Source organism: Telopea speciosissima, chromosome 8, assembly GCF_018873765.1.
Source record: "Telopea speciosissima isolate NSW1024214 ecotype Mountain lineage chromosome 8, Tspe_v1, whole genome shotgun sequence".
Taxonomy (NCBI): Eukaryota; Viridiplantae; Streptophyta; class Magnoliopsida; order Proteales; family Proteaceae; genus Telopea; species Telopea speciosissima.
Genome location: NC_057923.1, coordinates 2,603,009 through 2,675,097, shown reverse-complemented (window position 1 = coordinate 2,675,097; position 72,089 = coordinate 2,603,009). Strand labels below are relative to the sequence as shown.

Here is a 72,089-nt window from a genome sequence, read left to right as displayed (position 1 = left end):
AATATACCATATTCAAAGCCAATCCTGGATCGGATAAAAATTAGAACCGACCGGGGTGATCCGGATCCGATTATGAGCTTTTAAACGTTATGTTTAGTGAATATTCCCTAGTCTTAAAAAAAGGGAATACTTTTCTTTTTTAGTATTAAAAAAAAGGGAATATAAAATGGAAGAAAGAAGAAAGAGAGAGAAAACGAGATAAACGCGTGGAACTGTAGAAGACGTGCCGTTTCAGGCTTGTACGATACAAGACAGACGTTTTGGTTTCCTCAACTTTTTTCTGTTTTTAAATGAGAAGCTGCTTTTTTCGCGTGTGCCCTCGTCTCAGTAACTCACATGTAAGCTATAAGCTACACCTTCTCCTCCACGCAGAGCATAAGGCGTTTGTTAGATAATAATATTAAGGCTATAAGCTCTGAGTTACTTTGAGATTTCTTCACTCCTTGGTCGCTAGACTCGCTACCAAGAAAAAGCAATAGAGAAACTCCAGTTCTATTAACTGGAACACCAAGGATGTCGAGAGCAACAGCGAAACTTGATTTGTACGAAATGGAGACAGAAATCTCCTCCAAATTTCAAAAGCTTATGGAGCCACAAAGATCTTTCCGAGGTCTCTCTCTCTCTCTCTCTCTCTCTCTCTAAGGATCTCTGTTTGTATTTGCATTCGCAGCGTCTCTGATTTGTCAAGGCCCCATGATTCTTTGGTTACAGGTATTCAAGGCGCCATTTCGAAGATCAACCCGCAGCTTCTCAAGAATTTAATTGACTCAGGGACTGCGTCTGCCGAAGGAAATCGGGAGGAACACCTGTTTCCATCGCAGTCCACTTCCACCGGAAATCAGAGTTTTGTTTCGACTTTACCTGTTCTCAACCTGATTCTTAGGTACGTTAATTTTAGGAGAAAGTTAGCACATCAAAATATCATTTTCTGGCAACCATCCGCAGCCTTGTTCTTATTAATTTGGGGGATTTTGCTACCTTTTTCTCAGGCCTACTTCTGAAATTTCTCAAGAAAATGCTCCATTGACGATTTTCTATAACGGAACCGTCTCCGTATTCAATGTTCCTTGTGATAAGGTTTTTATTTCTTTGTTTATTTTGTTTCCCCTTTCAATAATTAATAATAGTAATTAACATGAAAATTTTCCGATTAAAACTTTAACACTCATGAGAAGCGTATGACAAGTTCACAACTCAGAAGCGTATTTGTATTGCTTTCTTATGTTTAGGCTGAGAGAATCATGAAACTTGCGGAAACCGAATCGTCTGATCTGAAACTCGTAGTTTCTTCGAGCCAAGGAGCTCAGGTGCTCGATAATCTTAAAGGAGGTTAGAGTTATTATTATTGTTTCTGATTACGAACCTCAGGATTGTTTTCCCTACAAGCTAAAAAGGTTTCGTCCGTCCTGCAGACATGCCGATATTTCGAAGGAAGTCTCTGCAGAGGTTTCTCCAGAAGCGTAAGGAAAGGTAAGCTCTCTGGTTTCCTTTTCCTTTTTTGATTTTTTTTTTTAAATTTTTATATCGATCACTCGTTGGTCCACATTAGGAACTTAATCCAATAGAGTTAAGCAACTTAGAAACTTTGGGCGGGTTTCTGCTTTGAAAACTCCCACGCGTGTTTCAACTTTCAAGTTTAAAGTTTTGGTTTCGAACTTACTTTTTGGTGTGATGGTTTCCAACTCTCACCGGCAAATATCGATGAAGTTCACGGGATCCCCATCGTCATCGGTATTGATAGCGGTGGTATTGATTTTCTTTTCTTATGTTCCAAGGTCTGCCAACTCTGTGGCTGATTTTTTGGTCAGGTTGGTCTTTTTTAGGGATGTAAACGGATCCGATTCGGATCGGATACGGATCGGATGTGATCGGAGTCGGATATTCCCTGACCGAATTCGGATACCTCTAAACGGATTCGGATGCGGATCGGATTCGGATTTTTGACCATCCGTTTACATCTCTGCCTTGTGTAACCCGGACCTTCCTCCCCCTAGTGGATACAATTCACTCTCAATCCATATCTCTTAGATCATGATTCTCTTTTCATCATATTCTAGAACCTATTGAATCTTCAAAAACCGTCAAAATCATTATTTATTTAATTTTTTATTATTAAGTATTCGGATTTTTTTTCGGACGGATTTTAATCGGAGTATTCGGATTATTTCCCGGATATCTCTAAACGAATACGGATGTCCCTAAACGGACACGGATGCAGATTCGGATTCGGATTTCGGTTGATTGGCCTCTTACACCGATATTTTTTCGGTTAAATGATACATATCAAGGGTAAAACAGTTAAAAATCCAATTTTTTTATAGGAAAAACAGGGGTAAATTTGAACTTGTTCCATACTGATTGATTTATGAGTAAAATATCGGTTTTGAAGGCTACGGATACCTGATCCGATACCGTGCATTAAAACCATGATATTAACTGTATTATACCGTTATGGGATAGAGATATCGTTTTTTCAAAAAAATAATAGATTCCATATTGTGTCAGCCGATTTGTATCAGTCAACTACTAACATTGGTCACGGTTAATAATGATACGACCCATCTAATGTTGATACCTAATACCATGCTGACAAAAGGGTTTTGCCACTAAGAATCATGGTTCTAATACTCGATATTAGATCGGACTTATAGGTCAGTCGGCAGCAGAATCGGATCGATGAGTCTGATTTTGATAAAAGACAGTACTAATCGAGTGATTCGGAATTTATACTAACAATATGTACTGGTATTTCTTAAAATCCACGTGAGGATTTTTGGTTTTTTTTTTTTTTTTTTCGATTGAGTGGATTTTACTTTGCTTTATGTTAGTCAACAAAGCAAAGCAAAGAAAGGAGAGAGACACATAAAAAAACAGCCCAGCATAAACACGTGTTATTTCTTGATATATAATTTTACAGTACAATACTACAATAATGAAAAGCCCAAAACAAAATAATAATAAAAAACGAAAACAAACACGTGAAGTTGACTGGTTAAAGCATGCCATTAATTAATTTCTTGATTGGAACATGGCATTAATTAGTTATTTTTATATTAATTAAGCTGTAACTTATTGAGAGAGAGAGAGACGTGTGGGGGGGGGGGGGGCGGGGGGAGTCAATTTAAGGCATTACACCATTTAGATAATAGAAGTTGTAGGTCAAGGCATGGACATGGACATGTTCTTATTTGGTGGGTCGATTAATGGCCCTTAATTATATTATATTACTTGGATTAAATGTATTTTGATCCTCTACGGCTGTGCAATGTAGCGGCTATTCTGCGGCCCACAAACAGGCATGGGTGAAATTACCGTGTTACCCACTATCCGAACACTCTACCCAAGTGGGATCCACGCCCTCCTTGTGTGAGGCTGCACAATGACTCTTACGTTACCAGACCGTAGAAGATCCAAATTAGGATTATATTCAATTGAAAAATAGGTTAATTGGCTAAATCTCACTAAGCTTATAATTGGGCTAGTGAGGTTATAAACAATTGATTAAAAGTGCAGTTGGTCTCGGTTGGCATTTGTCGAGGGATTAAAATCCTTTGCAATCCTTTCATTTTGTGGTGTTTTGCAATTCAGGTCTGAGAGCTTCACACGTGGAAGATGCTTCATATAACGGTGCGAGCTTGGTTGATCCATTTTTTTTTCTTCTCGAGCCCAACATTGTTAGATGTCACATCTTCCATGTGTCAAGCTCTCAAGCCCGAACTGTAAGGCACTGCAGAGGGATTTTTTTCCCGTCTTAAAATCCTTTGCAGTACAGGCAGGGTGATGTTGCACATCCGGCGGCACAATAGAGGCCATGTGTGCCATGTGTGCCACTTGACCTCTGTTGTGCCGTCGGATGTGCACCTCCGTCCCACTGGTACGGTAGAAGATCTTGTCCCAAATCAGACATGAGTTTGATCACCACGAGTCGGATATGAGTTGATCAAAACCATTGAAGAAGCAAATATTTTTCAATAAACTTAGGATCTTGGGTTGTAACCAGTAGTAATGAGCTGAAATGGGCAATTATAATGTTCCTCATATACTGAGCGACAGAGGCAAGCATGGGGAAAGTCGGTGAATATAGAACTCCATAAAGTTTGTCTTCTTAGTTATAATTTATGAAATATATATGGTTTTATACTGTAATAATAATCGATATATGCAGATTGACTTCGGTGTCGCCTTACGAATCAGTGGGAACCTGTGGTGGACGGGAAGATAAGGATTCAGTTCGAGCTTAGTCAATATGTTTTACCTAGTACACAATTCATCACTTTTATCAAAACTAGATCATAAGTACTGATCCAAGTAATACCCGTATATTAGACAGAAAAGACAGGTGGTTCCATCCTCAATTCCTCATTCCTCGTCCTCACCTCTGGTGGCAGCTGCACTTTCTCTGTTCCTTCTGCTTTCAAATTCCAATCAGTTGTGGGATATCCCATGCGACTGTCTGTCTTGTTACATTTATTTGTTCAATGGTTATTTTCAGATCCTGGAGATTTATTATACATTTTCTAGGCTGGAAAGCTTTCCGTAGTTTGTACTGAATGGCATGTTATTTCTTTTATTTTATTTTTTTCATTAATACAAGTTCTAAAGTATTGGTATATTCTTACCAAAAAAAAAGTATTGGTATTGAATATTTTTGAGAGAAGTAAGATGCATTACGGATAAGCATGAAAATTGTCAAAATATGCTTGGAAATATTTGGACTTGGATCCTCTACAGTGCGGCAGGCATCTGGTGCATGACCGTACTCTCACCCAGAACGCAGCCCAACATATGGGTGGTGTATGAGGCTGTGTGCCCGGTGCAGTAAGGTCGTCTGAAGTGCGCCGGACTCCCTACCACGCTGTAGAGGAGCCCAATTCGAAATATTTAGGAAGGATAAATGCAAAAATATAATCCAAACTAGCCCAGTTGATTGGTCCCGGCCTTACCAGCACTGGAGGTATACTAATCAATGAACCCCTGAAACCTACTTTCTTTTCTAACAACGTCAACCAAGCGGAAAAAAAAAATGCCTTACTCCTATATAAAAGTGTGTGCTAAAAAAAGGCAATCCAAAGGCTCACTTTCATCCAATTATTAGTTAGGCATGCACCATCATAAGTAAGCAAGGGATGAGCCCAATGGAGAGTAAGTTGGTCTAAGACCATTCGATCAAGTTAATCATAGAACACAATTCAATGTTTTTATGTTCATAGAAGAGCCGTTGGGGGTAAAGTACATATCCCCGAATCTTGTGTTGATTTCCATAAAATGCTTTCGGCCTTCACTCCTTTTGCACGAAGAATGCTTCCTAGTTTCTACTTCTTGTATGACAAGTAGTTCCTTGCGAAATAGGGCTTCCTATTTTGCGAAAGTTGTTTTTTCTACATTCACAAGAGCAGATAGAAGTAAAAATATGGTTTTAAAGTATAAAATAGTTTAAATAAGTATAAAGTATGACGAAATCAATGTATTCAATTGATTATGTATGAAGGACGAGGTTTCTTACAAGTATTATTGTAAAAAAAATGTCCATTTCCACTTTAGGAAAGATTAGGGTTTAGATGCACACATTATTATACAAAACCTAGTTTGATGCAATCATTTAAGTTGTTTTTCACTAAACTGGTGATCCATTGTAAAATATACAATATATGAGCAAAAATTCAAAGTTTTGATCGCTAATGTTCTTGTTCAATTTTGGTTTCAATCACTTATTACAGGTTGTTTAATCCCTAAATAATGATAAAAGCGTTACTTTTAGAACTGTTTTTTCCACTAAAAACAACAATTGATTAGAATGTCTTACAAAAGTTGTAGGTAAGTTGTTTGTGGTCATGCATTGTATTTTGTAGTTTATAAGAGATGTATCAAGCATATTGATAGATATTGACCATATTGAGTCATGTGTTAATCCGATACAAGCAATACATTTTTTTAGATATTGTATTGATTATATCATATCTATACCTTGAAATCAATATTTATCGATCAATATCGACAGATATAATAGAATACTGAAAACCTTGGATGTAACCCACCTATCCATATTTGAGTTTTTTTTTTTTTTAATTATATTAAAAAAAGAATCAAATCTAACAATATGCATATTATATTATTTGCATGATTGCTCATTTTTTTGGGTAAAAAAAGTTTATCATGAGTAGGTGACAACCTCAAGTTTTTAGAATAACTTGCTTAAATTATAATTTGGGAAAGAGAGCGCCACTCAGTCGCATAGCGCACGCCACCCTTGCGCCCTAATACAGGGGCATGTGAAATGACCATCGCACTCCTTGGAACCCCGAAAATGACCAGGGGTGCTGTTATACCCGTACCCCGGGATATAATTAAATATCATTTCTTCTCGTGACGTGTAGATACCGCTGCCATGTATGCTGGTGACCTGTTCTCCATGATGGTCAAACCTAGCTACAAAATCGTTGACCACAGCACGGGTTTGCCTGTGGAGGAAAGATTCCTCAACCGCCAGTGGGGAAAGTTCGTGGACGGCGACTTCGTCGACTACCCTCCAAGTACCAGCCCGGGAAGCGAGGAGTTCAGGAGAGAGCATCCTGGACCGTCACCTCAGCTGGATATTTCGTTCGGTGATGAGCTTAGCGTTGCCGTGGCGAAGCTGTTCGGGGTCATGGGTAATAAACCATGACAGGGGGAAAAGTAAGTTCTAGCCTCAAGTCTTATTAATTATTCTTCCCTTGGTAACCTCGAAGTGCGGGTCCGGGCTTGAACCGCTCGAGCTATTTCATGAGAGAAGGGAATAATTTAAGTTCGGGTCCCGCGTACCTTTAGGAAGAACATTGGGTACTTATACCCATCTCATATGAGCCCATCTAAGAATGGGCTTTTCCTTAATTAAGGTTGTGGGCAGGCCCATTTAACCTATTGGCCCAATGATGGGTTATTCCATCCACTTACCCACATAGGACTAATGGGTTGACCCATTAGGCCTCATGACCCATTTGACTAAGGGTACCCATAGACCCATTTATTATAAAAGAGAGGAGGAGGGGGAGAGAACATCACTTCTTCTTCAACATCCTCTTCTACCCTAAATCGTGGAGGAGAGAAAGAGGAGAGAAAGAGGAGAGGAAGAGAAAGAGGAAGGAGAGAGAGGCTTGGAGGAAGGTGGAGACCCCATCTCTTGGGCAGAAATCGTGGAGCTCTCATCTTGGGGGTAAGTAAGCTTCTTCCTTCTTCTATTTTGGATTTCAAAAGGGGTTGGGTAATGGGAGAGATTGACCTAGATCTCTCTTGGAACCTAGGGAGTAGATGGAGCTTTAAAGCCAAGCTATGGTGGAGTTGGTTCACTCCATTATGAGCTCTAATGTGAGGGTTCTCATTGCCATTTGGGGGATTTAAGGTTGGACCCTAAGGAGCTTAGGATAGAGTTTTCTAGAAGTCCTTGTGCCTTAAAAACCACTTGAAATGGGGTCCTTGGAGGGGAATCCTTCGGATTTTGGACCTGAAGGTGTGAGGGTTACATGTGATTTCAGACCTGCAAGAAACCCCCCTGAAACTACCTTCCCGAGAAGGATTCTGTGAAGGTCGGATTTACACTCGGATTCAGTTTTTCTGAAACCACATCTGCATCCGACCTTGGCAAAAATTGTCCTGAGCCCCTGTGAAGCTCGGATTTACACTTGGATTCAGTTTTTCTGAAACCACATCTGCATCCGACCTTGACTAAAACTGTCCCGGTTTCCTAGGATTTACATGTGGTTGCAGAATTTGGGCATGAAACCACTCCTGCAACCACTTCGTCTCTGAAACCTTATACTTAAGTGTTTATGGGAGATCTTTTGGGGATCCGTTCCTTTCGCTCGTTTAACCTTATTCCACTCTTTGTATAGGTTAAAATATTCACTTTTGTGGCTTATTGCTTGATCGAGGCGACAAGCGATAAACGGTGCTTGGCATATACGTTGTGAGTGGGTTTGGTTGTTTGGGCTTGTTATTACTATTGCACTATATATTATGTACTCATTATAATTAATAAGCATGTGTGCGCATATTGCATAATTTTATATCTATTTGTTATAATGTTGATTGATAATGTTGTATCTTGATGGGCCTCGGTGCGGTGGGTACCGTCGGTTCCCGAACTCTATAAACATTTATGAAGAAATTATGTTGAATGTCATGTTGAATCTGTATGCGCCGTGCCGTCTTGTAACCGCACTAAACCGGATGAAAAGTTGATGCGCCGGATTACCTCTCGGGACGATAGGACTTGCATGTAGTATATTTGTGGCTAGGATTTCACACCCTTATGCTACAACCCTTACCAACAGGGGTTTAGGTGTTGGGTAATCGGTACCGGATTCTGTGGAGGTGGGAGAGGCCATCATGGTAGTATTGGTTATCGGGGTGCCGCCACGAGTGGTCTTGGAGGCTTCGATCGGCGTAGGTCCCACGTGACAATTGAGGTTTCATTGTGGCGATAAGTTAAGTGACCCACAGTGTCTCCCGAGTTGTCACGATAGCATATGCCATTGACTTAGTTGTTTGTTAGGTGGAAAAATGGACTTAACATGTGCATGCATCATTGGACTATGTGAATTGCGTGTTTGTGCATCCCCATCCCCTCACGGCTCGGTGGAGCTAACCCCCTCGTGCGCACATTTTTTAGATTATGGTGCAGGTGACGGATATCTCGCGGGACTTGGAGTTCAGCCCTCGGGATACGATGAGATCGGTGAGGAGGAACCGGAGGCCGTGTTTGAGGAACATGGCGACGGGTGTCCTTGCGATGATTGTGCCTACGGGCCGTGAGGATATTCGGGACTCGATCCCTTTTTGATTACTTTTGAGGCTAAGGCCTATGGTGAAATACTTACTTGTAATACCATTTTTGATAGTTATTAGATGATCATTGGAAATGTAACTAATTCTGTATTTATCATCTAGCTTTGAACATCTTGTAACTATTCGATTTATACGCTTCCGCAATACTACGATCCTTGGAATGTAATATTCCTCTTTTACGCATTCTAATGTTACATTGTGTTAATATTGGATATGACGTGCGTTGGGACACTGTGTCGTGATCCGGGCGGTTTAGTAGGATGACACGCGTCGTCCTAGTCACCCTTTATATGATATTATATTCCTTATCTGGAATAGGGGCGTGACAGCGTGGTATCAGAGCGAGATGCTCTGCACCAGCCACAGTCTAGCGGAATTGTGATTTACTCTACACAATAGGTTGCTAAAGTAAAAGCTTCTAACAATGCATAATTGGAATGTGTGTGAATGCTAGGGAGAAAGCCGAAGACAATAGCAAATAATAGACAACAAGAAATGAAAGACATGTGTATATAATTATAGATATATTCCTTAATTTCAGTCATTAATACATTTCCATAAGCCAAACGAGTGATTACAACAAAATTCAGCTGAACTGGAGACTTCGAGTTCTTACGACCAAGAAAAAGGGAAAAAAAAAAAAATAAATTTGCTACATGGTAAGACAAAAAGCTAGGGGTCCATTGAGAGCATGGTGGGAATGGACAGGAGGTCTACTGCTCCATCTCATCATCACTACTGGGCTCGTCCTCTGTGCCCTCATCATGGAGGTAGGAGTGCAAGTCCTCCATCTCTGCTCGAGGCTCTCCATGCGTCCTCTCGATGCATCGAGCCTAGTGTTCACTCCTTCAAACCCCGAGCCATGCGGTGCTCATCGGCCCGAGTTGCAAGAATCTTGTCGATGTCGGACCCACTAGGAGCAGTCTTGGATGAAGAGGCCGCATGCACATGGGCGAGGAGGAGGCTCCTGTGCACGAGGCTCGGGCCCGTGACCCTCTTGGGACCAATGGCTCCCCATCACTATATGCATCCATCGCACTCGCATCCTCGCCACTGCGTTACGATCTAGAGGTGGATCTTCGGTTAAGTCTTGATCCTCCTCACTCAAGTCAACTCCAAAATGCTGGAAAATAGTAGTGAGCAACCTCCCATAGGGTAAATCTAAGTTCCTCCTGGGATTTCGCCCCGCATGATCCATAGTCCGCATGATAATGTAGGGCGAGCGGATGGGAATGCCTTTGTAGAGGTGATAGGCCACATAGCCTACGAAGATGGAAGGCATGGTGCGGTGACCGGCTATAGGCACGATGTTGTCTTTGCACAATCCGGCTCGATCCACGGAGAATTGGCAAAAGAAGTCTCGAGGCACTTTCTTCTCGAATGCCCCACGTGTAAGCTCCCGTATAACTCCCTGTATGCCTCTCTCCGAGAAAGGAGTAGGGATTCTTCCATGGTGCGCAGAGGTCTTCTCTCCCAGGATGGCTACATTGAGGATGCCGCAACCGTGCCCCTGTGAAGGATATGGTGACTCCCTTGACATAAGAGAGGATCCGGTAATCTCGCGTGCCTAGGTTCTCGGTGTGCGGGTTGGCGTAGAAGTGACGAACGAGCTTGGGATAGAATGGCTCGGAAGGTTGAGGAGGTTGGACCACCCCGAGCTTCAAATCTCGGCCCTACCTTGTAGGCCTTGAGGTCTTCCAGACCACATCTCTTCCCTCCAAGATATTCTTAAAGCGAAAGTGGTCTTGGTACATCTCCCTGTTTCTCTAGGTCTTGGAACCATTGCGTATCCAAAGCAATGGGCAGCTTGTTCGGCCCGTGCACGCCTTGTTCTAGGAGCCATTTAGATTCCCTAACCTGCAACCAAGGAAGGCCAAGAATACGAAACACATTAAGTCCATGCTTGGATATTAAGGTCTAAGCAAATATACAATGAAAAGAAACAAGGCAGTAGAACCTAGACCTTGATGCATGGCCACTATGTAGATGCAATCATAGAGGATAAAGGTACATGGCCACATTATGCTTGGAGAAGCATTATATCATACAAGCAATTAGTTCAAACAAAATTGGACTGAATTGAAAACAAAATTATACTATGAACCCAAAGAGGAAATTTTCAGAATTTGGTTGGAAGTTGAATGATATAGTACACAATATATATACATGGCCATAGTACACCTAACACATGAAGTTTATACTAAATACCTAGTTCAAGCAATATATGGAGCTAAATTGTGGTAAATAATGCTTGAATCTCTAAAAGAAAATTCAGATGTGATTCTTGAAGTTCCAATTTGCAAGAAATAAATAAGTAATGGCTTGAGACAACCCCAAATGATATACACCAAGCCTACCTAGCAAAACCGAACTTGAATTGGGCAAAAAGACATAGAATTTCGGTTAGGGTTTGGGGATTGCTCCAAAATCCAACCCAAACCCTTGGTGATGGTGCAAGATTGGGGGAAATGCCCCAACTAGGTTGCATATGAAGGGAAACGAAGGTAGGATGGACAAAAATCCATCTAAATAGCTAGGAGAAAACAAAAAAAACCCAAATCTTGTAAACCCGAAATGGATTTTGGGGTTTCTCCATAATAGAAGTCGAAAGGAGAAAGAGATAGATCGATAGAGAGGGAAGAGGGCATACCTGAACTCGATCGGATCTGTTGTGCGTGGATTGAGTGCCAAAAATCCACCTAGAAGGGAGAGGGAGCAAGGAACGAGTGCGGTTTTGGGTTCTCCAGAGCGTAGGGGGTGTTTAGAAATAGGAATTTGGGTTTTGGAAGTAGAGTTTCGAGTTAGAAATTCTGTTTTGGACCATGCGGTTTTACACTCGGATGCAAGATTTTGAATCCGACTGTGAATCCGCGGATTCCCGAGACCAGCCTTTGGCCCTGTGAAGGTCGGATTTACACTCGGATGCAGCCTAGTGAAACCGCATGTAAATCCGACCCTGCCAGAAAAGGTTTTTTGACCCTGTTTTGCTTAACCAACTTGTTTCTAATGTTTATTACCCTCATTATTGCTTCCCTTACCCCTCGTGTAACCTATGTTTACCTTTGCAAATCGATTTTTTGATTGGTTTGCTTAATATTGCAATTGTGCCTATAACTGTGGGTGTTGACTGTAACCAGGTGTGAACCATGGTTAATACACGGTCAAATGCCAACCGTTCTCCTGCTAGGGAAGAGGCCAGGTGAGGCTTCGAATACGGTTCTACCGGTAGCACCGCCAATTAGTAATAATGCGGATGTCGCCGCGTTGTTGAGCAATAGGTTGCAATCCATGGAACGAGAGCATAGGGAGGCGCAACAAGAGCAACGCCAATTTATGCAAAACATGACGGCTATGTTCCAAGCCTTTGTTAGGGAAAGGCAGCCAGTGCCTCCTCCTGTGCAAGTCAATCCTCCCCCACCTGCCCCTGTGGGTTCTGCTGTACCTAGTGTTCCTCTGGCTCAAGCCACTGCCGGAATTCCTTTGACACAAGAGGTGCCAGCACCTATTCTACCTTCCACTTCTGTGGCTCCTTCGGTCCAAGCGGTGACTCCGGCTTGGGTGGATGCTGCTAGGTTATCGGAGAGATTTCAGAAACATCGTCCTCCAACCTTCTACAAGATGGCCCACGATTCCTTTTTCCCGGCAACATTTATAAGGGATCTTGAGAGAATCTTTGAAGTGATACAGTGCAATGACACGGACAAGATCCGGTGTGCTACCTACCAGCTCCGGGTGATTCGATGCGTGGTGGCTCTCCTCTAAAGACCATTTTTGGGCAACTCACCCGAGAGGCAACTTGGGCTCAATTCAAGGAAGTCTTCTTCAAAAATTTCTTCCCTCAAAACTTCCGTGATAGGAAGGAGTCCGAGTTTATGAGCTTCTTTCAAGGATCCAAATCGGTCCTTGAGTACCAGCAAGCTTTTGAGGAGCTGTTTTACTTCGCCCGTACACATGAAGGCCGAGAATGTGAAGGCTAGGAAGTTTGAGAAGGGGCTTAGACCTAGCATTAGTACTTCGTGGTGCTACACAAGTACCCTACTTACGCCGAGACGGTCCAGCCGCTAAGGTGATTGAGGACCAGAGAGAGAGAATTACAGGGCCATTCAGCCGGTAAAAGGCCCATGACCTCTCACGAACCTAGGGGATCCACAAAATTCCAAAGGAGAGGATCTTACACTACTACTTTTCCGGTCCGATCCGGAGGTCGAGATGCGATGCAAGCACCTGTGCCTACATCAACTCCTCACTATGGTTCCCGAGACTCTCATATGTTACAATTGCAAGGAGTCCGGGCATATGGTTCGAGACTGTCCTCATCCGCGGATGATAGGTCCTCCAGTGCAGCTACCTGAAGGCACCCCAAGCCAAGGCGATTGTGCGTTCTCTTCTTCTGCTCCGGCCCATAGATCTCAAGGTCGGGTGTATTCTCAGACAAATGAAGAGGCCCAGGCCGATCCCAGGTGTTATTACAGTAATGCACTCTACTCTTAAGATGTGCATATAATAGCTTTTGTTTCTATGATTGGTTATCTGTTGCTTGTCGTGTGTCGTTCTTGTTTGCTCTCCGCTTATGCTTTATTTGATTCGGGGCATCACACTCTTTTGTGTCCCCTAGTTTTGCTAAGAAGATGTCCATTGAACCAAAGCTAATGGCCCGAAACGATAGTCGAGACACCAACGGTAGCAAGGTTGAACTTAACTCGGTTTGTGATCCTTGCCCGTATGTGTGGGTGGTCACGGACTCGAAGCAAGCTTAGTACTGCTGGATATGAAAGACTTTGATGTGATTTTGGGAATGGATTGGCTATCAACTCACAAAGCCAGTCTAATCTGTTCGAGAGAGAAAGGTTCTATTCAAACCAGCTGAAGGTGAAGAGTTTGTGTTTATGGGTACTAAGCGGGAGAGACCCAAGAAAGTTATCATCTCTGCCCTCCAAGTACAGAAGTTGTTGGCAGAGGGATGTCAGTGTTATCTAGCATCTGTGATAGACACTGAAGCCAAAGGCAGGCCTTTGGAAGAGTTGTACGTGGTGAAAGACTTTCCAGATGTCTTTCCTGAGGATCTAACGCGGTTGCCACCAGATCGCGAGACAGAGTTCATGATAGATCTGATTCCTGGTGCAGCCCCAGTATCCAAGGCACCTTACAGGATGGCCCCAACTGAGTTAAAGGAGCTACAAGAGCAGTTGAAGGACCTGTTGAAGAAGGGTTTCATTAGACCCAGTGTATCTCCTTGGGGAGCACCTGTGTTGTTTGTGAAAAAGAAGGACGGTAGTATGCGTCTGTGCATTGACTACCGTGAGCTCAACAAATTGACAATCAAGAACCGGTATCCTTTGCCTAGGATCGATGACCTATTCGATCAACTACAGGGTGCGAAGGTGTTCTCGAAAATTGATCTCCGGTCGGGTACCATCGATTGAAGATCGAGAAATAGTGATATCGGCAAGACAAGATTCGGATCTCGCTATGGTCATTATGAGTTCTTGGTCATGTCCTTCGGTGACCAATGCCCCGGCCGCCTTTATGGAGTTGATGAACCGGGTGTTCCACGATGTTCTAGACAAGTATGTCATTGTTTTCATTGATGACATCTTAGTCTATTCCAAGAGCGAGGAGGAGCACGCAGACCATCTTCGCCTAGTATTGCAACGCCTAAGAGAGAAACAGTTGTACGCCAAATTCAGTAAGTGTGAGTTTTGGCTACAACAGGTGGCATTTCTGGGACACCTTGTTTCGGTAAGGGTATAGAGGTTGACCCTGGCAAGGTGAAGTCGATGGTTGATCGGCGATACCCAAGAATGTGGCGGACATTCGTAGTTTCCTGGGACTAGCTGGCTATTACAGAGATTTATTGAGAACTTCTCAAGGCTCTCCGCTCCTATGACACGACTGACCCGAAAGGGAGTGAAGTTCGAGTGGTCTGATAGCTGTGAAAAGAGCTTCCAAGAGCTCAAGCAGAGGCTGGTTTCCGCTCCAGTACTTACCATTCCTAATGGTACTGGAGGGATGGTAGTCTACAGTGATGCATCTAAAATGGGCTTGGGTTGTGTTCTAATGCAAGATGGGAAGGTAGTGGCCTATGCTTCTCGGCAATTGAAGGACTATGAGAAGAACTACCCGACCCATGATTTGGAGCTTTTCTTTGTGGTTTTCGCTCTCGAAGATCCGGAGACATTATTTATATGGTGAGAAGAGCGAAATATACGATGATCACAAGAGCCTCAAATACTTCTTTACACAAAAGGAGCTCAATATGAGGCAGCGCGGTGGTTGGAGTTGTTGAAAGATTATGATTGTACTATCCATTACCACCCAGCAAGGCAAATGTAGTAGCGGATGCGGCCGAGCCGAAATCTCGGTCCTTGTCACTGGCATCACTAGCGGCCAGTGAGAAACTCATCGAGGAAGCTAGAAGGATGGACCTGGAATTCTTGGTTGATGGTGTTACCTTATCTCTATCGCTTTATCAATACAATCCACACTGGTAGGGCGAATTCAATCACCCAGGCTTCGATGAGGAGATTCAAAAGGTTATTGAGGCTATCAAGGGGACACGCAGCGGGAACTGGATTTTACTTTAACAGAGTGGTGTTCTCATGTTCGGACAACGGCTATGTGTTCCTAGTAACCCTCGGTTGAGGAAGGAAGTGTTAGTGAGGCCCATGACTCTCCCTATTCTATTCATCCGGTAGTACGAAGATGTATAGAGATCCGAAGGAATATTACTTGGTGGAGTGGAATGAAGAGGGATGTGGCTGAGTATGTGGCAAGATGTCTTACTTGTCGGCAGGTGAAGGCGGACAGACAGCGACCTCATGGCCTCTTACGTCATTGCTGTTCCAGAGTGGAAGTGGGAGCATGTTACCATGGATTTTGTCACGGGTTGCCCCGCACGCCTAGAGGTGTCGATACCATATGGGTTGTCGTTGATGATTGACAAAGACGGCTCACTTCATCCCCATGAAGATTACCTATTCGATGGACAAGCTGGCTCGCTTGTACATTGATAATGTAGTTCGTCTACACGGAGTTCTGTCGGCATCATCTCCGATAGGGATCCCGATTTACATCTAAGTTCGGGGGTTTTCGAGAAGGCAATGGGTACACTTGTTGAGTTTTAGTACAGCCTTCCACCCTCAAACCGACGGACGATCGGAGAGGACTATTCGAGACATTGGAAGATATGCTCGAGCTTGTGCCATTGATATGCAAGGCATGGGACGAGCATCTCTCACTTATTGAGTTTGCTTACAATAACGAGTTACCAGGCTACTATAGGCATGGCACCGTTTGAGGCTCGATATGGGAAGAAGTGTCGGACACCGTTATATTGGGACGAAGTAGGTGAACGGCGTATTCTTGGACCCGAGTTAATTCGGGCAACATGCGAGAAGGTGGACTTGATTCGTGAGCGGATCAAGGCGGCTCGATCAGCAAAGGGTTATGCGGACTTGAGACGGAAGGACCTTGAGTTCACCTTGGCGATAAAGTGTTCCTTAAGGTATCACCCTCCAAAGGGGTGATGCGTTTGACAAGAAGGGCAAGCCGAGTCCGAGATTTATAGGACCTTTTGAGATCCTTGCACGGATTGGACCGGTGGCATATCGGTTAGCACTCCCTCCATCTTTAGAAGGTGTGCACGACGTCTTCCACGTGTCTATGTTGAGGAAGTATGTCCATGATCCAAGCCATGTATTGACGCATGAACCACCAGAACTTGCGGCCGACATGTCCTATAAAGAGCTGCCTGAAAAGATTTTGGACAGCAAGGTTGTTCATCTTCGCAACCGGCCCATTCATTATGTGAAGATAAAATGGTGCAACCATCCGGAAGAGGAAGCTTCTTGGGAGGCAGAGGTAGAAATGCGGGCAAAATACCCTTTTCTTGCCTATTTACAAGGTACGTCAAATTTCGAGGACGAAATTTCTTATAAGGTGGGGGGGATGTTATACCCGTACCCCGGGATATAATTAAATATCATTTCTTCTCGTGACGTGTAGATACCGCTGCCATGTATGCTGGTGACCTGTTCTCCATGATGGTCAAACCTAGCTACAAAATCGTTGACCACAGCACGGGTTTGCCTGTGGAGGAAAGATTCCTCAACCGCCAGTGGGGAAAGTTCGTGGACGGCGACTTCGTCGACTACCCTCCAAGTACCAGCCCGGGAAGCGAGGAGTTCAGGAGAGAGCATCCTGGACCGTCACCTCAGCTGGATATTTCGTTCGGTGATGAGCTTAGCGTTGCCGTGGCGAAGCTGTTCGGGGTCATGGGTAATAAACCATGACAGGGGGAAAAGTAAGTTCTAGCCTCAAGTCTTATTAATTATTCTTCCCTTGGTAACCTCGAAGTGCGGGTCCGGGCTTGAACCGCTCGAGCTATTTCATGAGAGAAGGGAATAATTTAAGTTCGGGTCCCGCGTACCTTTAGGAAGAACATTGGGTACTTATACCCATCTCATATGAGCCCATCTAAGAATGGGCTTTTCCTTAATTAAGGTTGTGGGCAGGCCCATTTAACCTATTGGCCCAATGATGGGTTATTCCATCCACTTACCCACATAGGACTAATGGGTTGACCCATTAGGCCTCATGACCCATTTGACTAAGGGTACCCATAGACCCATTTATTATAAAAGAGAGGAGGAGGGGGGAGAGAACATCACTTCTTCTTCAACATCCTCTTCTACCCTAAATCGTGGAGGAGAGAAAGAGGAGAGAAAGAGGAGAGGAAGAGAAAGAGGAAGGAGAGAGAGGCTTGGAGGAAGGTGGAGACCCCATCTCTTGGGCGTAAATCGTGGAGCTCTCATCTTGGGGGTAAGTAAGCTTCTTCCTTCTTCTATTTTGGATTTCAAAAGGGGTTGGGTAATGGGAGAGATTGACCTAGATCTCTCTTGGAACCTAGGGAGTAGATGGAGCTTTAAAGCCAAGCTATGGTGGAGTTGGTTCACTCCATTATGAGCTCTAATGTGAGGGTTCTCATTGCCATTTGGGGGATTTAAGGTTGGACCCTAAGGAGCTTAGGATAGAGTTTTCTAGAAGTCCTTGTGCCTTAAAAACCACTTGAAATGGGGTCCTTGGAGGGGAATCCTTCGGATTTTGGACCTGAAGGTGTGAGGGTTACATGTGATTTCGGACACTGCAAGAAACCCCCGAAACTACCTTCCCGAGAAGGATTCTGTGAAGGTCGGATTTACACTCGGATTCGATTTTACGAAACCACATCCGCATCCGACCTTGGCAAAAATTGTCCTGAGCCCCGTGAAGCTCGGATTTACACTTGGATTCATTTTTCGAAACCACATCGCATCCGACCTTGACTAAAACTGTCCCGGTTTCCTAGGATTTACATGTGGTTGCAATTTGGGCATGAAACCACTCCTGCAACCACTTCGTCTCGAAACCTTATACTTAAGTGTTTATGGGAGATCTTTTGGGGATCCGTTCCTTTCGCTCGTTTAACCTTATTCCACTCTTTGTATAGGTTAAAATATTCACTTTTGTGGCTTATTGCTTGATCGAGGCGACAACTGATAAACTGGGTGCTTGGCATATACGTTGTGAGTGGGTTTGGTTGTTTGGGCTTGTTATTACTATTGCACTATATATTATGTACTCATTATAATTAATAAGCATGTGTGCGCATATTGCATAATTTTATATCTATTTGTTATAATGTTGATTGATAATGTTGTATCTTGATGGGCCTCGTGCTTGAGGGACCTATGTCTAACCCGAACTCTATAAACATTTATGAAGAAATTATGTTGAATGTCATGTTGAACTGTATGCGCCGTGCCGTGCTGGTAACCGGGCACTAAACCAGATGAAAAGTTGATGCGCCGGATTACCTCTCGGGACGATAGGACTTGCATGTAGTATATTTGTGGCTAGGATTTCACACCCTTATGCTACAACCCTTACCAACAGGGGTTTAGGTGTTGGGTAATCGACACCGGGATTCGTGGAGGTGGGAGAGGCCAATCATGGTAGTATTGGTTATCGTGTGCCGCACGAGTGGTCTTGGAGGCTTCGATCGGCGTAGGTCCCACGTGACAATTGAGGTTTCATTGTGGCGATAAGTTAAGTGACCCACAGTGTGTCTCCGAGTTGTCACGATAGCATATGCCATTGACTTAGTTGTTTGTTAGGTGGAAAAATGGACTTAACATGTGCATGCATCATTGGACTATGTGAATTGCGTGTTTGTGCATCCCCATCCCCTCACCGCTCAGTGGAGCTAACCCCTCGTGCGCACATTTTTTAGATTATGGTGCGGTGACGGATATCTCGCGGGACTTGGAGTTCAGCCCTCGGGATACGATGAGATCGGTGAGGAGGAACCGGAGGCCGTGTTTGAGGAACATGGCGGCGGGTGTCCTTGCGATGATTGTGCCTACGGGCCGTGAGGATATTCGGGACTCGATCCCTTTTTGATTACTTTTGAGGCTAAGGCCTATGGTGAAATACTTCTTGTAATACCATTTTTGATAGTTATTAGATGATCATTGGAAATGTAACTAATTCTCGTATTTATCATCTAGCTTTGAACATCTTGTAACTATTCGATTTATACGCTTCCGCAATACTACTGATCCTTGGAATGTAATATTCCTCTTTTCTGCATTCTAATGTTACATTGTGTTAATATTGGATATGACTGTGCGTTGGGACACTGTGTCAGTGATCCGGGCGGTTTAGTAGGATGACACGCGTCGTCCTAGTCACCCTTTATATGATATTATATTCCTTATCTGGAATAGGGGCGTGACAGGTGCGGCGGTCATTTCACACGACATTGTGTTAGGGTGCAAAGGCGCTTGTCTGGCGCGATTAGGTGGCGTTCTTTCTCCTTCCTTGGAATCCCAAAAATCACCAAAGATACGGTGGTCATTTCACGTGTCATTGTGTTAGGGTGCAAAGGCGCTTGTTTGGCGCGATCGGGTGGCGTTTTTTCTTCCTTATAATTTTATAGGATAAAGTGTTAGGCTCGATCATGGATGACCCATGCCGCCATGCATCACAATCATAAAAGATAAATTAATAGTTAAAAATGGCTAGTGTTTCTTTCACAGGAAGGCCATCAATTCCAATGCAATTATTGCACTAGTAAGTACTTGTAGTAGCAGTTGTGTTAATTACGCTTATTTCATTTGATTTGTTTATTTAAAAAAGAAACTGGCTTATTTATGTATGTATAAGAACTTCATACGGTGAAGAGGGAATTCAAGAAATTATTTAAACGAGTGACGATTATTCGGAAAAAATTTATAACAAACTTATTGGGAACTAGAAATAAAGAAACTACATACAAAACATCTTTGGGAAAATATCATCCCCCTCCCCTCTAAGTTTGCCTAATATCAATTCAGCACCCAAGTTTTGAAAAATATCTTCCCCCTCCCCTACTTTATAAAGATTATATCAACCGTATCCTAACCGTTAAAAAACGCCATTAAGTGATATCCAATTTTAATAAAACCCTAGATTACCCTTAGTAATTTTATTCTAATTTTACCCTCTTCAACCCAAAACCCCATTTCCTCTTCTTCCGCTTTACGTTTGTTCTTCTTCTTCTGCCAGCACCACCATCATCGCCACCGCTGCCGCCACAGATCCTCTTCCACCACCAGCACCACCGCCACCACCACCACCATCACCACCACCATCGAACCCCATTTCCATCTTTTAACCCAACTCCTCCATCCTTCTCTTGGACTGGATATTACCCATCTCTTTCTCCACATGAAACTGAAACTCAAGCCCACATCTCCATCTCCAATCTTCTTCTTCTCCAAACACCCTAACTAAACCCATCTCTCTTTTCCTTCAATTAACCGAATTTATCATCACACCGTGACCCACTCCCTTTCCAAAACCCAAAATTTTGGAATCCAAAATTTGCAGGTTTCGGGTGATTTCAGATAGCAGCCAAGATATTGATCTGATGCCCACCAAACTAAGGTCGAAGGTTACCTAGGAGATGCTCTTTGATGTCCCAAAAGTTGGGGCTGAACAGGTTACAAAATCAGATTTAAGTAACAAATCAAACCATGCTGAAATAAATAGAAAAACAGAGAATCCGTTGGTTTGTTAAAACTGAAATTAAGCTTTTGAGATTTGATTTCTGTTATCTTTTATCATTCAACCATCCACAATCACCCCAACTTCCGCCTTTCACCTTCCACCCTCCACCCTCCACCCTCCACCCTCCACCCAACTTCTGTTTGGCTTCTCATTTCCATCTCCTTACCTTATCTCTTCCCTACCTTCTTCCTTATTTTCTTTCAACCTGGACCCTTGTACATATCAGTATGTCACTTTAACAGAATTAGGATTTGAACTTAGGATTCAAGAGATTTACTTTAACACACTCAAAGAGACATGGATGAGCTTAAGAATCCCATCGAGTGGAGATAATATATCAAGGGATAAATTCTAAAAACTTCAAGTTAAAGAGATGAATATATTCTAAGATATGCAAATTCTTGATATAGGGATCAGATGTAGAGATTTATCAGCATAGACCAAACCTAATCTTAGACCAGCCTTCAACTACTGTCGAGTAGCCCTTCTAGTTTGATCTCCAAAATAGCAGCAGCAGTTGTCGTTCGCCCATGATTTTGGAGGCTGCCGGCCCTCCTTTTGGCCACCACAAGGGGCGGCGGTGGGTGAATTGAAACCCTAATAGGGTTTTTTCCCTGTTTGTCGATTTGAGTAAGACGATAGGGAATATTCTCCGTCTGATTCCCTCAATATAATTAAAAGAAAAAAGGTTTTCTTTAAGTTAAGTAATTGAAATTTGCTAACGTGCACTGCTGAGAAGGTGCTAATGTGTGCCAGGATCGGGTTGGTGGATCCACCCATTAACTCTAATTTAAAAAGGATAATATTGACTTTTCATATGCTATTTTAACAGAGTTAGTCATTTAGGGTACGGTTGATAGTAACTTTATAAAGTTGGGGAGGGGGAAGATATTTTTCAAAACTTGGGTACTGGATTGATATTAGGCAAACTTAGAGGGGAGGGGGATGATATTTTCCCTACATCTTTTCTAACTATTGTCCATTTCTCATTGACCAGACTTCATAAAATACTTATGTCGAGAACTTATGCATTATATTTCAGCTTTTTATGAAAGTACGAATAAACTACACTTAAGATACCTAACATTTAGAGTATCTAAGTTTAATGAACCTAACACTTAAAAAAAAAAAATTGTTTGGGATACCCCAAGCACAACGGTGTTATTGAATATTAACAAATCATAATGAAAATGATCAAAAAATGGGTTAATGGTTATTTTTTAACCTTCGATTTAGACCATAACTATTTCTATGGAATTTTAAAACATGACAAACATCATGGTACAATTTGATAAAGATCAAACTATCAATAGCTTCAAAACTTGATCTATTAGAAGGATAGGGTTCAAGTGTTCAACAATAATGTTTAAACATTTTAAAATGTTTAATTTAATTTAGATTGTATTAATTCAATTAGTATTTTAAATTTTGGTAAACTAGATGGTACAACTTGATTAAAATAGATCATAAGACCATTTTAAATATTTCAATTGGAAGGATACAATCCATCTATTATATTTTGACATTTTAACCATTTAATTTGTATTATAACTATTTATTTAGCATTTTAAATCATGACAAACACAAAAGACTGATATCTTGTCGAAACATTAGAATCATATAATCACATTGAAATATTGATTGTAAGATGTAATATCAAATGGTTTTAATGTTTCGATCGTAGTTTACCAAAAAAAAAAAAAATGATTCGATCGTACATCAGATTTTATTGTTATGTTTGCCATTTTGTTTGGGAGCTATATTTATTCTTCTAATTGTGCTAGGGGGAGAAAGTCACCATCTTGTTAGAGCCTAGATTTTTTTTCTTTGGGGGTGGAGGGGGGGGGGGGAGATGGCATTTGTTGGATGATAATATTTCTGATCATGTTGGGTAGGGTCGGGTCAGATTAGAATAACATGGTACTCTATGAGAAAAATCTATACTCAATTCGAATCATAATTAAATTGAAGTTTCATAATTACTCAAGCTAAATATATCTATTCATTTTACAAGTTTTTTCTCTTCAAAATGTTCATTTATCTTAGAAGCATTATTACCATTGTCCCAAAATGATATCAAGTTGCAATAATACCAATAGATTTCATTACAATGAAATGTCTTACTTATAATTTGTGAAACTTCAAAGTCACTTTCAAAACTTATCTTGTGCTTGTTTTATGTCAAAACTTGATCAATGAGATGGGTGTATAGTTGATATATGGACTCAACTGTGCTCATTCGAGTTTATCATAAGCTTGTGAGAAATACAAAGTTCATAAAGCTACATTTGATTGCAAGGGAAATTAAAGGGAAGGGAATGGAAAAATTTCAAACCTAAAAAAAAAACTTTTGTAATCATTATTCCATGTGATTGTATAAACTACATAATTTTTTTTATCATATTTAGTAATGATACATTTTACATGTAATTTTTATTTTACATTTTAAACCAAAAGGAATTGGATACAAAGTAAAGTGGAATTTAATAACCAAATATGGAATGATTTGGAGTTAATGATATTGTCACATTATTTTAAGTATGAAAATTTCACTTTCCTTCTCTTTAATTCCCCTTGCAACCAAATGAAGCCTAAAGTGTCTTGATACTTAAGTTTTTGTGTCTTACTACATATATCATGGAGAGGAAAAAAAATGCATAATACAACTTGTATTATGCATACGGCATATGATGTTACACCCAAGTTTCAATGGATAGATGGTTCGCCATTTAATATATATAACAAAGAAAAAATTGAGGACTGAAAAGTCAACATTACAAGATTTGTTTGACGAGTAATAGTACAAGAAGAAAAATCATTGATCCAATGTCCCTAATAGGGCTTTGATACTATTCATGAAAAAGTTACTTTTGAGTCTATCTCTTTCCTCTTCTTATTTTCTCTCTTTTCCATTGAATTCCACCCCATGTCTATTTCTTCTTTCTCCCACTAAATCCCATACCACTACAAAATGCATTTTTCATAATTTCTTTTTCTTTCATTTTCTATCATTGTCAACCCAACCCACAACATATGGAACCCATCCTCATAAGTTTTTCACCATTTTTTATCCGTTAAAAAACACAAGACCTTAAGGGATTTTGAAAATTTTCCTCGCTAGCCTAGCCCCCTTACCCATGGACTTTTAATGCCTCAATTTAGGCAAAAAGTTTTCCTTCACTCAAGGCCGATGCTATGATGGGACTTCCATATTAATGAACCTTCATGTGATTTCACCATTACCTCTCCTTTTTTTGAAATGTCTAAATTATCTTTTTTGGACAAAAGATCATTGCTTAGTTGTGTCCCATAAACCTTCTCATATGGCGCCTAGAAATGATGCCCCTGTCCCCTGGTTTGATATTCAAGCAGTCTCCCTCATTGGCCTAGACGTTGGAATAGAGATCAAGCATCGATCTCATGCTCTTATCTTTTACAGGTCCCATGATTCCCATCCAACCATGGATTAAAAAGATTCTCTTTTCAAAGAGTTGTCAAACCTTAAAATGAGCAGGTCAACCGATCAAGCCCAATTGAAAAATCGAACCAATTCCCTGTCGGGCTGGCTTTGGTTTGAGGTATTATGACATCATTGTTTGAATATTTGCTCGAAAAAAAAAACAAAAAAAAAAACCCATGTTTTAGTTAATTCAGACTTATATTTTATGAGGTAGTTATGTGATTGACTAAATTTTATCTTATTTTTATTCTATTTGATTTTGTCTTGTTCGCGTGGGCCTGTGGCGGCCAAGGCTGGTCATAATTGGGATATGGCGGTCTTGGTCTCGGTGTTGTGTTCTTAACGAGTATTATTAGTATGGGCTTCTTAACAGTCAAAAACGTAAGCCCGCCCAGTTGTGGTAATGCCAGATTTTCCTCTTTTCCGAATCCCACATCCCTTAAAGCCTTACCGTCAGCTTTAATAATTCAGCGTGTGATCAAGCCCTGGAACCAGGCGAGGCTTCCGAGCCTCGGTTCGGTTTCCCTTTTCACTTTAAAGTTCACCAATTTTAAAACTCTCCTTGGAGCTTGGATCCTAGCTATCTAAATCTGCAATTATCCGTTCCAGATCCGTTCTTCGTTTCTTGAATGATTGGGGCTTGAATCTCGTAGCGAAATCTCGAGGTTCCAGTTGCAGATCAAGATGATTACCATTCCATATATAACTGCCCTTACAACTTACTTCAGCTATGGATTGCTGTTTGCTTTTGGCCAAATCAGAGATCTATTCAGAAAAGTTATCGACTGGTTCAATAATCCTAGCAAACTCGAGGTGTTCGATCCTCCTCCTCCTCATTTGTTTTAGTTTCCGTTCACAAAATTACATTTCTTCTTACTAGTTATCATCGTTTTTTTTTTTTTTTTAACTTATATATGCATGTGTTTTCTTCGAGCAGGGATACGCTCCGATCTGCTTAGGGCTCGAGGATTTTTACGTCCGACGCTTGTATCTCCGCATTCAGGTAATTTATTAACTTTTTCCTCTTATTCTTTTGGTTTTTCCCATTCGTTTTAGTTGATTATAAGTTTTTATTTTTTTTCCTGAAATTGTCACAATTTTGGGTATCTTGTTGGATTGTTTCTATCGGTACAATTTTGATTCCTTTTATCTTAAATTATCGATATTCAGGATTTTTTTTTTGTGGGAGAGGGGGGGGGGGGGTTGTGGTGGTGGTGCTGTGTGGGTAGGAAGGCTTGTGATGGGTGTTCGTATGCACATTTCAACTTCAGGACGCCACGTTGTTAAATTGTGTAGGGTTTTTACTTTTCGGTGTTAGCTCTAGCATATTTGTTGAGGATACAAATCCTGTGGCAACCTCAAAGACGTGACAGAAGTACATGTTAATGTATTGGGAAAGTAGATTGCGACGGTTCAATAGAAAAAGCACAGTTAAGTTAACTGCATGGAACGTTGAAAGAAGCAATGCTAGGATGGATGCCACCCTAAGGAGCACAAGAATCATAGACAACTCACTGAGATGCTATTCTGCGATCAGGACCTTTAACAAGCTCCAGCTTGTGATTCACCCAAAAAAAAAAAAAAGCTCCAGCTTGTGACAAAGAGAACCATTCTCTGAAGCTCAAAAATTCCAAACACGGCAAGGATTTCAGACCTTGCCAATAGTACAACATTAGATGATCCTCAGTCAGTCAATCGTATGAATCCCATTGCAACACAATCTGGGCATATTAGAAGAGAAGCAGTTATTTGATTACAAAAAGAGCGGGGAAGGAAATGCATTTCAAAATTCAAACTAAGTTCATATAAAATTTAAGTCCAATCCAAACCTGAAATGGCCCCAGTAAGTGACACTCGACCATCAAATTTCCCCACCCCCAATAAACCTCCTCTGGCTGAAGTTAATCCTCAGAAATGCATCAATAATTAATGTAGTAAAATAATAAGAGTTGTAAGATTGGCAGTGAAATTTGGCACAATGGTTATTGTTAAAGTTTTAATATGTCTAGCTACACTGCGCAATCACTAGTAAGGTGTATGATGTAGGATGCAGAGGTTTCTATGAGAGAGTAAACCCGAATACATTGTATTTCATGTAAAATCTTGAAGATAAGGTTCTAAAGGGAAGTAGGCCAGGGTTTGGTATGATAAATTAACAGCAGAGAATTGCAAAAAAAAAAAAAAAAGGTGGGGGGAGGAAATGAATTTAAGCAATCATTATTAACCCCCAAAAAATTTAAGCAATTAAATTAAAGTATTATATGAAATCTGACTTAGAAGTGTTAACGCAGTCATGCTTCTATAACAGAGCTATTATCTGAAGAGCTAAATAAATATTCCATTCATCATCTCAAAACTTGACATGCCTGTGCATGGGGCACAAAGACTTTGAATTCCTACCTAAACTATGACTGGGGGGCAGAATCCAGTTACAAACCGACAGTTGCAAGTGTTTCAACAGTCAACAATAACTTGCCAAAACAACTGAGAGTTGTAAGATATTGGTCTTATTCATAACTTGCCAAAACAACTGAGAGTTGTAAGATATTGGTCTTATTAATAACTTGTCAAAACAACTCACAGTTGTAAGATATTGGTCTTATTTTTCTTTTGTGGGTTTTGGGGGCGGGAGGGGGGAAGAATCACTTTTCAAATGACACCAAAACCATGCAGAAGTAAAAGGTTTTGACTGCTGAAATTAAGGCCCAAGAGAATTTGCAAAAATAAGATTGAATACAGAAAACATTCCTTTGAGAAATCAAAGAAGGTACTTGGACAGCTGGACCCAAGAAATAACACTAAATAATTTTTTTTTTTTCATTTTTTGATAAAACTAAACTTGACCAAAACCAAGATAAAACCATCCTATATACCAACACACAGGAGACCAGAACCGATCCTACTACTTATTACTAATCAGTCCCAAAATAAAATAAAAAAATTACAAATTAATACTTGCATCCCAATACAAAAAAAACCCAAACTAACAAATATGATATATACGTTTACCCACAAAACATAAAAAATCAACCTTCTTCACAAGGGTATTGGGCCCAGAGAAAAGAGTAACAATGTGGCACACACACCTTGCTGTATTGTTTACTCTTCATGGATGACATTTCCTTTCTATTTTTTGCTTTCTTCCACCCCCCCTTCCCCCTTTTTTTGGGTGCGAAAGTAAAAGTTTGGACAAAGTGGTTCCCATCAAAATTCTCGCAGTGGAGAGTGAATTGTCTGACTGGTAAAGAGGAAAGAGATATTCTTTCTGGACATTGTTTCTATGCTTTACTGGATTTACCCCTGGATATGTGTCGGCCTCAATTATCTTCAATTGAAGTATTCAAGCTTGAAATCTAATGCTGTGTTTCGTCTGTAACACCATAGTTGTCAAGGCGTTGCCTAGGTGTCGACTAGGTGACGCCTAGGCGTCCAGGCACCTTGGTCGACTTGGTCGCCTAGGCGGGCGCCTTGGATGCCTTATTCACCTAGTTGGTGTCTCCTGGCATTTGGACCCTCTCCGCCACCTTGGGTCGCCAAGACGCCGTGACAACTATGGTATGCATTCTAGGTTGATTTCGCATTCTCGGGCGATTAATAAAACTATTTTTATCATCCGAGAATGCGAAATCGACTTAGAATGTATACCAAACACGCCTAAGATTGCTGCTTAGTTTTATTACTCAATAAAAAATGTCAATATTCAGTTGGGATTGTAGTAAAAAATTTATAAGCATGCAAATCATTGGAACTTGTAAGGGAGAATCAATGAGTTATTGATATGTCAAATTTACTGAGATGTGCATCACTGCATGTATTCATTAGATGATGCTTCTTATTGTTTTTTGGATATTTACTTGGGCTGTTTCAGTCTTTATTTTCCATTCCTATCTACCCAAGGTGGCCGGTTTCGTTTCCTCCTTTAAGGCATAAGGCTTTAAAGCCTGCTGTGGATTACTAAAGGATCACAGAAATTAAACTACTTGTAAACTTGCCAAATTTAACCATAGTGTTGATACCCCAATGTTTTATGTGTAAGAATTGTCTTTTCCCACTCCCTTTGGCAGGACTGCTTTGGACGACCAATTGCAAGTGCTCCTGATGCGTGGTTTGATGTGGTTGAGCGTTACTCCACTGACAATAACAAGACTCTAAAGTGAGTTTGAGTTCCCAATTTTATTTAGAAGTTTGTAGCTTTGTTTTTGAAGAGTTCCTTATCCTTTCATGATCAATCTTTTCCATCGTATCTTTTCTTTTGTGCCACTGAATTATACTTTTGGCGACTTTTGGTAATTGACAATGTAAATCACAAGGAGCTGCCATTGACTTCTTATTAGCTATCCAACTGTTCTACTGATACAAAAAATCAAATTCATCTATTGCATGACCATCTTCATAAATATTTCTCAAATGCATAGTAAAAGAAAATTCTGTGAATATGATCCAACTAAATTGCTTTCTGATGCAGACGAACCACAAAAATAAGTAGATGCCTCAACCTGGGTTCTTACAATTACCTAGGATTTGCGGCATCAGATGAATATTGCACACCCCGTGTGATTGACTCCTTGAAGAAATTTTCAGCAAGTACCTGTAGTACTCGTGTAGATGGTGGTATGTACTTTAATTTGCAAAATGCAATTATTTATATATTTTGAATTTCAGCTAATGCACTTATGCCATCAGGCACAACCAGATTGCATAATGAACTGGAGGAATGTGTGGCAAAGTTTGTTGGAAAGCCTGCTGCCATAGTTTTTGGGATGGGATATGTCACAAACTCGGCTATTCTTCCAGTGCTGGCTGGGAAGGTCTGTATAGTTGATTAAGTCATTTTATTCTGTAATTTAGGGTTCTTTCATCACATGGGCATTTGGTTTTAACTTTGATAGGGTGATGTATGACCATCTACAGGGGGTTTTGATAATTAGTGATTCCTTGAACCACAACTCAATTGTCAATGGTGCTCGGGGGTCAGGAGCCACGATTAGGGTCTTTCTTCATAATAGTAAGTTTGTAGCATAAAGCATTATCGTTTGAGCCTAAGACTCCCAAAATTAAAGCTCCAACTTTTATCTCAAAAGTGTTTTCACTCACATGAGCTTTTCTTATGTTCTTTTTAGCACCGTCACATTTGGAGGATGTCTTAAGAGAACAAATTGCTGAGGGACAACCACGGACACATAGACCTTGGAAAAAGATAATTGTTGTTGTGGAGGGAATCTACAGCATGGAGGGGGAGCTTTGTAAACTTCCTGAAATTATAACAGTCTGCAAGAAATACAAGGTTGTGCTTATTTGAGATGGTAACTTTTTTATTTTCTTTACTCTTGGTAATTTTGGTATATTGGTAGTAGGTTCTGTGAAGTTTAAAAGTATTTTGTGGATCAATATGTTGAATGGTTAGAAAAATGTGATGATTATTAGAAAAATAAGCATGATGATGAATAATTCATGAAATGAAATTCTCTAGTTGAAATCTCCAAGAGAAGCTACTTGAGTAACGACTATTTGTTTTCTTTTTGTTTCAGGTCAACCTTGGTAAGGCCAATTGCATTAGATTAAAAATTAGAGAAAAAGTTATAATTGAAAACCTCTGTATATATTTGATATGGTCTAGAATATTTTGAAAACTTGAAACCAGTGAGCTGATATCTGGATCTCATTAATAATCTAATGGCAAAGGAGAAGGAAAGTGAAATCCAGGATTCCAGGTATTGGCTGCACGTAGCATTGAAAAGATTAATTTCATGAACTTGTTGAGATCTTACCCTTAGACTGGACTACTTTCAGAGGTTTCAAAAAAGTTTCTTCAGATTCAGCATATACCTGCCACCAACCATTTTACTTGGATTGAGCAATTCCTTTTGGGGCCCTTACTGGAACTATATGGATATAATTTTTTATATTGCTCAATTGCATCAATAAATATTGTATTCTAAGAACCATTTTTGAAGTCTTACACCATTTTCTGGAAATTGATGAATGATTAGAAAATAATAGATATTTGTTAGATTTTTGGTGTAAGCAGCGTTTTAAAACACGGAATCGGGGATCGAATCAGTCTTTACTGATTCCGATCCAAACTGGATCGGTATTGGGTATCCGAATATGGCGGGATCGGTCCCAAGAACCCTAGAATCAGCCCTTAGATCTGAAAACTCACCGATTCGAGGGTTCCTTGGCATGAATCGGCCATATCAGCTCGGCTGGAATCAGGATTGGTCATGACCGATTCTGATCTGAATCAGCTGATTCACCAATCTGATTCCCAATTTTTAAATCATGGTTGTAAGTATAACTGTTAGTCTCTGGATCATGAGGTCTGTATGCTGATTAAGCTTTTAAATACAGATCAATGTTCATGTGCAAACACCATATCTTTATGTGGATGATATTAGCTGGTTCTGATGCAGTTGCATTAGACTATGATATCGTATGGAGGCCTAGACACAAGCTTGGGAGACCCACAAGGTGCTGCTGGCAATCCAATGGGGGCTGAAAACAAGCTTTGGGTAGTTATGTTATAGGTTGGGCCTTTTATTTTCTTGGGTTTCATTATAGTCGGCCTAATTTATAAGCCCATAAAGAGAGGGTGAAGTTAGTATACGGGTTTAATAGTTGTGTTTAAGTTGGATTATGATACCTAATAGCTTTTAAGAGTTCTGTTTTGAGTCTATTTACTCGAAGTCGGTATAAGAAAGTGATAAGGAGTCCTTTTATGAGTTAGTTTAAGAAATTTAAAAGGTTATATATATATATGCATACGCCTCTCCTTCCATTGGAGATGATTTTGTAATAGTTATTGAAGTTTTTTCAACAGTTTTTGAGCTGTTGGGCTCTGCAAACGTGCGTGATCTTGTTCTGGTGTACTGCTTTCTTCTTCTATGCTTCTTCTTTTATAGCCAAGTTAAATATTCACCACTATTCTTCTTAGTCCTCTTCTTCTTCTCTTGATCCTATCATATTCTTTCTCTTTTCTGTTTTACCAAATCAATTCCATAATTGTGGTTATTTCTTGTGGGATATTCTTTCTAAGAATCAAAATCGGGTTATTGGATACAGTTTACATCATATCTAAACAGTTCCTCACATCTGATAAACCATAGTTGCTATATTATCTCAAGTTCTTGAATACAGCTTGAATATAGTGATCCTAGTTGTAGTTCATTCTTCTATTACCTTTTTAGAACCTAGAACTACATTAGGTTCCCCTTACCTACCACATAGTTGGCTCCAAGATGCAATTAGTCGGTGAGACTCCACCGATCAAGCATGATTTGGGGTAGTTCTGATCTAATTGTGTCAACCTCCAGCTTTCAACTTGCAAATCTAAAACTCAGAGCCAGTGAGACTGCACCAGTCAAATCAGTGTACTGGCTTTGCTGTACCTACTGTCAGTTTGTTTGGGTATAAATATACCAATTGTCATTTTTAGTTCCTTGTCTTGTTTGTTCTAGTGACCTGACACATCAAAGGTAGCAGGTTGCTAGCACATCAGATTAACAAAGCACCTATTTTCCGTTTCAAGCTGTTATTTACTCGTTCATCTTTGTGAAATATGTATATTTGTGTGCAGGATTATTCTCCTTCTGACTTGGTGATTCTGTTTGCTAATAATGGAAAATTTTATGCTCATGTTTGTCTTCCATCCGTATTCTCATTTGCTATCTGTTCATTTGCTGTTCTAACCTTTTTTTTTTTTTATTCTGTCATAGGCCTTCACATATTTGGATGAGGCCCATAGCATTGGAGCAGTTGGGAAAACAGGACGGGGTGTCTGTGAGCTCTTAGGAGTGGATACTGCAGATGTGGATATCATGATGGGAACTTTTACAAAATCATTTGGGTCATGTGGTGGTTATATTGCTGGGTCTAAGGTTTTACCTCTCTTGTTCCTGAAAGTTTGTCATACCTACAGTACAAATTGAGCTTTGTTATTGGCATTGCTTCAGTTTATAAATTGTTAATATTTGTTGAATAACGTTTGCTGTGTACTTATGTTGTGTATTCTGTACTCAAGCCATATCTTGTCGTTTGCAGGAACTTATCCAATATCTGAAATACACTTGCCCTGCTCATCTTTATGCAACATCTGTCTCACCACCTGCTGCCCAGCAAATTATATCTTCCATAAGGGTTATTCTTGGAGAGGATGGAACTAGTAGAGGTTCAAATGACATTTCTCCTTTGAAACTTGATATCTTTAAATTTGTAGTTGTGTTGTGAGGCTTGAAGCCTTTAAGATTTATTTTGTAATGACTTTGAGTTATTACCTTTTTTTCCATATAGGGGCTCAGAAACTTGCACGTATACGTGAGAACAGCAATTTTTTCCGGTCAGAACTTAAGAAGATGGGTTTTGAGGTTCTTGGGGATAATGACTCTCCTGTTATGCCAATAATGCTTTACAATCCGGCCAAAATTCCTGCATTTTCTCGGGAGTGTCTTAAGCAGAATGTGAGTAAAGCCTTTACCTGGTTTTGTCATGAATTGTTTACTGGCAATGATATGTTGGCACATAAACATCCAATCCCAGCACACATTAACCTGGTGATTGTTCTCATCTATTTTTAGTTAATATCTAGCGGAACACCTAGAGGGTGGACCCTGGTTCAATGGTTAAGGTTGCTCCATTGTGACCAAGTCGTCACAGGTTAGAGTCTCTGGAAACAGCATCTCCCCGAAGCGGGGTAAGGCTGCGTACATTATGACCCTCCCCAGACCCCACAGTGGCGGGAGCCTCGTGCACTGGGTACGCCCTCTAGGGGAACACCTCAAGTAGCCCCCCTTGAGTATTTTCTATTACTGTTAATCACTGACCCTAAGTTTTTGTCTTTAATGTTTAAATGTAGTTCTCCTTTATAATATTGATACTTGCTTTACTCAGTCAATATCATTTCTTTAATATTTATATGTAGTTCTCCTTTATAATATTGATACTTGCTTTACTCAGTCAATATCATTTCTTTAATATTTGTATGTAGTTCTCCTTTATAATATTGATACTTGCTTTACTCAGTCAATATCAATTAGACAATTACAGCTTTTGTGGTTTGATAACATTAAATGGTGATTTGAAGGTGGCTGTCGTGACGGTTGCATTCCCAGCAACCCCACTACTGTTGGCCAGGGCTCGTATTTGCATATCTGCTTCTCATACCAAGGAAGACCTGATCAAAGCTTTACAGGTAAATCCTGTCCAGAAATATGGGTGTTTTCTTCTTTCTTTCAGCTACGTATCTTATCAGCTGTGTTCAGTTGGCAGAATGATAAAAGAAACTTTTAGAACACAAAATTTGGTGGGACCTTGGAAAAGAGCTTTCATGCTGTTCATTTGGCATGAACATTAATGCAGGACCGGTTTAAGGTTCAGTTTAAATTTGGGCCACGTTTTAGTATAGGTTTTGGTTGGGCTTTAGTTGTTGTGATTATTGTTATAATGGACTGAAATATAAAGCCCAAAATGAGGGTTTAAAGGGGTGTGTGACAATTTTTATTTTATCAGTGGGTCCCTTGTCAGTGATAGTTGGGTAGGGATTTATTTTAACCAAAGTTGTTAGTCTTTGGGTTAGTTTTGGAAATTTAGAATCCTTAACTGTCTGGTTAGGAAAATCTTAGTAGTTAAGTCAATCTAGGAGACTTTATTTCTGTTCCTATCAATTAGTAATAAAACCAACCCCCTCTTCCATGATTTGGAATTAATGGATTAAATTGTTTGTTTGGAAATTTGCGATCTGGCTCTTTTCTCTCGTCTCTCGGTTTGGTAAAGGACTTTGTCCCTCCCTTTTATTTCTCTCCTTCCTCAACCCCATGGTTCTCTCTCATTACTCCTGTCATTATTTCTTTCTTTTCTATAAGTTTGTTAAACTTCAGATCTTTTTTTTTTAGGAAAGATTTCTCTCTTTCCCTCTCTCCTTCCTCACCCCCGCACTTTCTCTCTCTCTCTCTCTCTCTTTTTCCATGTCATTATATTCAAATGCTTTCTTATTTCTGACTGGTTTAAATTCTGGAAATCAGTTGTTAAGATCTAGTCGTTACCATATTAAATTCTGTCCATTAGATCTAGATTCAAATCAGTCGACATATAGCCATCAGATTGAGATCTCTTCCATACGATTAGTGGGTCATTACCCGCAGGCCATTCTGATTCATTAGATCTGATCGATCTGCATCAAACATCCTCACCCCAGAAATCAGAACTTTCTCTCCATTTTTTCATTTATTGGTTGGAGGCAAGACTTCTGCAGATTCTTGTGAGAAACCTGCTTCCTCATTCTATCACACATCCTCTCACTCCAAATTGAGATCTCTTTCATACCATTAGTGGTCCCATTACCTGCAGGCCATTCAGATTCATTTGATCTGATCGATCTGCATCAAACATCCTCAACCCAGAAATCAACATTTTCTTCCCATATTTTCTTTTACTGGTTGGAGGCAAGGCTTCTGCAGATTCTTGTGAGGAACCTGCTTCCTCATTCTATTCACACATCCTCCTGTTGATAAAGTTCGGACATTTTCCTTTGGTGATGCCTCTCTTTCCTCTCACTGCAGAGAAAGCCAGCCCATTATCGGACCCACAAATGATAAACATAATGACACTTTCCTCTCTCTCTGTGCAGTGGCTGGAATAAAATGAAAATACCAGCAGTTAGACATACTTAATACCAGCTTGCCCTAGTGAGACAAATAGGTGTAAAGAGAGGATTTGTTAATCTCTCTCCTGCATTATGAGTAAACAATATTTTTTAATATATATATATATATTGTACTTTTCCACTTTTTCTGTGAATTTCTGCAGAATGATCACATCATCGGTAAAGTTTCCTGCTTTCTTTGTCTACTTTTCCAATTCTAGACAACTGCATCCTTGAGTATTTTCCACCATCTATTGTCATTAACCTAGTTATTTCCGAGGTTCTGCTTCTCTTCCCATGTCAACGGGTTGCAATTAGAAAAAAGGTGTCTAATACTGCATTAGCATAGACTGCCGTAATGTTGTATTGTTGTTGTTCTTGGCAATGGAGATTCCCTTTCTGAGGATTCAGAGATTAGAAACATTTCCAAACAATGATATCAGATATCTTGATATGTGTTCATTGGAGTTCTTTGGCATTTGGTGAACTTAAAACTAAGTACCCTTGCTGCTTCTCTCATTGAGTAGCTCATTTGTGAAATTAAATTTGGCAGTGTTAAGTGCTTATGAATAATTTGAAGCAGAAAATTAGGGTTAAGCGGAAGTTGTTTGGAAGCTTTATGGGAAGCTGAATTAAAGCATATTTTTATTCTTCTTTAGATGATTATTTTTGAACGACAAACCTATTCTTCTAATCAATCAATCAATAAATACTGATAAATTCTTATTACTGTTGTGTTCCATAAGTGCTCAAAAGCAGTTACCAACTAAGCATATGCTTCCTGCTTAAAAAGAGTGTCCCAGTCGAATACCCATTTCGCTCAAAGTTCTTGCCCAATGGATAGCACTATTTCTAGTTCCATATGTATATATATCTGCCAAATGTATATATATCTGCCAAAACATTATGATGCTGAAACTACCAGGCTCTGTTGCACATGGGGCAAACAACGGCCATAGATCCACTAATCCAAAAGATAAATCAATAGGACCCACAAGGCATTAAATATCAGTATGGTTAAATCAAATGTGTACTTCCTCTGGTTTTGTATGGAAACCATTGTTTGTCAGACTTCTGTTGTTACTAGGGTAAGAAAATCATTCCTCATCCCCTTCCTCAGCATCTCCAACTGATCCATCTTCAAAAGCTGAACTGCTCTATTTAGTGTTTAGCACCCCTCCTGTGTGTCCCATTCTTCCACTACCCTTTCCTACTACTGTTCCTTTACCAAGCCTGAGATTTGATCAACACTATCCACAATCATTACAATGCCATTGCCATCAAGCACCAATTGCTCAGATTCTCTCTCCAAGAGCTTTGATTTTGTGAGAGAATCCAACGAGAACCATGAAATCATTCCTATATAATCGTTTGGCTAACAGAGCGTGTTCCATATATATAATAAAAATTTCATGTATGTGTGTCCTATTGATTTATCTTTTGAATTAGTGGGATCTATGGCCATTTTTCCCCCAAGTGCAACAGAGCCTGGTAGTTTCAGCATCATAATGTTTTGGCGTAATCCAATGACGTGACAATCTAACAGGTTGGGATTTTATGGGGTTTTTTTTGGCAAAATCTCATGTCACAGGTTTGTGTGATTGTCTATAAACGTTTGAGGACCCATATGGCATTAAATATCAAGGTCAAATCAAATGTGTACTTCCTCTGGTTTTGTATGGAAACCATTTTTTGTCAGACTTAGCGTCTCAGTTGTTGCTAGGGTAAGAAAATCATTCCACAGCCCTTCCTCATTATCTCCAACTGATCGATCTTCGAGTTAAACTTCTCTATAGTGTTCAGCATCCCTCCTTTGTGTCTCATTCTTCCACTACTCTTTCCTCCTGTTCCTAAATCAAGCATGAGATTTGATCAACACTATCCACCATCACGATAATGCCACCGCCATCACCATCAATTGCTCAGATTCCCTTTCCAAGATCTTTGATTTCGTGAGAGAATCCAACGAGGACCATAAAATTGTTCCTATAATCATTCTGCATAACAGATCTTGAACAAATCTTACCTTAACAGCATACAATCGGCCATCGCTATCACTTTGAAACCCACTCCTGCCACTGTTATCAGATTGAGAGTTGTCATTGGCTGGGGTTACAACTGGAAACAGAAGAAAAACCCCGTCTCCTTGCTTGGGTTACATGAGATTGTAAAAGCAGTGAGCTGAGGCAGCTGGGGTTAGCTTTCAAACATGGTCCAGAGCAATGTTGTTTACCAATTTTTCCCTACTATAGCAATTGGGGTGGGATTTCTTCAACTTGGATAAATTAACTGAAAACACTTTGAAGAGGATATTGTGAGGAATGTGAGTTCCAAAAAATCTCATAAATGGTTGTGACCTGAATAAATTTTCTTTTTATTTGTGTTTTTTTAGGTTATCAGTCAAGTTGGTGATATGGTGGGCATAAAATACTTTCCCGCTGAGCCTAAAAAACAGCAGCAAGAAGGCAGGGTAAAGTTTGACTAAATATATGAAGTTTGGATGGGAGAAATCTTCATTTGCTGAAAGGTGATTTTAGTTTCAACCATGTCTACCATTTGAAATCAGGCTGGTTTGATCCCCTTTCGATGGTCTGAGGGAGGATCCTTGTTCATATGCATTTCAAAAGGCTAACATAATCATTGTCTGGGGCACATTTTAGTGCTATGTACATTTGTTACCGTAATTTTTTTTTTATGGTTGGGTTGTTTTGGGTTCGCTTCTGAATTGATCTTTACTGTGGAAGGTTCCAAGTCTTTTAGTTATCATCGTCATCATCATTATTATTATTATTATTATTTGTATCTCGCTCATATTTATGTTTCTCAATCTTATTTACATTTCTCAAACCATGGAAGAATTGCAACAATGTAGCACAGAAAACTGCTCTTGGAGTAAAAAGCCTAACCAATCCAAAATTTTCTTAAGGGATGGGGGCCAATGAGTAAAGCCATTTTAAAAAAAAGGGGGGGGGGGTGTGTGTGGTTGATTTAGTGCGTAGTTTTGAAAGGTTGCTATACTATAAATACTCATGAAACTGCGGATGCTAATTCCATTGGTTTTACCTCCCTGAACTGAAGTAATTAAGAGGGAAAGTGAAATACGTATCAAAACTTTGATTTTGAAAGTGAACATCATTTTGAAGATGGTGTTTGCTCTTATGGTGATGGTTGTTCTTCATACCTTGTTTTTGTCTGAGAGTGCCCATTTGAAGAAGGGTCCAGCTTTCTCCTTCAGAGAGAAAGATCTATTTAAGTGCATACTTTGGCATCACTTGTGAGTTGTGGCTTCAATTGCGAAACACTGAACTGTTTATCCACTGAAGATTCTTTAACAGCTGTTTGGAGCAAATGTTAGAAGATGAAGTGAAAGTTTACAAAATTCCAATTTCTGTTTCTCAACCATAATTTTATTCTAAACTATTATTAAGAACTTTTCAGATGGAATGGCTCCTACTACTACTTGAAATATGTTTGTGGGAGTTTCTTTGGCCTGTCAACCATTTGTCCTTCCCTAAAATTTAATCAGTTCATCGCTCAATATCATTGGACAACGGGTCATAAATAGTTTGCCATTACTGTACAAAGTCAATAATACCCCACCCACTATTCATTGTATCTTTTGCCCATCATCCAAACCCCTCCATTGACTGTGGGTGAAGGAAAAGTGTCACCTTTTGTCTTATTGTAAAGAGAAACCGTTAAACCATTTGGTATCTTACCAAAAAGATAAAAAACTAAAACCATTTAAGTAAGCTCATTATTTTGTTGTGCGAGCTTCAAGTTTGTTTCTTTGAAATGTTTGGTGGTTCCCCGTCTCCTATTCCTATTGTACTCTCAGCACTTGTTGGAAATTTTCGATTTTATAAATCATGGTAGTATTGTGTTAAAAAAAAGTAGGATAAATTTTACGGACACCCCCTGTAAGTATATGAAATATCACAGACATACCAAATTTGGTCAAAATGGCAACCTTCCCCTGGAGGTAAGCACAGTTGGTATCTAAAGGTGAAATATCCATTTTACCCCTTAGTTATTTAAATTAAAAAACTGTCATTTCTACTTCTTCTTCTTCTTCACGTTTCTGTATTGCCTGAGATCTTCTTCATGAGTGTAACTAGCTGGCCTTTTCTTCACGTTTCTCCTCTCCCTATCTCTCTCCATCTCCGTCTCCGACACCCCTTCCCCTCCAAAGCTTAGACTCTCCCTCTCCCTTCCGGCCTTCCCCGACTTCCTTGGCTCCGGCTCCCCCTCCCTTTACCCCTAAGCATAATTTTGGGGTTCTCTTCACAAAAAAGTTATACTTCACCATGGGTGAAGAGAATCCCATGGTTGGCAATCTCATAATTACTCCCTCTCATATGAACAAGGTTTTAGTTATACGTATTGTTACTCCCTATCAGTCTCAGTCGATATTGATACTAATAACATGTATCAGGTGAGTCGATTCGATTCGAGATCAAAAGGCCATTTTTCGTTCAAATGAATATATTTTTATCTTTTTGGTCATATCCAATCCATATTGGTATTAGACTACCACCGATACTTAGAACAAATGCATGGCATATGGGTTTAGTCTCACATCAGGTGTGTGCGTGTGGTGTATGTTGTGTATATCTACCATTCTACAGTTCTAAAAGTCGATTAACCTTTTAAAATTGGTGTGTGATTTGTGTGATTACACTTTCATTAAAAAAATGCAAATAACATATAATTAGGTCAATGCATATGACAAGTGCTGCCCTTGCCCGGCTTCTAACTAGAAGAATCCCATCAAAGATTTAGAACCAATAAGGAAGAGATCTTTCATTGTGGGCTAAGAAAAACGCGATTCTATTGACTTTTTAAGGAAAGAAAAATCACAAAAAAGATGTGGTGGGATTGGATGCTTCATGCTTTCCTCCGACTATTCTAGGTTAGTTAACTCCATGGCTGCTGTGTTCCATAAGAAAAAACCCAAAAAAATCTGAAGCCTTTCCATGTTCACTCTACCAAGTACCAAGCTGACCAAATCCCATTGGTTATTAGAATAGATATTAATTAGAATTTAAAAAGTGTAATAAATTGTTTTAAATTGATGATAATTAATAAGGAAAAGGATTATCTGAGTAAGCGGAATAAGGAAGGAAGGTCATTTTATGTTTGGAAGAGTGAGATAGATACATAAATGCTAGTGTATCCTAAAAATAAATACTTTGAACACAATGGAATTAAAAACTAAATTCTAGAGACTTGGAGAAGGAAAAAAAAAAAGAGGAAAAAAGATCTGTGGTCAAAATGGAGGATAATCCATGAGAAAGATATTGCGGAATATAATAGTGTTAGGAAGGTTAAAATGGACCTTTTGCTCACTTATAGCAAGCCAACAAAAGCTACTACGTGGGTAGGCTAATGGGGTCCACCACGTAAGGTGTGAGGACATCCCTCCTCCCCCCCCCTCCCCACCCTCAACTTGAAAATGACCACCAAAACGGCAAAACCTTATCCCTCCTCTCCCGAATAATAATCGTTTTTAATTTTTTCAATTCCTCTAATAGGGGAAGTGGATCTCATCTTGGGCATTGTTTTTGGGCAGGGGATAGAGTGATCATTTTTACCCCCAGTCAAGGAATTGAAGGAATTGGAAAGAGTGTCAAATTAGAGGGGACAACGACTCCTCTTTCCCCCCCCCCCCACACGAACTTTTGAAGTTTTGCACGCGTAGTGAGGCATGTGGGACCCACACACATTCTTTCTTTCTCTATTTCCATAAGATTTTTTTTTTTTTTTTTTGTCTAAAAGAACTACTTACGTGGTATATATATACAGGCGGGAATCCGAATAAAAGACGTGCTTTGAAAATTTGTAAAGAAAAGTATATATATATATGTGTGTGTGTTAGGTTTTACAAGTATGTTGTCGTATTCCTTAATAGTTTTCAATAAAAAAAAAAGGAAATTGTTATTAATTACTTACGGCGGTATGTACAAGCGGGACTTAAAAACGCGTTTTTCTTTTTAAAATATGAAAAGAAAAGTATATATGTGTTAGGTTTTACAATTATGTTATGTTGTTGTATTCTTTCAGTCCTTAGTACATATATAATGGGGTGCTGTTCTCTGTGCCGGGCTGCGGCCAGGCACATGGGGGTGGGTGTAATGACCACCCTACCCCCTGCACAGATTGCCCATATGCTTGAGCGTAGTCTGTACTATGTCACAGAGAACATTCTCCTATATATAATTTAATCCAAATGCGAGATCTTTTTTTTATTTTTGGCAAATAAAACTGTAGACTACGACAGCAGCTTAATTTCATATACACACACTTAGGCTCCGTTTGGTTGCAAAGGGTATTAAAGAAAAAGAAAATGAAATTTTCATACTTAAAAAAGAAATTTTTGTAATCATTACCCCATGTGACAATATCACTAACTTCAAATCTAACCATATTTGGTTTTTAAATTCCACTTTACTTTGCATCCAATTCCCTTTGGTTTATAATGTAAAATAAATATTACGTATAAAATGTATCATTACTAAATATAATAAGAAATTTAAGTAGTTTATACAATCACATGGGGTAATGATTACAAAAATTTCTTTTTAAGGCTTGAAATTTTTTTCTTTCCTTTCCTATGATTCCCCTTGCAATCAAACAGAGCCTTAGCCATCCAAAATTGGATGGATTTTAAAGTTTCATTCTATGATCAATGTAAGTCCGGTTTAAATTCTAAATCTGTCATCCAATTGTTGTAGAGAAGTCTATGTGGACAACTACAATTAGGTCCTTTGGGTTTTGGGCTTTGCAATTACTTGGAAGCCCAATTTTTATAACTACATGGCGGGTACTAGATCCATATGTTTGCGTTTTGGGCTTTGCAGGGACTTAACTCCTCTCAGGTTCCTTGCCCGGTCAGATTCGTAGGTTCCTCTCATAGGGGATCGAAAATGACGACCTCATCCCCTGCCCGAACACACTACCCGAGTGTGGTGAAGTTGTCATTTCCGCCCTCCCTAGGAGAGGAACCTATAAACCTGACTGAGCAGGAACCTGAGAGGAGAAAAATTCCACAGAGAGAGAGAGAGAGAGAGAGAGAGTTATTGTATTGTAAGTAACCAACTTGTGCGTTTAAAAATAAAAATAATAATAGAAAGCAGAAGTTGGAAATGATGATGAGGTTTCGTTTGATGAAGAGTGGGAAACAATGAAGAAGTATGGAATATTTTGGGGTTGACGACATGCAATATATAACAATGGGTGCGTGGATGATTAAGTTATTAATTATTTATTTTTCATCTGTTTGAAAAAGTAACCAAATAAGACATGAGAAGACTTGAAAGTTAGAGATGAGATCAGAAATATGTGTTTTCTCTCTCTTACAGATGCAAACCAGAGGGAGAGAGAGAATATAGCTAGATGTGAATGATGGAAAGTGGGGGTCCTTTTATACATACCACTATTGAAATGAAATAATGGATATGATAAAAAACTCTCCCAAGTCTGGCATGAGTGAGTGAGTCTCCATAAGTGATAAGTCCCATTCCCCCACTTCCCACTAACACACGAGCCAATGCCAAAAAGCTACTCAATCAAACCCTACAAAACCCATCATACCTTTTCCTTCCCACTACTCTACTCTACTATAGTTTTACTTCATCTTCTCTCTCCTAGCTAGCTACTACATACAGTGAGGTAGAGAGATAGAGAGAGAGAGAGAGAGAGAGAGAGAGAGAGAGAGAGAGGGAGAGAACTTATACATATTGTGTCTTTCTCTTCTCTCTTTGAGTACAAGTCTCTATCTCAAGATTCATAAACGAAGCATGTCCTCTTGTCTCTGTCTGTATTTGCACTGCGTGAGTGTGTAGAAAGAGACAGTGAGAGAAACTTAGCTTCGAAGGTAAACCAAGTGGTGGAGCAAAAGGGCATGGTGGTGCTTTGTCTCGTAACTCTGACGTCTTAAATCTCATAGATTTTTCTCTTTCTTCGTCTTCTTTTTTTTTTTTTGTTTTGGCCCTTTTTAAAGGTCAAACATAAAGTTCCACATTCTCTCTTTTTTGTTCTATCTTGTTTTCACAATTTCAGACTTTTTTCTTTTCTTTTTTCAACCGAAACAAACTTACTTTTAGACGCGTAGCTAGGGTTGCAACATGGTCGAGTTGAGCCGGGCTTTGTAGAACCTTAGCCCAATCTTGAGTGCCCGTAGTTGGGCTCAGACCCAAACCGACTCTGACTCAGGGTCTTAAAAATCCAATCCTGACCTGTCCTCAAGATCCGGCCGAATTGACCCTGATTGGCCCTGATCATGGGGAAGGGGGAAGGAAATGCATGGACTGGAATGGGCCAGAGAGAAAATTATCAATTTTACGTAAAATAACACTATAATAAAATGTATTATATCACTTATTATCTTCATATATAATATATTATATAACAAAATGTGGGTGGCGTTTAAAGTTTATAATATATATATTATATCAATATATATTTTATAGTATAACTTAAAATAGGATCGAGTCAGACTGGAACAGGCTTAGCACGAGGCCCAAACTTGCACCCCTACGCGTAACCAACCAAAAATATTTACTTTTAGACATGTAGTCAACAAAAAAATATCCTTTTGATAGTACCAACAGTTTGGTGAAATTCCAATCATTCGTGGATTGAGGTGTTATCTTCGACTTCTATCCATGTGTAATTCACGTTATTCTCAATAAAGTTCATATATTCCTACCTAAAAAAATAGTACTAAAATTCTTTTTTTTTTAAGAAAAATATAAATTAATGTCATTAGATAAGCTGTCCTCAATGGTATGAGGATTGAAGACAGTTTTTCTCCTCCATGATGGAGAATCTCTTCACCGCGGATGATGGAGACTATGGGATGAGTATCATTATTATGGGGTGGGGTATTTGCTGCAGCATTCAATAGTGATTGGGTATTGATGGCAGTTAGATTATGGGTGAACCGGAGAAAAAACATTTCCCATTTTATGCATGAACCCAAATGTGTCCATGTGACAGAGGATTCACATCCATCTCATCATTCAACCTAGCTACAACTTAGTTCAACATGCATTACAATTGTGTCATGACCTCTAATATGGTATAATATGTAGTGGGGAAAAAGATCTCTGCTGGGCTGCGTAGAGTCTACGCCCAGACATAGGACCACGCTAAATGACCACCCCCATCTCCATTAAATGAAAAAATCTCATCTTCGTTGATGCCCCTGAATGCTCTCTCATTACCTCTGAACTTGTTTAGAGCCACACAACTTGGCAACAATCTTTTGCCTTAAATAGTAATACAGATTGATTGGTGGCATTCTTTCCAAATTTTCATTTTATATCTTTGGGGGGACAAATATTTGAACTTATATAACATACTTTGTTATTATTGGGTTGAAATTTAACCAATGAGGTCCTTGTGGGGTTCTTTAACACATATATCCACCCATTATTTGTGGATATGCTGTTTGTGGCAAATGATAATGACAACAACTAACCTTCCCAATGCTTATCAAAGCTCCTTTCTATTTTTGGAAGAAAAATAAAATAAAATTTTTGGAAATCATCTTGGTCACACTTTTCAGCCACATGGATTAAGGATTTCACATGTAGGTCATAGGAAAAGTTTGATACCCTATTCATACACTATTTTATAATCAAATTTGATGACCAATCTCAACTATATGATTCATTAGGTTTAAATTATTTTATCTTTCTTGTTCAGCATATATGGGGATCCCATATGAATGATATCTTTTTCAAAACAACCATTGATGTGATGTGTAGATTACTCCTTATCTCCTAGTAATGAAATTCATTTATTACACATCGATAAATTCCTAAATATATATAGTTTCAAGATGCTCTAACAAGAACAACACTCGTACCATATGGTTAAAATTCTAAAATGGGATTCGCTCAATCTTAGGTCCTCATCACTTGAAAGCATGACAAGTGGCTAGTTTTAAACACCCCATACTTGTGTACACATATGGCAGCCGCAGACCTAAGACTAGATTTCATTGACAAAAGAAAAATAAAACCATACAAAACTATATATATATATAGAACCACTATATAGAAATTTGGGTATCTACATACTTGGAAAATTATCCTCTTCAATTCTCTATAGTTCGACAATGCGGTAATGCTAATGTGGATGTTCGACATGTGACAGCTTGGACATCCAACGGTCCAAGCTCATTGACTAAGCTCATTGACTATGTTAAGCTCAGATCGTTGGTTGTCTGAGGTGCCACATTGCCAAACTATAGGAAATTGGAAAAGATAATAATCCCTACATACTTCTGGTATTCTTACAATCAAAATGTGGAGGTCACCAAAAAGGTTAGCTGTACAAAAAATTGGTTTCTATGGTGTTGCGTGTGGAAATCTCCGACGCTTGGTTCGCCCACGGATGAGCCTGCAAGGACCAAGTGATGAGCACGAGAGGGCCGGTGTGCCTCCGGCCTAGGACTCTCCGATGCTCAAGTTAGATCACCAATGCAACAGCGTAACAGCTAGTAAAAAGCAAGATCCCGAATGGTGCTCCATACCTGGGTATTTATAGAGTGAGGATGAGATGAGGCGGTTGGGAGAGTCCTAGTATGGTAGGAGTCCTTCTTTCGGAAGGTTCTCTCGCGTAGAGCGGAGTGGATAGCCATTTTCGGGGTCGAGCTCTTATTAAGGTAAGAGTCCATGTAGAGTGTGATTCCGTGTTGCGTTGGGATTGTGGCTCGATCCTTATCCCGTGATTCTCGAGATGTGCTGACGTGGCCCCGCGATCCCCGGTGGGGTGCTAGGGTAGCTTCTGTGGAGGAGGGCTCGGCCTCGGAGGTCAGCTTAGGAGGTCGGCCTGGTAGGTCGGACTTGAGGTTGGTCTCGGCAGTCACCTCGGCCAAGAGTTTATGGCTGACTTGTGTGAGCTCGGCTCCAGCCCCCGGCTAACTTGTGTGAGGTCGGCTCTGTCAGGTGACCTATCGGAGGCCGGATCGGCCTGGATTCTTGCTCAGCTCAGTTCGGTTCTTGGACTGATCTCAGGTCGGCCATGTGGCAGAGCCTCTGATTGGTGGGGTGTTTTATGCCTCATCATATGGAGACTGAATAAAATTATAGCAACTGAGGAAAAAAAAAAAAAAAAAACCACTTTAATTTGTGATCTCAATGAGAGAAATGTTGACTATTATAAATGAGACATGCCCACTCAAAACTCCAACTCGACTATCTAGAATTCTTAACTCTACCAAAAAGCTCAATCATTTGGGCTCCATATGTTGTTGAAACTACAAAGAAAATTTGGTTTTAGTTCTCTCCTACTATAACTCTTTAACATCATTACGTTATGCATGCGGCTCTTGGAGAATCAAAATGGAGAATTGGAGATTCGAGACCAAAAGTGGGTGGAAACTGGAAAGCCTGCAAAAGTGTGGCTGTGATTTGAGATTTTTTTTTTAGAGTATTAATTGTGCAATTGAATGGATAGGGATAAAATTACAACTAAAGGGCAGGTAAAATAATTTAAGCGACAAAAAGGTTGTCAGGCTACGTAGCATATACTAGTGGCTCCCTGTATATATCTCTCTTTTCCCTTTTTCTCTCTAAAAAAAATGTAAGTATAATTTGAACGAGTAGTTAATTGTCGATGTCTATTGGATTAATAACAATTAAAAAAAATTAAAAATGACAGTATTTTAAAAATATAATCACAATACATAGAACACAAACAGGACAATTACACTATTTAATTCGATGTAAAATGTTGTAAAGTACTATAAAATGAAAATAAAATAATTTATCTATTTATTACCGTATAATTAATTTAAAAACCTACTAAATCTATTAACTAAGATTCACTGTATTTTTCAAACAATTTACTTAGATTTATGTAGAATAATAAGACAAAAGAGAAAATTATTTCGCATTTTGACAAATATTCAAAATGTAGCTATATTCATTGGCAAAATAGAAGCAACTCAGCCAGCAACTTGTTTTCCAAGAGTTTAGAATCACCCAACAATTAATGATTTTAATCACTTTTAGTCTTTGATTTTGACATGTGGTAGGATTCAGTTGGGCTCAACCGGCCGGCTGCGTGGAAGAAAATCATGCGAGCCCCACTGTGTCCTTTTTTTTTTTTTTATTTATTACTTTTTAATTAAAATATTTAACATAAGGGGAGGGATTCTCGGGTATGAGTCGTCTGACGGATCACAGTAGTATGAGGACATGGGAGGAATAGAAATCATCATTCTGAGGGTATTTCAAACACTTCTTTCTATATGGGGGGAGATTTTATTCCATTTTTATGGTCTATTGCTCAAGAACACGATGTCTGATAATTACTGGTCCACCTAATTGAAAACTTTTCTCCTTTATATATATATAAACCAGATGGAGCCAACGTGGAAACTAACCCAACAAACATTATCACTAATAATAACCTATACAAACAATGCGTTATAGAATTATAGTCAACGTACAATCGTATTTTCGTATATTAATATACCTAATAGTTTATATATTGACTTCTTGATTTCGTATCTTGTTTGGATTATGGAGAGAGAGAGATACATGAGTAAAATACCATGTATCCCAGCAATTGAATCATATACTTGGGCTATTTTAGAGTTTTGAATTGTAAAAAAATAGGATATCTAGTTAATACGATCAATAGGAATTATTTGAGTGATAAAACACGCCATAAGTCAACATATAATGAATGCCCAAAATTATAGATATATATCTTACCCCCCAAAAAAAAAATCAATATATTTGCAAGGTCCCCACTTCCCATATTTGGTCCCTTGTTAACATTATCAAAGAGATGCCTTCACAATTCAAATACTAATAAGAGAGAGAGAGAGAGAGAGAGAGAGAGAGAGAGAGAGAGAGAGAGAGAGAGAGAGAGAGAGAGAGAGAGAGAAGAGGATACAAAAACAGGGGGGAAAGAGATCCCTTCACAATTCAAATACTAATAAGAGAGAGAGAGAGAGAGAGAGAGAGAGAGAGAAGGATACAAAAACAGGGGGGGAGGGGGGGAGGGGGGGGGGGGGAACTTGTAAAAAGAAATCAAGTAAAGATTTCATGCATGAAGAGATTATGTTTTCCAAAGTCTTTACCTGTTAAATTTAAATTCATTAATTTGTGTTGGCACTTAAAAAGAAAGAAAGGAAAATAAAAGCTTTTCTTGATCTCTATTAGTTTCTCTAAACATGGTGGTTGGGAGACATGCGCTTCAATTATATATCTAGTTATGGGAGAGTTGACAATCGGTTGTTCCACGGGGCCAATTGTCCCTTAATTATTATGAAGATTTAGAGTAGGGAACTTATTGCATTCTTTTCTTGGAGCAACCATGATCCCAATGACCAAAAATATTGAACTTATAACTAAGTGACTGAGTGAGTGAGGGAGGGATACCCTATTGTGAGTTGGGACAAAAGTTGAATGTTAGGTGGTGAGGTATTGAGATGTGATTGCTAACCATGCAGTTACAAATTATTTGACATTATAATGGGTATCAATAAGATAATTTTTTACCTGGAGTTGAGTGGCCATCATGTTGCGCTCAACTTACACAGGTTGATACGTAGAATTAATATCGATCCAATGGTTGGTAGATTATGAAAATTCAAAATTTAAAATTGTCGCTAAAAATTAAAAAGATGTCAATCAGGCCACCATCTATCAACCATTGGATTGATTATGCTGGTCTGATTTGGTCTGATTCGATCTTCACCAAGTTGAGTCGATTTTGATTTGTTATTGGGTGAATCCAAAACTAATCTATTAAGAAAGTTTTTGAATCTCAAATTGATTTCTTGTCGATTTTTATTATGAATTTTAACACCCTTAAGCAAAGTAAAACAAGAGGCTGGTTTAGGTTCTGGTACGAGAACCATGCATTCTTCTACATCCTTAGGTGAAGAGGTGAAATCCAATTTCGTAGATTCCATCTGTACGTGCGCCTAAAGATGTACAAGAATGATTTTTATACGAGAACCTAATCTGTACTCGAAAAACCATCCCCATAAGCAAAAGTGTACTAAGTCATATTGTAATAAGCTTATCTTTCTTTTCTTTGGTTTTTTTTCCCCTTTCATTTTAGAGAAAGAGTAGGGGCGAGGAGGGGTTGTTGAGAATGGGTAGCTAGACAGAAGAATTGAGAGAGAGGATCGAGCGAGGTGCGTGCGCACAGAAAAGACCCCGCATGCACTTTGTTTTGCACGCACGCACGCACGCACATAGCTCGCATCTCTCAATTCGTCAAACCATGCAAATTTTCAAGTACGACAGAGGCACAGTGAATAAAAGTAGTAGTGAGAGTCCCTCTATAATAAAAACTTGAAACTCATCATCACATCTATATATAAAAGAACTACCACCACACATCTCCACTACTACTTACTTCTTCATATTTGATCAGTAGTACTACTATTACTTTACCATATTATTCCCAACATTCTCTCTTTCCCATATTATTCTCAACATTCACATTTCACAAATCACATGCATTCATTGACACATTCCCACTCATTACTCCCACATGCACATATCCATGCATGCAATCCTATTAATTTTTCCAAACTACACTCCCTCTTTATTTACTTTTATCAATATTTATTCCTCTCTCTCTCTCTCTCTCTGTCTCTCTCTTTTAGTCTGATGCACTGACATTATTACTATTACAACTCCATCGATCGATCATGGATGGAAAATATATAGGAAATGAAAAGGAAAAAAGAAATGATTGGGCTGTCTTGTGCTTACAACTATTTTTTTCTTATTCTTTTAATTTGGACCCCATCATCCGGGGCCGCCCGAGGATGATGAGCATTTGACGATGGTAGAGTGACGACTCACTGACGAGGGTGGACAAATTGTATTTATTTGTGCTGGCCTCAACATTAATTAACCAATTATTAAGCCAAATCAAACCAAATCTCATATATAAACCCCTCCCATGTCTGCCGTTCGCTAGCTTACCCCAACCTCATATATGGGAAAATGAATTCATCGTGAGCGTGAGCATGAGCATGTGTATTATGCTAACCCTATGTGTACAGGGGTGTGCGAAATGACTATCGTACCTTTATAGAAAAGCAGAATTTCTTGGGATGTGGTGGTGGAAAAAAATTTCTCTGCAGGAGTTTGTAGTTTGGGCTTGAGAGCTTGACACATGGAAAATGTGACATCCAACGGTGTCATACTTGAGAAGAAAGAAAATAAAAGGGTCAGTCGAGCTCGCACCGTTGAATGAAGTATCTTCCACATGTCGAGCTCTTCAACCCAAACTACAAGACACCACAAGATAAAGGAATTGTAGAGGACTTAATCCGTGCAGCGGTCATTTCACCTGCCCCTTGTGTCTGGAAGTAGAGACAATGTAGTGCACGGGCCCAAGTAATGTTCTCTTTCTTTATATAGAAAAATGATATTCTCATTGACAACTTTTTTTTTAAGTTGGAGAAGAAGTAGAAATCACTTTCACGTTCTCTAATGTGATCATCATCCATGTTTTAGTGTCTTTTTTACACTTCGAGCGGTACTACGGTGCTTATTATATGTTGCGTCCACTCTAATATAATACAATGCTTCCAATAAATCCAAACCTCTCTCTCTCTCTCCTTGTTCATGGCATCCCACGCATTACGTATAAACGCTGACACATACATTATTCTCTTTGTAGGAAAAAAAAAACATTTTTTTTTCCTTTTAAAACTATTTTGGGAGTTTGAAGCTTGGAATGGCAGAAACATTGCCACGTAGGGAGAAGGCATATATGCATGGTAACGCATGCAGGTGATGATCAATTTTATTGGACTGCGCCAGTAGATTCACATGAGAGAATTAGCTGATTCTCCCATCATATATTTATGGGAATTAGTTTTCTGTACAAAAACGTGGCCTACACCAATGTTTTTTTGTGTCTATCCTTCTTCTTGTCCAAACAAGGGGATATATGCATCCTTTGATATGGTGGAGGAGAGGGATAGACTCATGGGAGTATTGGTGTAAGCTACACTCCCAGACAAAATTCTTTTTCTCTATATTTATATAATTAATCGATGAAGTTAACAGATTCTTATTAAAACAAAAAACAAAAAAAGTACCAGATCAATGTAAGGGTCTAACTAGGGCTAACTCAATGGTTGAAGTCAAGGGATAAGAATGAAAATGAAAATTAAGAAATTTAAAAAGTTCCAATTTAAAGGGATAGTTATTTTTGGGTAATACGTTGAACCCTAGTGCCTTAGATATAAAGTCGTATAAGCACCTTTTTCTTAAAGGCTAGTTTTTAAAGATGAATTTTATCTTAATCCAAAAAGGTGGTGTCAAAGTCGAGACTTCTAAAGATGGTAAAAATCTTTCAAAAAAGATATCATACTATCACGGGCAACACAGAACTTCTACGTCCGGTGCGCTACCTTATCCTGTTTATGCTGTGCAGATACAGGGTCGTGTGCAATGACCGCCTTATCCCCGTTGGGACAAGGCACTCGGGAAGGGGTAAGGTGATCAATGCACGTCGCCTTATGTCTGTGCAGCACGGCAGGATGGGCAACCCGCGCCATAGAAGATCTAGATCCTATCACGGGTTGGTGGGAAATTTATAAAGACTTATATAAGCACCCTCTCCTTAAAAAGGTTAGTAAATACTTTTAGTGGAAAAAAGTTCTACTTTGCTTTGCTTAGCTTTCTATAATGCTTCGATTTCAAGCTTAAGTAAGTTCACTCTGATTCCTTTCCATGCACATCGCTCACCGGGAAAAATTCATTTTAAAAGCCTAAAACAAGTACTGAAACTAGTGAAAGACAAGGACACCCCAAACCCCGCGTGACGCCAAGGGTTCATCACCCGAGGAGTACTACTACTACTAGTCTATTACCACTTCCTCTGAATGTCCCTTTTACTAATTAATTAGGTTTTAACTTCTTGTAGTTATTCTTAATTATCTTCTTAATTCCGAGACGAGAAGTGAGAATTTTATAAACAATTTTCTCCGCAACTATAAGAAACAAAGATGGAGAGTCTATATAAAAAGCTACAGATCGAAGAAAGAAGATTATCATCTTGCTCACAGCAAAGTCTCTTGTCAAAGACATGTTTCAGTGTGCAGAGTGGAGACAGACCCCCTTACAAAGAATTAAAAAAGGCCACCCCCCCCCCTCCCCCTGCCTTCCCTTTTTGGGTTTAATCGCGTTCGAAATTCTCAGAGCGATAGAGAGAGATGGTTTTGATAATTTATGGGTTGGAAAGAGACAGATTCAGCTTTTTCAGGAGGGAGGCAGCGAAACATATAGAGCAGCCCCCACTTCCCAAAACTAAAATTAAAATTCTCACGCTTAGTAACTACCACCCATTGTTTTCTCAAGTAATTCATCCCCTACCTAATTATTTTAAGCCAAAAGTTCTCCCACAACTGTGTTCTGTGTTCTCTCTCGTTCTCCCTGTATGTGTGTCTGTGCGCGTGCGTGTGGAGAGGGTTCAGGATCCATAATTCTATAGTAGAGGTAAAGGTAGAGGTAGACGTATAGCTCCAAGGAAGGAAGGGAGGGAGGGAGGGAGGGAGGGTGGGGGGCACATGCATCGCCGACATTTTTAACAAACTGAGAAGTGCAAGTGTAATTCATAGGGGAGAGTGGACCCTACCCAGACAGCAATTTGGATCCTCTATTGCCGAGCTGCCTGGACCGTGGAAAATTATTGCCCCCAGTACTGGGGGCACTGCTGTGCGCATCATGCGGTGCAGCAGAGCAGTGCCCCCAATACTGGGGGCGATAAAGATCCCCAGACCGTGCTGCCTAGACACGGTGAGGCGTGCAATGACCACCTTACCCCTGCCCAAATGCCTTGCCCGAGTCGGGGTAAGGCGGTCATTGCACGTCTCACCATGTTTGGGCAGCACGGTCCTGTTGGGCAACTCGACAGTAGAGGATTTGAATCCCCCTGACAATGTGTCCGGGCAGGGGGTAGGGTGATCATTTTTGCCCCCTATGAGATGAAATAGAGGAATGGAGGGGTAGATAAATGGAGACGATAAAAATCCTAAGCCAAGTACGTTGTCCTCTTGTTTAATTTTGATTCTTTAATTAGGATATTTAACTTCCCAAATTAGAATATTGAAGTGCAAATGTAATTTTTACCAAAAAACAGAAGTGCAAGTGTAAGTAAAATTTGTTGGAAAATCCAATTCAAAACCATAATAAAGTTTTTTAGCATATGAGCTATAAGGGTATTTAGCTCTTAATAAACCAATGTAGTATCTCAATATCTTCACTTACGTGTAGTTTTGATATACTTGACAGACAATTTAGTGGAGATAACAAAAGACCGTCAAGGCATTAGGTGGACAGAACTTCTCAAGTACCGAGGATCTTAACAAACCATTGGACTATAATTCTATAACATTCACCCTTGTTGTGACATACCCCCCTTCTAGGGCTGCACCAATTAATAACATTTGGGGTTCTAATCGATCTCTAAGAGCTAACTTATGCTATTAGGTGATGATAATCCAATACTATATGAAAACACATCTAAAATCTCTCTCTCTCTCTTGATCAACATGATCATTCTCAGTTACTACAATCTTAAAATACGTTTTTATAATTACCAAAAGAATACACCTACGTAACCAAGTACAAAGTCATGCATGGTCCTCAAAACAATGAGCCGAGAGTAACATTGATCATACCCATATATAGGTACAGCTAGCTAGGTGTAAGAAGTAGTGGTAACATTGATCATATCTATATATAGGTACACATGCATCTATTACTCATACAACCCCATAAATCCATATATTTATAGAAACAACAACAAATTGACATGCTACATATACTTGATTAATTGGGCCACCGCCCCGTAATCATAGAGAGACATAGACTAACTAGCATTTTACTAGTAATCTAATCTGTTTTTATATACTCCAAATGATTTTATTTACCACCCCCCCTCCCAAAAAAAAAAAAAAGGATTTAAGAGAGTGAACAAAAGCAATAACTTATATAGCTTGAAAATGACCCCAACATCAGATTCCCCCCCCCCCCCCCCTTATCTATTTAGGGTTTTAGGGGGTTGAGAGATTATTCCAAGATTAGTTAATGGATAAAATTGCTTGCAAATTGGGTAGTAGAAATTTTCGTGGTGTTCGTAATCGTAGGTGTCAAAATGGAATCATGCTCCGATTAAAAAGAATATTTTGAAAAATATTAAAACCTAAAGCTATTTACAAACACATTGAAGAAGATGATTATTTTATTTCAGGAAATTTCTACGAAAATTCTTGCTACCCAATTTTCAGAAAAAAATTTCCCTAGTTAATAGTTGTGATTAGGCGGCCAAGTCCTAACAGCCCCAACCATAAAAAAAAAAATAATAAAAAATAAAAAATAAAAAATAAAAAATAAAAAATAAAAAAAAAATCTAGATTATTGTATCACTGTTTCAAGATGTTAACTTAGTTAGGAGGAATGAAAAAAAAATCGAAAAATCCCCTTGCGCACCTATATGTATGTGAAGGTTTCATGTATAATTTTGTGATATATATATATATAAATGTTCTTCCATGTTGCCATTAAGAGTGTTTAGAAAAATTATAGAGAAAAAAGGATACATATCATTGCGGGAGTTCATAAATGAAGAGTCAATTATTATATATCCACCATGGTTTTAGGAATCAATATTGGATATAGATCTCATCTGGTTTGGCCTATATCATACAAGTTTGCCCTTGGTTTTCAATAAAAATATTTTTTTCACTCTTGGCGCATGCCGATCAATACTGATATGGGATCCCCCAAAAATCAGTATCATTGACCATTGATACCGATCGGATCACACGATTCCAATGATCCGATACTGATTCCTTGATCCGTGCTCTCCACGTATGGGGACCTCAGGAGCTGATCCAGATTCCTTACTTGTCCAAAAAGGTCCTTTTGTTGATATGTTTAAAAGTGGGAAAATGTACGGTAATTTGGTGATTTGAACTGAATCACATCCCTCAGCTTCACTACTTTTGATATATATATATATTCATATCTGACGGTGTGGCTTACCTTTGCTGCTTAGCTCATGGTTCTAAGTACTGGTTTTGCACCTTGCGGTTCTGATATCGGGCCAGTGACACGGTACGATCAAGAGGTAAAATGGTTAATAAACCTATTTTTAAAGAAGGATTAGTGAAAAATTTATCCAATACAAATACGGTTGATCCTTATCGATACTGATCTGATACTGTATCGATTTCTGAATTGACCGATACCCGTACCGATACCGTGCATTATGACCATGGCTTAGCCTAAATTATAATCTGTGTCCTCAAAATTAATCATAACAGATGGATGGAACATATATATATAATATAGTTTTTTCGTTTTCCTAAAGTCAAAAATATTAATTATTCTACTCATGTATTAGTACTACACATATACATTTCTCAAGTAAATAATATATATATATATATATGTATTATTATTAATATTATTATGAGTATCAGATACCCATTCGTCTCTTCCTCCCTCTCTCCCTTTCGTATTAAAATTTGCATAAAACTGACTCACCACCATCATCTGCTGCTTACCGTTCATATTCTCTCTCGCTCTCTCTCGCTCTCTGTGTTTGTGTGTGTTGGCCCACAAGCTTCCAAACGAAGAGAATTAATGGAAAGGGAAATTTACAAGGTTCGATCTCTTCCTAACTGTTAGCTTCTCGTTGTTTTTATGTTAAGGAAACAACGTTTTAGAGAAGAAACAGAGAATCATATATCGATTGATCCACGACCTTATCTAGGTAGGTAGCTAGCTAGCTACCTCTCGTTTGATGAGGAGGAGTACGTAGCTCTTCCATCTCCCGCCAGCAGCCCCAGCAGCCGCAGAGATAGAAAAGCTGTGATCGATCACGATAAACAGCATCATCAATCAGAACCCTAGGCCTATTTATATATCTTAATTCTGAATACCAGATCGAATAGTACTACTGCTCCATCGAATGGCTACCAAAGGGAAAGACAGAGAAGAAAAGAAACGAAGTCGCTGGCGATTTCAGTTTCATCTCCTCGGAGGGTTTACGATATAAAACCATGGTTCCTGTCCCATCCCTCTTTAAACACGATGATGATGATGATGATGATGATGGTGGTGGTGGTGGTGGTGGCGCTTATGCTGAATCTTGTGCAACCGATACTACGGATGATGACGGTGGCGCTTATGGTCGTCTTATCATCACTCGAATAGCAGAGGCGGCGGAGTATGATGAATATCATGACCCTTGTAACCAGGCGTACTGCATAGGATCCGATCTGGTTGCTGGGGTTGAGATTGGGATTGCTCACAATCACATGGCCCAAGACGACTCCAGAACCAGTAGCCTTAACGAAGCCGGTTCAACCTCCAAGGGTTGTGGTGGTGCTGATGATGCTGTTCATCAAGAAGAGCAGGAAGAGCATGAAGGCAGCTGGCTTCAATTGGGTATTGGCGGTGGCGGCGGTCGAACGGACCACCGTAATACGCTACAGGATCCTCTCGAACACACCAGAACTAGACGACCCGGATTGTTCGACCTTGATCTAAAACCCCCGGGAGGTGGCGCTACTGCTGGTGGTGGTGGCTTTACGAGTCTGACCGAATTCCGAGCTCCCCTTTCTCCTCCTACCACAGAAAGAACACCACCACTTCAACCTCCATTTTTCTTCCAACAGCAACACCACCCAAGGGCTACAACTAGCTTAACTAGATTAATCTTTCCTCATGATCAGCGAGAGTTCGCTTGGGGATATAATAGGCCTAACCCTAACTTTCCATGGATTCAATCACCTCCTTCTCCTTCTTCTTCTTCTTCTTCAATGCTTCCTGGGCCTTATTATGCACGACTCTTTCAACACCCCGGCAGCAGCAGCAGCGGCGGCGTAGATGTGGCCGGTCCCAGCTCGAGCTTCTCCTCCGACGTCGTCGTCCGAGTCATAGATGCTCCTCCTAGGCCACATTCCGGTGTTTGGTTTGTACTTGAAGCATCTCCAACTCAGTAAGTATTATTATTTGAATTGGTTATGTATTATATATGTAGTAAAGAAATTTCAAAGAAAAGACATAATATTTAGCTTCTAATTAATTCCTTTTTATTATTATAATTAATGCAGAGCAAAAGAACCCTTTTTGCCTCAGATACCCAAGAGCTTCCTCAGAATCAAGTAAGTAGGAGTATTACGTACATTCTCTTTCTTCATCCTCATTCATATTCTTCTTCTTCTTCTTATTCACTTTTTCCTGTCTATATGAATTACGTTGATTATAATCATGATTTAACTTAATTTAATCTTCTAATTAATAAATTGTACAGGGATGGAAGAATGACAGTTCTTTTGTTGATGAAATATCTGGTTAACAAGCTGAGATTGGATAGCGAATCAGAGGTAATTAAATTAAAAACCCATCACTAAATTAAAGTGCATTTTCTTAATTAACCCTTTTAATTAATTAAGAGTTTAATTAAATATAGAATGCCCGGCCATTCAAGTAATTAAGTTGGTTGTAATTAATTACCACACTATCATGCATGTAGTGCGTGCTGCATCTTATTCTTTTAAGTATATATGACAATTAAGATTGGAGTAGTATCTCACTACTAGCTAATAATTTGAAATTAATTAGCACAACTTAACATTCATTCATTGTTTCATAGGCCAGAGAAGCCCAAAAAGGAACTCTTTAATCTTCCCTTCAAAACATTATATTGTCTGTTGGTTCATTGACAGGGAAGAATAATACTCCTTTTGCATGGTCGGTGCGATAGAAACACGAAAGAAAGAAACTGCGAAACTAATAGGGGCCGGGGTTTGTTTCTTCTAAGTTCTGATATATATATATATATATATATATATATATGGTTTTTTAGGTGGCAAGTGTCTGTCTAGGTTACCTTTTTATTATATGGGATCATTTCCCTGTCAGATTACAAACTCTTTTAGGGGCAAAAAAACATAGGAAGCAAGTGTGTTTGTCTAATTACCGAATTGGGGTTTATTATAATTCTGTCGTTAACCTATGGTTGATCTAGTTATTTAGTTACCATTAATGATCTAGTAATGTAGTTTAGGAGGAGATAGTGAGGTTTTAGTGATTTAATGACCTCACTCTTTACTTTACTGCAAAAAGTTAAGACCCATATTGAAAGAACCGTCCAACAAGAGAGAAATAGCCTGCTCACCACCTCCTCCATATAGAGAGAATTCGAACCACCCAACAAGAGACACAAAATAGCCTGCTTACCCTACTCCCCCCCCAACACTGAGAGAGAGAGAGAGATGAAATAGGCAGGCACCTGATCTCCTGATGGATTTGCTGTGTCAAGCCTTTTCCCCAACAAAGCTTAGATGTCATACAATAGGATTTAAAACTAACCTTGCTTCCCAATCTTCCCATCCCCACAAAAAAGCCTAAATAAAAAACATATAGAAAAATAAAACATTTTGAGACAACATGGAGACCAACCCTAGCTAAAAACACTGGAAGACAACTGCTTGCTCAGTTGATTGGTGTCTTGTTGCTAGAGTGTAGGCTTCTAGGAGGTGACGGGTTTGACTCGATCTCTCGTCTTATCCTTGTGCTATAAGGCATCCCTTCCCACTTCCCCTCCCCCCCCCCCCCTCTCTCCCACCTCTCTTGTAGTTGTAGTTAAAGTCCTTTGGGAAATTAGATACGATAGACAAAAAAACTAAAAAACTAAAAACACTGTGCAAGAGCTTCGTAGCACACACACACACACAAAAATGGGGGAAATTGTAAGCATGTATTCATAAACCAGCTTACCCCTACCAAAAAAAATGAAGAAGAGCATGCAAAGGGATTAGGATCTAAACTAAAAAGAGTACAGAATTTACAACACACCAATTGTTCTACTTTATCAAGACTGTAAATTGTTGAGACGTGGGGTTATACCTCTATAACTCCCAAAAAGGAACTTGTGACTCTGTGAGATGTTGGGAGTTTTAGAGGTAGAGTTCCACGTCAGTTATCTGGAACCTTGGATGTGTCTTCATATATTATTAGGCTATACGCTAGTGTTTTGAGATGTTGGGAGTTATAGCTGTGTCCTCCCTATGGTGTCTATCCAACGTACTGTACTGCCAAGTATAGGGGGGAGTGTTGAAATGTTGGGAGTTGTAGAGATATAGCCCTACATCCGCTATCTTCTAGAACCTTTGATGTGTCTTTAAGTATCATTGTGCTATCTTTAGCTCCACCTAATGGCTTAAGCTTTTGGGTTGGACCCCCAAATGTTATTTTGTGGGATATCCCACCATATTTAACACTTATGGGTTCTTTTTGGCGAGAGTAAATATTGTTGTAATGCTTTATATTAGAGTATATCGTAGAGTGCATATATAATTTAGAAGCTATGAGAAATGTTTAGTGATTGAAGTAGTCAGTTCTACCTATTTGCTTGAAATATTATTGAATAAAAAACTCTCATATTTGTTATGAATTTTGATGTAGTGGGTTGTGATGTCCATTACCACTATCTTAATTGGTTGCTTAAATGGTAAAAATCAATTTTCTCTTCTTTTTAAACAACCAAATATCAAGTATTGGTACGGGCATAATGACCCGGTTGATGTTAGATTGGATAAAAACAGGATTAATTTACAAAAAAAAAAAGAAAAAAAAAATGTAGATAGAATGGGATCCTGATAAATTATTAAACTTTGCTACAATCTTATTTGTTAAGCAAAATTTATGTGCATTCTATATATGTCACGTAAACATAAACCAAGCATGGATTTCTGTCTCTCTCTCTCTCTCTGTCTGTAAGCTAATGCAGGAGGATATTGTCCCATGTTCTACGAGATTGTTTTTAGGATTCATCTGTTTCTTAATTGGATTTTTTAAAGCAAAAAATTATGGATGTAGAAGAATAGGATTCTCCCTCCCTCATCAAAACATCCAAATTAAGCTTTTATTATAATTACCTTGTTGTTTAGGCCTTAGGGTGTAGATAATTAATTAATAGTGTACAACTAACTAAACATTCCTTTTGGGTTTTCGTATAAATTTGTATAACTAATTAATTTGATGATTAATTAATAGCATCATCAAGTGCTATATAGATAGATTTTTTTTAGTAGTTAATTTATTAGGTCAAACCCATAAAAAAAGCATATATAGTAGTAGTTTGAAGATTTCCTCGTGGGATCCACCGCCTAGATATATATATATATATATATAAGAATTGCAAGGAAGGGAAGGGATGGGGGATGGGAATATGAGATGGAGACATGAAATAAGATGATGTTTAATTACCTTAAAAGTGTTTCCATGTGGATCCCGGCCAGCTGGTGTTGATCAACCTCATCATCACCTTTCATACATGACCTTCGACTAAGTGTGCCCAATCATTTATTAGTTTTATTTACATAATATATACATATATATATAAGTGGGTGATCGATGTCAAACATGAAATCCATCTCACATCCATAAATGAATCTTAGATCCTCCTTAATTTCCGGTTAACTCTCTCTCTCTCTCTCTCTCTCTCTTTTGTCTTCTCTTCTCTTCTCTGTTTGAAATGAAAATCATAAAGGTGATTGATTAACCCCACATCAACAAAGTTGTGGTTCTTTTGTTTACACATGAATCATCTATTGACTTTGATCTCTAGAACATCTCCCACTTTGATTATATAGGCCCAGTTAACGGATACTCATTAACATATAAAGAAACAAGGAATGATGAGACTCACACAATCCTCAACTCCATTCCAGAGGCCCCATCTTCCATCTGCATGCTCTCTCTCTCTCTCTCCAAAAAAGATTGTGCCGAAAATGGCACATCAAAAACCCTCAAGTAGTGCATGAGAGAATATATATACAAAAGGAAACCAAGAATCATGCATGCTAGTGAGGAGGAGGAGGAGGAGGAGGAGGAGAAACCATATATACAACAATATTGACCTATAAACCCATAATCCTTTTTGTTTATGTGAACAACACAATCCATTAAGAAATGAGGTCTTCGAGGCCTATATAGCTTATCTAGGGTTTAAGGACTTAATAATTAATATAAATAATCTAGAAATGAATCTGATAAAATATGCTAAAAAGAAATGGGTTGTAGTTCATGGAGGGAGGAGGGGGGGGGGAGGAGTAAGGTTGACCTGCTTATTAATATATCTTCAATTAATCAAACAAAATAATAATAATAATAATAACCAAAACAAGTTTTATTTGTCTTGAGAGAAAGAGAGAGAGGAACGTGACTGAGACGTGCATGGAGATTATGAGAAACGCAAAAAGGGTTGAAAAAAACGATAAGAAAAAGAGTTGGGAGATTGGTACTACCGATTCCTCGCCGTGCTTTTAGGATCCAATCCACTTTTTTTACTCTCTTTTGTTTTGGGGGGTAAAGTCTATTCCACTTATTCCTTCGTTCCTTTTTACTCTTCTTTTCCGTTGCTTTATATTCTTTAATTATTTCTTCTTCTTCTTCTTTTTTATTTCTAAAGAAATTTATTATTTTGTTATTAAATATTTTTAATCCTGCAGTTTCTATGGTGTCATGATTTTCGCTTAGGATGGAAGTCTAGGTGGGTCCCATAATCATAATACTAGGGCAGCTTGAGGGAGGGACCCAGGGAGGGTGGGCGGGCAGCATTGAACGTTTGAATTTTGTTTTTGACCGCTGACCGAAGGGTTACGTCTTAGAGGAATCTTTTGGAGTAATAAATGACCTATTTCTATTTCTATTTCTATTTCTATTTTATGGGTAAAGTAGAAGTAGTAGGAGTCCTTACAATATAAATAGATAAACAAATGCGCATGGAAGACGTAGGACTGTGACAAAGCATGACATAATAAACCAACAATAAAAAAAATCATATCAAAATAATTGAGAAAAACAAGGTCCGTCGATTTGGTGATGAATAATCAGACGGTGAATACCAGACTCCAGCAACTTAGCAAGTAGCACTCCACTCATCATTATTGCATGTCATGTCATATCATGTCATGTCATGTCATGTCATGTATTATGTGATCTCGTTGTTCTGACTTCAATTATGTCAAGGGAAACGACAACTGTATTGATTGGAAAATAATAAAAAATTGACCAAAACATATAAAGCATATTGGCCGATGTGTATTAAGTTGGAACGGCCGATCCAGTTACCAATCTGATGGTGTGATCGATAGGAAAATTATCACCTCCAGTTTGCTGACCGGTCCAGTTCCCCAGTTCCTCTAATAGGGGGATGGTGGACCCCACCCGGGCAGGGTGTTTGGGCATGGGTAGAGAGGTCATTTCAGCCCTCCTTTGTTAGAGGAACTGGGGAACTGGGCCGGTCAGCAAACTGGAGGTGATAAAGATCCGTGATCGATATGATCATCGACCGTGATACATTTAAATTTTTTTATTTTTTTATTGAAACTGTATGAATGACACCTTAATAGATGTATTTGGAATTTTTTTATTTTTTTTAATAAATGATGAATTTAAAACTGAAACGTTGATTTAATTGCTTTTTGTCTTATTCTCAATATGTTTTTAAGATGAGTATTATGAAGTACATTGTTATGCATATTTTTCTAATACACGTATGAAATGACATTATTATCCTCAATGGAAAAAATTGTGCTATATCAAATGGGGAAAAAAAAATTAAAATTATAGATACATTATTTAACACCTTGAGGGTGTCAAATAAGAAAATCCTAAAGGAAAAAGTTTGACAAACTACTAGAGTGTCCAACATGTGTCATTCTCTCTCAGCCCTCTTTGGAAAAGACTCCTTTGCCCTCCTATGTCTAATCCTATGATTGGTGTATGGCTAGGGGTGTCAAAACTTAGCCCAAACTGATAAAAACAATCAAAACCAACAGAAAAACCCAAACCAAATTGAACCAACCCTTATTGGACTAGGTATGATGGGATTGACTAACAATCGAACCGCACCAACCCAACTGATATCTAGACTGAAAAGCAAACAGATTGAAACTAAATTTTTTTTTGAGTATGAGGTAATGAATAGATGAATTAATTATTCATTGATTTCAATATTAGTGAGAAGATTTCTAATTTTAAGGAGGATTGTTATCAATGAGTATAAGGTTATGAATAGGGAAATCGATTTCTAACAATGCTTCTATTGATCTCCTTGTTCATTATATAAAATTAGTTCAACAATTAAATGAATAATTTGATAGTAATATTCATTTTGTGATTTCAATGTAAGTTATCTTTTTATTGATTAGTTATCAATTTATTTTAATTTTAGTTGTCTTCCTGTTACAATGATTTGATTTCTACAAATTCTATTTATCCATTAATTTTAATATTAGTTATCTTTGCTCTGATTACAATATGAACACATCAAATCAATCTCATTGTTCTTGATTGTTTCATTGTTTGATTTGAAGAAGATGATTTAAAGTGTCGTTTTACTATGTGATTGACACGTGTGGGAGATGGATAGCAGGTAGAAATAAGATGTAGAGGGCAACAGCTGCCACCATTGTTGACGTTACAACACGTGAGGGATAACATATGGAGTACTTCTTCTTCTTCTTCAAGAAGGGATGCCATGACTTTGCTTCCGGACTCCTCTTCCTCCTCCTCTACCACAGATCACTTTGTAATGATTCTGCACTACGGTAGGACCGCTTAACTTTTTTTAAAAGTATGGTGACAATCAAATCCCTACCCCCATCAATTTATTTTTATTTTTATTTTCCAAACTCCCTCCCCACAATGCTGTATAATTTTATTTATTTGTAATCCTCCCTAGTGCCTCCTTCCCCCCGACTCCTTTTCCCTTTTTCTGTTCTTTTCTAATTTTTTTTTTTTTTTTGAGTTGGGGTTTCAATCTTATTTTTTCCCCGTCAATTTTTTTTGTTTGAAATTCCCTCCTCAAAAATTGGTGAAAATTTTACTTCGGAATACAGCAAAATTAACTGTTCCTAGGGTTAATAATAACATATGCTTCAAATGTATTACTTGATATTATTCTGTTTATTTCTTTATAATTTAGTAATTCAAATTTTAGCTGCTTCTCTCATTGGAGACTAATTGTATAAGTACATTACACTTCATCAGGGGTGTTTGCTTAAATAGAAAGAAATTCAAATTTATTAATGCAATATACCATTTGACATAGAAGTGTACACTATATATATATATATATATATAGTGAAGCCTAAGAGGACCTTCTGGAAAACCAACACTTTACAATATATGCCTAGTGAAGTGTTACGTTGGAATACCTTGTGGCTGGCTAATAGTGAAGCTAATGAATGCATTGTGAAGCCTAAAAGGACGCCGTGGAAGAACTACACTTAGTTGCAATACATAGTGATGTCGTCATGTGACATCTTACTGACTGACCTCTCTTCATTAACCGAAGGGACCCAAAAACGGGTATTTCTAATGTGTAGGACCCCCGTTCTGTTCTGGAGATCTCTAATATAGATGACCTGAAATGTCATTTTATTTTGTTTTTGGTTTATTGTGTTTTGGGTTTTTTGCGGTAGAAAAGAATATTTATAGAAAAACAAAACAAAATCCCAAAATCCTCCCAAGTGGGATGAAGCATTGCCAATGAAGTCTTTTTATCCTTTCAAGTGTTGGATTGGATGGACGGTTGAATTCTTAAATATAGTACATCGCACTTGAGAGTATAAATTTTCAAGAAACTGTGCATGTAGATATCTTTTCAAAACCTGTATCAATCATGCATATCAGCTAAATTAAGAAAGGTATTGGTTGGGTGGGTGCGCTGTGCTTGTACACACACAATATTTGATACATCTTTTCACTTTCACGAGTGCTGCTCAAGGATACCAACCACACCATTCAAGTCTTGACCTTGACAATATTGCTAATAATTTCTTAATCAAGACTAACAAAAATTTAATTTGTCCATAAAACAACTCAAAATAATTAAGAAGTTTTCTGAAGGAAACACTTTATCGTCATTATCATTGCCCTATTTGTTGGAGGTTTGAAATGATTTTTCACTGTTCTTGACACTCATCCAAGCATAATGATTGTCATTGGTAAAGAAATTCCTACTTCATGACACAACGAAAATGAAAAAAATAAAAAATAAAAAAAAAATATATATATATATATATGAAAACAAGTGTTTTTTAGAGATTAAAAGAGCCAAGGCCTGAAGCATGTTGAAAATCTATGAAAGAATTATGAACAACTACAAATAAGCACTCCCGATTGTGGTATATGGGTTGTCACAACTCACCGGGCAAACCACGGTAAAAATAGGTGGATCTAGCTGACAACCTACCTTCCACCCATTTCATAGATCAAGTTTGGTGATATTTTTGTCAAATGCTTTTAATATATTTTATATAAATCTATATGGAGAAAATAGACCCAAAGTTAATGTTATGAATCATCACGATGGCAACGATCCGTCTACAAAATAATTTTATACAACTTTTTATTTTCTTAATGCGCTGTTGCTCATAGCCCCCGTGTTACTTAAAGATATAATCCTGCATTAATTAAGTTTTTAAGGAATAAAAGAACACTACCTTGTCAAGTGACCAGCGTCAACATGGCTGTTGTTACCGCTCTCGTCCCATATGAAGTACCATCCTGCCTCCATGGAAAGGCTGCTTGTGACCGTTCTCATATTGGCCAACGCACGTGTTCATTCTCTCCCTTAAGATTATCATGACCTTTCTATCCGGGAGATAAAAAAATACAAAAACAGTTTATTATGACCTTGCAAAACACACAACATTATGTGCTTGTCTGCTTGATAACTTCTGGTTTAAGTTGGAACACTGATTTTGAGATCATTTGTATAAAAATGTGGGAAAAGGATAAGCACAAGAAAAGCTAGGAGGCACCAATGGGGGCAGCAGTGTCATTTCAAAGGAGGGAGAGGGAGGGAGAAATTGAGGAAGGGGTAGGTACACTGAACTACCAGCCGTTGGACTGTGCCGCACACATCCCTAGACGTGCGCCAAAATGTGTGCGTCACAGCTCAACCGCTAGATGCCCCTGGCAGCACGCTGGGTGCACACCTCTCTGAAGACGAGCTAAAATTTCAATGTACCCAGCCTTTTAACTAAACTGAAGGGGAAAATGATGGATTTTTATTTTATTTTTTTAATTTTAATCCATAGCAAAGTTGATCCCCGGTCCAAATACTAGACAGGATGGCACTCACCTAAACCAACAAAAATTTAGACCATCTAAAGCCTTAACAGGACATTAGGAGTAGCTGGCCCTACGTCTTGTATGGCCTCTTAGGGGCCCTTGACCTTGCACCAAAAAAGAAAAATCCAACTCAGAATCCGAGACCTAAATAGCACAGATAGGTAGGGAGCAGTTTCTGTACAAATATCTATAGAACAGAACAAACCACCCCCCCCCCCCCCCCTTAATTTTACAAGACAACCATGCAAATACCCATAGGTCAAGATGGTACCAACAAAAACGGACCATTACCTGGAGGGGTGAGTTCAGAGACGATTCTAACCCTCAGCATTTTTATACAAAGTGGCTGCTCTCAAAACTCAAAACCGGGCTTCTGCCCTGCCAGCTCGATTGTTTTACCATAGCACCAAGCAATGGACCCTGTATTTCAAATACAATACCATTCCCTTACCTGCATAGTGTACCAAACCTGATCCATCACAGGTGACTCGGTAAACTACCTACTTTAGCCTTTAGCCTGCCCTATTATCATCCATCACAGGTTGAAGGCTTTCCATGCCTGTCTCAGCCATTTCCCCCCCTGAAATAAGGTTCCCCAAACCCAATAGGGCAAGAGTATGCGTAAGGCCATTACACAACCCTACCTTCCCTATTGGCCGATCCTGATAAAATCACTCTCTTCAAGACAAGATGCTTCAAGCCCCAGAACCCAGGACAATTCTACCTTTGATCGTCAGAAAACATGATTTGAAAGCCAAGGAAACCACAGAAGAACGGCCACACATACATATTATAACTTCTGAGCTACCGAGTGCACAAGTTCCAGCAGTAAAAGAGCATCTCTAACTCCGAAGGAAAAGCTATTGAAAAAAAGATCAAAGCCATCACTTTTGCAAACCCACTCACCATTAGATGGCAGGCAGATGAGCAAGGGAAAAGGATCATCTAAAAGAAACAAAAACTGATAGTCATGCACGAGATTTTGTAGCAATGAAAAGGGAAAACACAAATAAAAATCATCATAAAGTACATGTATCCAATTCGACTGAAGGCAATAAAGAGGCTACATTGCTAAGTACCTGCCACTACCTTCCTTGCGTATGTACGAGACCGAATTCATTTGATTTCTAAAAAGGATTACTAATCCTTTAAAGTTTTGAGGAATCCTTCATCAGTGGTTGTGCATGACTGATTTTTTCAATCTTTTCGACCTTGGTTCCATAAGAACAAGTCAGAAACATAGTTATCAAGGTGTCCAGGCTCCTAGGTCGCCTAGGCGGGCGCCTTGCCGCCTTGCCGCCTTGTTGGTGTCGCCCTGATTTTAAACCTCTCCAACAACATGGTCGCCTTGCCGCAGAACCATTTGATTTGATTCGTTCTCAGTAGCTTTTTTTGAGTTATAACATTACACTATAGGTAGGCCTTATGAGGCTGTAGGCAACGCAGTCTAGGAAAAAAATAATTATACTTAAGGCCTCCAGCAACCTAAGAAGAATTAAGAATTTATAACATGACAGCATTAAAAATAAAATTTAACAGAAATATAATGAGAATTACCTTGTTGACATGTCATAATTCAAACTAATCACTTCCAATGATCTTTATTAGTGAGAATACCACCTAGACTTTGGCAGCTTTTGGTATGCATTCTTGGTTGATTTCACTCTCGGATGATAAAAATAGTTGTTTTTATCGCCCAATGATTCAAAATTGACCTAGAATGCATACCAAACACAGCCTTCATGTCACATGACCAGCTTTAGACCTGCATGGTTGTAAATGACAAAAATGACTAAAGATGTCCCAAAACTGTCCATACAACCAGAACCTTCACACGCATACTTAAGACCTTCACACAAAATAGCTGTGATAAAACAAAACGTAGTCCAAATATATTCCAATTTGCAATCATGTATGACATATGACATGTATGATTAAACCAAGCAACATGGAACAGGTGTCACTATCAGGAAGAATTTTGTCCCTGATTAGTCTCTGAATTTATATTTCTAGTAAGTTACTTAGCATGCATAAATGTCAATGATACAATTTCTTAATTCCACAGGGTAGTTGAAAAAATTAATTAATAGATCAGTCAAAATTTAGGCTCTCTTTGTTTTCCAGGTGAAATAGACATTAGTAAACTCCCGATTTTCTGTAATAATTTAACGTACAAATTTTACTTTTCGGTGGAATTTGAGCCTTGGGAGTTGTATTACCTAGATGACATGGGTGAGTATGCAATGACTAAGTAATGCATCTAAGCAATTAGGAGAGAGTTACCTGAATCAAGGGTTTAGTCTATACCATAACACGAGGTTGTAAGTTAACAAATGTAAATAGAACTTTATTAGCCTCTACACGTATACCCTAGCCATTTAAGGAATTCAAAAGAGAACTGTTTCCACATCGGGTGTGTGAGTGTGGTGTGTGTTGTGTATATCCGCCATTCCACGATCCTAAAAGTAAGTTAACCTTTTGGGATTGGTGTGTGGTTTGTGTGATTACACTTTCATCAAAAAAAAAAAAAAAAAAGGAACTGTTTCTAACTTCAGATCCATTTTAAATTGTATAGATTCTTTGCAATCTACAGATGTCTATATGCCATGGCCATGCTTGATTTCACACAAGGGGGTATCACTTTCTCATTGGATGATATAAACTTTTCATTATCAAATAATGACATCACCCATTACGCTTCAATAGTTCATGTGAAATAAGCCATAAAAATGACAGTAAACTAATGAATCCAAGGGAACTCAGTTACAGCCTCGGTATCAGAATAGAAGACAACGGAACAGGTTCTTTCACACGCAACAGGCCAACACACAAGAACAATGGTAACAGTGAGTGATGTCGTGCAAGGCCCTAAAAGGATGAATCGTTATCTCCTCCAATTTGCTGCCCCCTCCAATTCCTCACATGAGGGCGGAAATGACCACCCTACCCCCTTCCCAAAAACACTGCCCAAGGTGGGGTCCAATCCCCCCTATTAGAGGAATTGGGGGTGCCCACAAATTGGAGGTGATAATTATTCCTAAAAGGATAATGGCAAGACCAGAAGAGGACTAAGTACACTGACAAGTTAGCAAGACATCAAAACTTAGGGATTCAAACAGAAAATATGGACCTTTGTTAGCCGGAACAGCAAAAGAAAGTTAACGAAGCTAACCCAAACTGCAACTGTTAACACTTTTAATAACTGTCACAATCAAAAGATGTTTTAACACAAAAGAAAAGACAGTATTATTGCAATGACCGACAATCACAATCACCTTATCATCATATAATATTTATCCCATTATCCAACACATGCCTACTTATTCCCCCTCAACAACCAACCCCCGGCCCCCGCCCCCCACCCCCCAACCAAAAAATAAAGAAGCAACTAGAACTGTCACACACACTAATTGTGTGTTCTTGTCCTATCATATAACAGGTTTTCACTTTCACGTTTATTTCAAACAGCAACATGATTGTCCACTCCCTTTTGCTACTTATCCTGTGTGTGCATCGGCTCTTGTCTTCTGGTTTGACAAATAATTAAGTAATGAGAACATTTTCATTAGAATAACCAATCTAATAATCTGAAACCTTCATGCAGAGGAGGTCCCAAAGTTTCACATCTGGCCGGTCAATCATCATGTTCTTGGCTGGTACTGGCTTTTAAACAAAAGCTATATTTGCAGGCATACTGGAGGCTAAGTCCCCAGCTTCTCTCAATATGCTATCTAATATGGATTCATCCCATCTCAATGACGAACCAATAATGATCTAGTTTCATTCCATAATTAATTTCTCTCTGAAGACAGCAGGCTGCTTCTGAAATCCACTATAAAAGGGCAAACAAATTCTGGGTTTAAGCATATGTGCATTTCCTATACGTGTGTAAACCCAATGTTCTCCCGATAAATTCTTCACCCAAACTCTTAGCATTCGGAGAGTCACCCACTCAGATCACATCCTTCACTAATCAACAGATCCACCCCCACCTTTAGAGCCATAAATTCTGCCCTTATTGAGTCCTCAAATAGGGACGGGAAGAAACACCAAAAAAGAAACCAATAATAAACCTAATAATACTTAATACCTCCAATACCTGATGAGCTCAGCTTCCTAAAGATCACCCACTCACATACAACTTTGCTAACCCTTCAGGAAATCAGAAGTTCCCAATCCCTAAAAGCTGACGTCTAAGCATACCTTTAAACAACTCTGTGGCACCTTATCATTTGCGGAAATATTGGACATGAAAAAGCCTTGGCATTTTGCATTTCCATAAAGGAAGAAAGCAATGTGTCCATATAAATTCTCCCTTCTAGCCAAATGGAGCCCAAAGTCAATGAATTGAACCTTGCAAGTATTGGCCAACCCTAATCTGCATATACCATGAAGAATGCAAGTACTTCAATTGTACAAGGTAACCAAGATGAGATCCTAAAGGTGAAGCAAGGAGGTTGGTGAATGCTGCAAAGTTTCCGAGTTGCCAAAGGGCAGTAAGACGTAGATATAGATGTGCCAATGTTATAGAGGATCCCAAGCCCATCTCACTAGTGAATTTTCACCCAATAAGAGTATGTTGACACTTTAAGGAGAGATCAAAATAATATTAAAATTTTTTCTTTATTTTTTGGTGCCAACAATAGTGAATTCAGGTTCAGGAAAAATACAGTTCAACATACATTCAGGTAAATTTTGGTACATAATATGATTATTGAAAAATACATGAAAATTACAGACTATGTATAAAGTACATAAAACGCTTCAGAATAGATACAGTATAATAAGGAATTGAAAATATCAATTCTTTTGCAATATGATTACATAAACAATAAAATTGCTACCATCCACAAAAGGCAACCTTTACTCCAACCTATTTTCTTACAAGAGCTGACATCATTTACACAAAAGAGAGAGCCAATCAGCCAACACAATTTGGTTGGGTTATTGAAGCCCACCTGAGACAAGAAACTACTATTATGGAGAACCAAATTGGTTGTATGCCAGGAAGATCCACAACAAAAGTTTTATACTTGGAGACTCGGGGAAAGATTTAGAGATTGTACGAAGGATCTCCATATGGTCTTCATTGACCTAGAAAAAGCTTATGAAAGCGTCCCTAGAGAGTTAATCTGGCAAGTATTAGAGAAATAAGTGTTTTAAGTAAATATGTGGACATAATTAAAGATATGTATGATGATACGGTGACAAATATAAAAACTAAAGATCAAGGTAGTGAATTCCTAATTACAATTCGGTTACATAAAGGATCAGCTTTAAGCCCTTTTTTGTTCGCGCTTATCATGGATGGATGATTTAACCAAACACATTCAAAATGAGGTTCCCTGGTGTATGCTTTTTTGTTGATAATATAATTTTGGTGGATGAGACAAAAACTGAGATTAACGCCAAGTTGGAGTTTTCAAGATCAACTTTGGAATCAAAAGGTTTTAAGATAAGTAGAACAAAGACTGAGTATATAGTGTGTAACTTTGGTTACACTAGGACGGATAATGAGGTGGAGAAATTTGATGAGAAGGAGATTCCGCAACATAATTATCTGAGTATCTGGGCTCAATCATAAATAAAGAAGGTGATATAGAGGATGATGTTTCACAGAGAATTAAAATAAGTAGAACGAAGACGGAGTATATGGTGAATATCTCCATAACTTGCGTAAGTTGGAGTTGTGGAGATCAACCTTGGAATCAAAAGGTTTTAAGATAAGTAGAACGAAGACGGAGTATGTGGTGCGTCACTTCAGTTACCCTAGGACTTGTATGGTGTATAACTTTGATTACACTAGAACGGATAATGAGGCGGAGAAATTTGATGTGGAGATTCCGCAAAGTGATTATCCGAATATCTGGGCTCAATCATAAATAAAGAAGGTGATATAGAGGATGATGTTTCA

At 39.0% G+C, this 72,089-nt stretch overlaps 3 protein-coding genes across 5 annotated transcripts; all 3 read left to right on the top strand.

Annotated features, from left to right (window-relative positions):
- The first annotated feature begins 500 nt into the window (after positions 1-500).
- On the top strand, positions 501-4,311 carry LOC122672594 (protein TIFY 9-like). Its single transcript, XM_043870053.1, has 6 exons — positions 501-610; positions 712-883; positions 990-1,077; positions 1,230-1,329; positions 1,413-1,470; positions 4,166-4,311. Exons 1-6 carry the CDS (start codon positions 514-516, stop codon positions 4,239-4,241), a joined length of 591 nt encoding a protein of 196 aa, XP_043725988.1. The 5' UTR covers positions 501-513; the 3' UTR covers positions 4,242-4,311.
- A 20,536-nt stretch (positions 4,312-24,847) lies between these two features.
- Positions 24,848-37,849, top strand: LOC122671628 (long chain base biosynthesis protein 2a-like). 3 transcript variants are annotated; one of them, XM_043868965.1, is made up of 12 exons: positions 24,848-25,183; positions 25,308-25,373; positions 28,435-28,523; positions 28,836-28,981; positions 29,054-29,178; positions 29,282-29,375; positions 29,491-29,654; positions 32,086-32,247; positions 32,411-32,537; positions 32,660-32,826; positions 33,450-33,557; positions 37,399-37,849. In XM_043868965.1, the coding sequence occupies exons 1-12, from the start codon at positions 25,055-25,057 to the stop codon at positions 37,489-37,491; spliced, it is 1,470 nt and encodes a 489-aa protein (XP_043724900.1). In that variant the 5' UTR covers positions 24,848-25,054; the 3' UTR covers positions 37,492-37,849. The 3 variants fall into 3 exon arrangements, with proteins under 3 accessions (XP_043724900.1, XP_043724899.1, XP_043724901.1); XM_043868964.1 differs by having other exon boundaries at positions 25,305-25,373; XM_043868966.1 differs by lacking the exons at positions 33,450-33,557; positions 37,399-37,849 and adding an exon at positions 36,652-36,813 and having other exon boundaries at positions 25,305-25,373; positions 32,660-32,879.
- An 18,371-nt stretch (positions 37,850-56,220) lies between these two features.
- On the top strand, positions 56,221-63,656 carry LOC122671607 (protein LAX PANICLE 2-like). The gene is made up of 4 exons (XM_043868930.1): positions 56,221-57,020; positions 57,136-57,186; positions 57,336-57,408; positions 63,468-63,656. The coding sequence occupies exons 1-4, from the start codon at positions 56,338-56,340 to the stop codon at positions 63,654-63,656; spliced, it is 996 nt and encodes a 331-aa protein (XP_043724865.1). The 5' UTR covers positions 56,221-56,337.
- The last annotated feature ends 8,433 nt before the right edge of the window (positions 63,657-72,089 follow it).

Excerpts from the sequence above, each read along its gene's own strand:
- LOC122672594 (XM_043870053.1), top strand. The coding sequence starts at position 514 with ATGTCGAGAGCAACAGCGAAACTTGATTTGTACGAAATGGAGACAGAA. Across the intron at positions 1,330-1,412 it reads GCTCGATAATCTTAAAGGAG|ACATGCCGATATTTCGAAGG; the intron begins GTTAGAGTTATT and ends TCCGTCCTGCAG. Across the intron at positions 1,471-4,165 it reads CTCCAGAAGCGTAAGGAAAG|ATTGACTTCGGTGTCGCCTT; the intron begins GTAAGCTCTCTG and ends CGATATATGCAG.
- LOC122671628 (XM_043868964.1), top strand. The coding sequence starts at position 25,055 with ATGATTACCATTCCATATATAACTGCCCTTACAACTTACTTCAGCTAT. Across the intron at positions 25,184-25,304 it reads ATAATCCTAGCAAACTCGAG|CAGGGATACGCTCCGATCTG; the intron begins GTGTTCGATCCT and ends GTTTTCTTCGAG. Across the intron at positions 33,558-37,398 it reads ACCTGATCAAAGCTTTACAG|GTTATCAGTCAAGTTGGTGA; the intron begins GTAAATCCTGTC and ends GTGTTTTTTTAG.
- LOC122671607 (XM_043868930.1), top strand. The coding sequence starts at position 56,338 with ATGGCCCAAGACGACTCCAGAACCAGTAGCCTTAACGAAGCCGGTTCA. Across the intron at positions 57,021-57,135 it reads CTTGAAGCATCTCCAACTCA|AGCAAAAGAACCCTTTTTGC; the intron begins GTAAGTATTATT and ends TAATTAATGCAG. Across the intron at positions 57,409-63,467 it reads GATTGGATAGCGAATCAGAG|GTAGAAATAAGATGTAGAGG; the intron begins GTAATTAAATTA and ends GATGGATAGCAG.